The sequence below is a fragment of the Oncorhynchus clarkii genome, chromosome 24, assembly GCF_045791955.1.
Source record: "Oncorhynchus clarkii lewisi isolate Uvic-CL-2024 chromosome 24, UVic_Ocla_1.0, whole genome shotgun sequence".
Classification (NCBI taxonomy): Eukaryota; Metazoa; Chordata; class Actinopteri; order Salmoniformes; family Salmonidae; genus Oncorhynchus; species Oncorhynchus clarkii.
This window is the reverse complement of record NC_092170.1, coordinates 29,564,843-29,629,112: the sequence shown is the minus strand read 5'-3', so window position 1 is coordinate 29,629,112 and position 64,270 is coordinate 29,564,843. Positions and strand designations below refer to the sequence as shown.

Sequence of the window (64,270 nt, the reverse complement as noted above, 5' to 3'; positions counted from 1 at the left end):
TCTCCCCTCACCCTCTATCTCGCTCTCTCTCTTTGTCTCTCTCTCTCTCTCTCTGATTCCAGTATGGTGGGAACCAGTACCATCTCTGGGTAATCATTATAAAATATGCAGATTATAGTTGTGGAGGAACCCATCGCTATGTCACTATGCCCTTCTCTCTTCCTCCCTCTCCTCTCCTCAATCTCTCCCTATCTGTCTTCTCTGTCCTCCTATCTCCTCCTCTCCCATTCTCACTCCTCTTTGTTCAATGACGAAGACAAGAGGAGGAACTGCTGTCCTTGAGACTGAAGCCACAGATGCCCCTGTTTCTCAGCTGATGCACACACAGTTTTGTATAGCTATCCTTGTGGGGACCAATTCATTGATTCCGATCCAAAATCCTACTTTCCCTAACCTCTAACTCTAAATCAGACGAGTCCCAATAAGCTTGTGGGGATCATAGAGCAAAACAGAGAACACCCCGGAGTCTCGTCTTTCGTAATAGTTTTAGGCCAAACCGTTTGGACGCTGCAGATGGTTTTGTGAAAAGACCGATTTTTGGGATATTTAAATTATCCTAATTGGATTTCCACGGGACGCGGACATTGACCATAGGGTTGTTTTTACCACTTATTTCTGAAGCACTTGAGAGAAATTAAAACTGGTAGATTTAGAGAAAATGTATCCTTTCAGATTTTTCTTCTTTCTCTGTCAGTGTCAATAAATGCTTTTCTACTCAAAGTTGCTGGCACATTACAATTCACCCTCAATGAAAACATTATTTTAACTGTTAGTGACCTGATACTGTTCCTCTATACGGCATGGGTAGTATTTCTGTTCTCACATTTTGGCCATATAGTTTTTCAAGAAGGACCATCCTCCACCATAGTCACAGTAACCTTTCTGTTTCACCTCTGAACCCATTCTCCTCTGTCCACCGTGCAGAAAGACAAATAAATATTGACTGACTTGCTCCCTGAGTGCCCCCCTCACCGCCCGCCATAGCAGCCCCTCTATCAGAGAGCCCCTCCACTCAGGTTTCTTCCTGCTGCGCCCAATCACAGTAACACATACACACTCTTACACTCAACCAGTCCAATATTGAATGTGTGGGTGGGAGAATATATGTAGGCCTACATGTTTGTCTAGGTACTTCAGATTTGGGGTCAATCCCATGTCAAGAGCTGAAAACACCCTAATTGTACTTTCCAGTTCTTTAAATGAAATTCGAATGAATCTCCTGCTGAATTACCTGAATCGAAATGCAACTGACCCTAAATCAGATGTAAATGTAAAATATATACAGTGCCTTGCGAAAGTATTCGGCCCCCTTGAACTTTGCGACCTTTTGCCACATTTCAGGCTTCAAACAAAAAGATATAAAACTGTATTTTTTTGTGAAGAATCAACAACAAGTGGGACACAATCATGAAGTGGAACGACATTTATTGGATATTTCAAACTTTTTTAACTTTTACTTTACCTTTACTTTCAGTGCAGCAAACTCTCTCCAGAAGTTCAGTGAGGATCTCTGAATGATCCAATGTTGACCTAAATGACTAATGATGATAAATACAATCCACCTGTGTGTAATCAAGTCTCCGTATAAATGCACCTGCACTGTGATAGTCTCAGAGGTCCGTTAAAAGCGCAGAGAGCATCATGAAGAACAAGGAACACACCAGGCAGGTCCGAGATACTGTTGTGAAGAAGTTTAAAGCCGGATTTGGATACAAAAATATTTCCCAAGCTTTAAACATCCCAAGGAGCACTGTGCAAGCGATAATATTGAAATGGAAGGAGTATCAGACCACTGCAAATCTACCAAGACCTGGCCGTCCCTCTAAACTTTCAGCTCATTCAAGGAGAAGACTGATCAGAGATGCAGCCAAGAGGCCCATGATCACTCTGGATGAACTGCAGAGATCTACAGCTGAGGTGGGAGACTCTGTCCATAGGACAACAATCAGTCGTATATTGCACAAATCTGGCCTTTATGAAAGAGTGGCAAGAAGAAAGCCATTTCTTAAAGATATCCATAAAAAGTGTTGTTTAAAGTTTGCCACAAGCCACCTGGGAGACACACCAAACATGTGGAAGAAGATGCTCTGGTCAGATGAAACCAAAATTGAACTTTTTGGCAACAATGCAAAACGTTATGTTTGGCTTAAAAGCAACACAGCTGAACACACCATCCCCACTGTCAAACATGGTGGTGGCAGCATCATGGTTTGGGCCTGCTTTTCTTCAGCAGGGACAGGGAAGATGGTTAAAATTGATGGGAAGATGGATGGAGCCAAATACAGGACCATTCTGGAAGAAAACCTGATGGAGTCTGCAAAAGACCTGAGACTGGGACGGAGATTTGTCTTCCAACAAGACAATGATCCAAAACATAAAGCAAAATCTACAATGGAATGGTTCAAAAATAAACATATCCAGGTGTTAGAATGGCCAAGTCAAAGTCCAGACCTGAATCCAATCGAGAATCTGTGGAAAGAACTGAAAACTGCTGTTCACAAATGCTCTCCATCCAACCTCACTGAGCTCGAGCTGTTTTGCAAGGAGGAATGGGAAAAAATTTCAGTCTCTCGATGTGCAAAACTGATAGAGACATACCCCAAGCGACTTACAGCTGTAATCGCAGCAAAAGGTGGCGCTACAAAGTATTAACTTAAGGGGGCTGAATAATTTTGCACGCCCAATTTTTCAGTTTTTGATTTGTTAAAAAAGTTTGAAATATCCAATAAATGTCGTTCCACTTCATGATTGTGTCCCACTTGTTGTTTATTCTTCACAAAAAAATACAGTTTTATATCTTTATGTTTGAAGCCTGAAATGTGGCAAAAGGTCGCAAAGTTCAAGGGGGCCGAATACTTTCGCAAGGCACTGTATGTGTGTGTGTGTTGAACTTGATCTTGCCTCATCATGTGTCAAGCTTCCTGTTTGAATCCAACAATCGCTGTACTGAGAGAGAAAGGAGGAGGAGGGTTAACAGATCAATTCAAATCAAACTTTATTGGTCACATGTGCCTGTCACATACGTTGTACGAAGGAGACCAAGGTGCAACGTGGTATGCGTACATTCTTCTTTTATTAAAGAAAGAACACTGAACAAACTAACAAAACAATGAAACGTGAAGCTAATATAAATAGTGTAAACAGGCTTCTAAACATAGAACAAGATCCCATGAAACACAAAAGGGAAATGGCTACCTATATATGATCCCCAATCAGAGACAATGATAAACAGCTGCCTCTGATTGGGAACCATATCAGGCCACCATAAACATAAACATTCAAATACCTAGACATACAAAAACCCTATACAATACAAAAACGAATGTATCCACCTTTGTCACACCCTGACCTAACCAAAATATAAAGAAAACAGAGATATCTCAGGTCTGGGTGTGACAGTGCCGAATACAACAGATGTAGACCATACAGTGAAATGCTTACTTACAGGCTCTTAACCAACTATGCAGTTTAAGAAAATACTTAACAAATAAACTAAAGTAAAAAATTATAAAAAGTAACAGAATAAAATAACAATGATGAGGCTATATACAGGTTAGTTGAGGTAATTTGTACATGTAGGTAGGGGTAAAGGGACTATGCATAGATAATAAACAGCTAGTAGCAGCAGTGTAAAAACAAAGGGGGTCAATGTAAATAGTCCAGGTGGCCATTTTATTAATTGTCCAGCAGTCTTATGGCTTGGGGGTAGAAGCTGTTAAGGAGCCTTTTGGTCCTAGACTTGGCACTCCGGTACCGCTCGCCGTGCGGCATCCACATACTTGTGGTCATGTAGTGTATGTAGAAAAAGACAGATTTCTACTCCATCACTCCCTCTATCTTACAGAATAATAAAGAGAAAACAGAGGAGAATCAGAAATGCAGAAAGCATTTACCACCTCTCTCCCGCACTCCCCTTCGCTCTCGCCATCCCTCTCAGGGCACTCAGTTGTGGGTAGCAGGATTAGGGCTGTCAGCAGGGCGACAGCTGCGTACATCTGGAGCCATAGGTCCCTTACAGCTCAATCCTCACATCGTTACATACAGCTAGCTACAGCTACACCACTGTCTGCCATGCTTTACTCTGCCGTGCTACACACCACCTCTTTACTAACAAACACACACCTTTACCTTGCTCTATCTTACATCCCCCATCTACTGTCTAGCCCTTCCCTGGGGGAAGGATTTATGTGTGACAAATGCTGTTTTTGATGATGACATACAGATAGGTAGCTCTGGTTACATGACTGTATAATATGGTGGTGGCTTTTGTGTGTGTGTGTGTGTGTGTGTGTGTGTGTGTGTGTGTGTGTGTGTGTGTGTGTGTGTGTGCTGGGGGCTCACTGTTAGAGATAGCCACCTGGTCTGACATAATCCCTCTCTAGAAGATCTTAGCAGTGATCAAGGCTTCACTCCTACATGTTACCAGGGACGACCAGAGAATGTCTGCCAAAGCTAGCCTATTCTTTCTCTCTGAATAAATACTCAAAAGTCCAAAAACAGTCTCTTTGGTTTCACTCTCCTTTTATTGTGGAATACACTATTGTGTACAATCAAAATTCAATTGCCTACCATTATAGAACTGTCCAATCAGCTGCTGACTTATGGGTACGAATGAATAACTATCTAACAAAATGTTTGTGACTTCCTTAATGTTTTCATACAAAAATATTGCCCTAGAATCTATCCCACGACCCCTTATTATTAAGAATGTTTCAAAAATACTTGGAGATAATTTTTCACAAACCAAATCATTAGGTGTTTGTCAGTAAATCTTTGCTAAAGTGCAACGTTAAGTGTCTGTGTTTTTGAGTATGTCTGCATGAGAAAGGGTTTTGTATGTCTGCATGAAAAAGTGTGTGTGTGTGCTCCTATCATCCAGACAGATTTCTCAGCTATCTATCAGACAATGCAGGAACACATTGTAACAATGGTGTAGGAATGTCTAGTACTCTGAACTCAAAGCTATGCCTCAAGGATAGGCAGACATCACACAGCAGTGCAGAAAAACAACCAAATTGCTGAATATAGGAATAGCTGACTTCTTACATCAGACACAATTCTACCATGCAGAGAGAGGGCAAGATACTTGTTTTTTTTGTTTGCACCCCAACATGTTGAGACTCATGGCATCTAAGTGGAATATGTTTTTTATTGTATTCATTTTTGTAATGAGAAAAGACAGTCTGTATTGGTCAGACAAACATAATACATGTTTACGGTACTTACAATTTGAGGACTTTACTAAATTCCTTATTCATTTGACATTTTAGTCATTTAGCAGACGCTCTTATTCAGGGCAACTTACAGTAGTGAATGCATACATTTTCGTACTTATTCCAACCTAGGACTACATGTCAGTATCATGAGCATCACCACTGTAACCATGAACACATTGCAAGTGGACACAGAATACGTGATCAATTTGCGCCATCTGGTGAACATCCTTTATAAAACTGTCACACCATCGGAAGACTCCATCTCCCATGATTCCCACGTCGTATGTATTTGGTCACGATAGTGTAATAGATGAGGTAGCTACAAACATGGCCGCGTTTAGTGCAGCACGGTGCCTCTTTAGGAGCTATTCTCTTGTGAAAAATGTCGATCAAAACACAGGAATACTTATCAGATGTAGCAGAAGGATGTTGTGCAGTGCACCGTCTGACAGCAGTAAGTCGTTTATTTACAATGTTGTGGCGACACTGAGAAACTGGAGCTCTACCACTGACCTTGTAGCATGTGCAGCTATTATTACCTACTGCTAGCTGCCTATGCGAAAACTTTGCTAGCGTTTACTTTTTGTATTTGAATCACTTGAATGGTACTGGTAGCTAGCTGTTATCCTAGGAGCTATTTACACACATGTTGACAAGAACGTACATCTATGCTGCGTTCAAAACTGGGAACTCTGACATCTCCGAATTCAGCGCGTTCAAGATAACTGCGAACTCGGAAAAGTTCAGACTTGAAATCGTTAACGGTCATCCAACTAGGAATTCCAAGACGAACACGGTCATCTTTCTAGAGACTCGACTTTCCGACCTGAAGATAACTGACGTCATGCTTTGACCTCCGTTTAAAAAAAAGAGGGATTTTCCACTAATCTTGAAAGTATCATTAGCATTTTATTTAGCACAAACTACTGGTGGTTTCAAGACTGGGAATTTGGGGGGGGGGGGTGTCAAGTCATGACTTCAGTGATCTTCAGAGCGGGAAATCGGAGCTCATCACTGCACTATACTCTTCTGTAAACTGGCCATCGCTGTATAGCCGTCGCAAGACCCACTGGTTGATGCTTATTTATAAAGCCCTCTTAGGGGAGGGAGGCCCTATCTGAGATATCTACTGTTGCCCTCCTCCACATCCAACACCCGTTCTGCCAGTCACATTCTGTTAAAGGTTCCCAAAGCGCACACATCCCTGGGTCACTCCTCTTTTCAGTTCGCTGCAGCTAGCGACTGGATCGAGCTGCAACAAACACTCAAACTGGACAGTTTTATCTCCATCTCTTCAAAAACTCAATCATGTTCACTTACTGACAGGTGTGGCTGCTTTGCGCGATGTACTGCTGTCTACCTTTTGTGCTGTTGTCTGCTCCATAATGTATGTACAATGTTTTGTGCTGTTGTCTGCTCCATAATGTATGTACAATGTTTTGTGCTGTTGTCTGCTCCATAATGTATGTACAATGTTTTGTGCTGTTGTCTGCTCCATAATGTATGTACAATGTTTTGTGCTGTTGTCTGCTCCATAATGTATGTACAATGTTTTGTGCTGTCGTCATGTGTTGCTGCCTTGCTATGTTGTGTTGTCTCGCTTGTCGTGATGTGTATGTTGTCCTATATTTATATGAAATGTGTTTTAAAACCAGCCCCCTACCCCACAGGAGGCCTTTTGTCTTATGATGGGCCATCATTGTAAGTACGAATTTTATCTTAACTGACTTGCCTAGTTAAATTTAAATACGTAAAAGCTCTTGTAAGATGCCAGAGCTTCTGACATTTTCTGAGTTGGAAATATTTTTTTCCATTCGGAATCACGTTTTTTTTTCTTCCTGAGTTCCCAGTTGTCTTGACCTTTTGGGAGTGGGAGATTTCTGATATCTGAGTTCAAGTTGTTTTGAACGTGACAGCAATCAGACTCGTTGCATCACAGATATTGAATCTGGCTACCATGGCCTGAACAGGCTAACTTTTCGAGGTAGGAATATTTCAAAAATATGATCAATGGCTCATTTGAGAGAAGACAACCTCCCGCGTTATGACATCGGCCAGTATTGAAATCTGACTTGATAGACGTTTTCGCCATCTAAAAGTCGTATTTCTATTATAGTGAACAAAAATATAAACCCAACATGCAACAATTTCAAAGATTTTACTGGGTTATAGTTCGTATGAGGAAAACAGTCAATGTGAATTTATTTATTAGGCCCTAACCTATGGATTTCACATGACTCGGAATACAGATATGCATCTCGTTGGTCAGATACCTTTAAAAAATGGTACTCAGGATCTCGGAATGGTATTTTTGTGTATTCAAATTGCCATTGATAAAATGCAATTGTGTTCATTGTTTGTAGCGTATGCCTGCCTATACCATAACCCCATTGTCACCATGGGACACTGTTCACAAGTTGACATCAGCAAAGCACTCGCCTGCATGATGCCGTGGTCTGCGGTGGTGAGGCTGGTTGGATGTACTGCCAAATTCTCAAAAATTATGTTGGAGGTGGCTTATGGTAGAGAAATTAACATTACATCCTCTGGCAACAGCTCTGGTGGACTTTCCTGCAGTCAGCATGCCAATTGCACGCTCCCTCAACTTGAGCCATCTGACATTGTGTTTTGTGACATAATTGCACATTTTAATGGCCTTTTATTGTCCCCAGCACAAGGTACACCTGTGTAATGATCATGCCATTTAATCAGCTTCTTGATATGCCACACCTGTGAGGTGGATGGATTATCTCGGCAAAGGAGAAAGGCTCGCTAACTTTTTTTAATGGAACATTTCTGGGATCTTTTATTTTAGCTCATGAAACATGGGACCAACACTTTACATGTTGAATTTTATATTTTTGTTCAGTGTAACTTCCAGTGTAGTGAGAGCGGATTTATCACAATGCTACGTCATAATGGCTGAATTTCTGCCTGCTTGAACGGCAATAGCTCAGATAAACATGAAATGACCCAGGGAATCGAAAGGAAATTGTCAAAAACAATATAACATTCAAAATGGTTGAATCTTTCCTTTTAAGCTCAAATCAAATTTTATTGGTCACATACATATTTAGCAGATGTAATTGCGGGTGTACTGAAATGCTTGTGTTCCTAGCACCAACAGTGCAGTAGTATCTAACAATTCACAACAATACACACATCTAAAATAATATAATAATTTTTTTAAATGTATATATTAGGACAAGCAATGTCAGAGTGGCATTGACTAGAACACAGTATGTAAACATTACTAAAGGGACCAGTGATTCTATGTACATAGGGCAGCAGCCTCTAACGTGCAGAGTTGAGTAACCGGGTGGCAGCCACTAAATTCAAGGCAGATTACTGGGTGGAGGCTGGCTATTGATGGCTATTTAAGTCTGATGGCCTTGAGATTGAGACTGAAAAACAGCTTCTGTCACAGCTTTGATGCACCTGTACTGACCTCGCCTTCTGGATGATAGCGTGGTGAACAGACTGTGGCTCGGGTGGTTGTCCTTGATTTGTTTAGGGACTGGCTTCAATATAGATACTTTTGTAACTCACCCAAAAAGGCAGGGGCACACTTTTTTCCCAAAATCATAATTCCACTTTGCCAGAATTACCTTGAGCAAGACTTGAAAGACACCTATCTCCGTAGCTATTTCATCCCTAGGTAAAATATAATTGTATATTTATGACTTATATTCCTGCTCACTCTCGTCAAGTTTGATTTCTGATCTTTAAGTACAGAGTCCGTCTTAAGATTCTTTGGAGAACATGGAACAATCATTCTAGTAGTTGAAGATTAAGTGCAATTATGAAAAATATCTAGAAGGCTTGTATTCAGAAGGTTTGTACGTAATCTTTGGTTTGTTCTTGGCGCCATTCTTCCTGTTTTGCGTCATCAGTGAGGTCACTTCCTGTGTCAATATGCGCAGTGTGACTAGCTCTGATGCAGGCCGTACCTGCAGATCCGAGACCAGAGCTAGCTTCATCCATCTCTGAAGTCATTAATTTGTTTCTAGGTTCTCCAGATGCCCATGTGAAGCCCCAGTTTCTGGATTCAGAGGTGCAGGACATCCTAACCAGAATCACAGGCTTGAACCTGGAGAAGGTGTTCAGACCCATCAAACAGGAGCTGAAGCCCCCCAAGTACAAACTCATGACAGACGCACAGCTGGAAGAGGTACACACACACAGTAGGGCAGATAGTTTGTCATGCAGAGTAGAGAATGGCTCTACAACATCTACTGCAACATTCTGAACATTTCAGTTGGCAGATTACATCCCTGTATAGCTGGTGTCATTCTTGTTAATGCGTCACACTGTGTGTGTGTGTTGTAGGCGACCCAGAGTGCCAGGGAGCAGGCCCAGAGGCTGCTGAAGATGCCTCCAGTGCTGCCGGAGAGGAAGCCCATCAACGATGTCCTGTCTGAGGACAAGATCCTGGAGGGCATGGACACAGCCAAATACGTCTTCACTGACATCACCTTCAACATACCACACAGGGTAGGAGAGAGAGGAAGAGAGTGTGTTTGTGTCCACCAACGTCATATTCAACATGCACGACAAGCAAAATGGGCGTAATGGCTTGTGTCCAACATAAATGTTGGTTATCATTTACAATGCCTCAAACAATTAGTGCTCTTTAGTCTTCGCACAGTCTAGTTTTGTTCTCTCTTCAATGGTTGTTTCCAGGAGCGGTTCATAGTGATCCGGGAACCAACTGGGACTCTGAGGAAGGCATCGTGGGAGGAGAGGGATAGAATCCTGCAGGTCTACTTTCCTAAAGAGGGCCGCAGACTCACAGCACCCCCTGTCTTCAAGGAGGAGAACCTGAAGGTGGTGTTTGGCCAGGATCGTCATGAGGATATGTTGGATCTGTGCCAGGTCCAGTTTGAACCTGACTCCTCAGAATACATCAGGGTAAAATACCACTTCCTTCACACTCCTCAACAGGCTTTCCAGATGTATGGTTCAGTTATTACCCATTGGCAGTTAGTAAATCTCTCTCCCTATTGGCTGTGCTCTGTTGTCCAGGTGCATGCAGCCACCTACGAGGATCTAGAGAAGATGGGGAAGTATGATCTGCTGCGCTCCACCAGACACTTTGGAGGCCTGGTCTGGTACCTGGTCAATGCCAGGAGGGTGGACGGACTCATGATAGACATGCTGCAGAAAGACCTGTGAGTATCTTGTGTTAGAGCAGGGGTTCCCAACCTTTTTTTTGGTTACTGTACCACCTACTTTTTTCCCCTTCTCATTTTCAAACAGACAATTTATATTTTCCAACTGGGTTTTTTTTCTCGCCGGAGTAGCCTCATTTCACTGCCAAAAATAGTGTTCAGTGAAATAACACACAATGTCAAATACAGGTAGCCTAATCAAATAATTAACACCCAGTCACATTAACCATTACTCTCTTGTGGGAATTCCACTAATGGTCTGTATGTTGCAAAACGTTGCTGCTGCTCATTCCGTTTGCTCGAAAATTGATAAATGGTTAAAAAAAAGTAAGGCCCACATCCATAGAGAGACATACCAGCTCTACTGGTAGTACTGCTACTACCAGCAGTATTACACCTTCACCTGTTGACGACACAAGTTGTTCTGCTTCCACGAGCACATCCAATGCTAGCATCAGTAATTCTACATTTGTTGTTAGCCCAGCTAGCATGGACACTGACAGTTGTCAATCTGATGCAGCCAAAGAGCTACTGCCCCCATACCTGGGAAAGCACCGAACAGCAGACGGGGACGTTGGACCATCGAAGAGGCAAAAATGTGATGAGAACTACATTGATTTGTGGTTAAATTATATTGGGAGTAGTGCCTTTCCTCAGCCACAGTGTGTTATATTTGCAAAAGTACTATCTCACAACTTAAAGAAACCTTCACTCTTGTGCAGACATTTAGAAACAAAACATGGCAATTTGGAAAATAAGCCGGGAGTTTTTGAGTGAGAATTAAGGTGACTTTCGTTTAGTAAGACGTATAAAAGCAACAGACACCATTAATAAGAAGGGGCTAGAAGCGTCTTATATGGTGAGCTACTGAGTGGCCAGGACAGGCAAGCCACATACTATTGTGGAGGACTTCATTCTTCCTCATGCCGCGGGTATGGCTGGGACAATGCTGAGGGGAAAAGGCCCAAAAAACTATACAGACAATGACTTCATCAAACAACACTGTTTCACAACGTATCAGTGGCATGGCAGGAGATGTTTTGAAACAGTTACTGCTTCACATATAAGCCAGTGAATTCTATGTGTTACAGCTCGACCTTGACTTTGTTGTCCTTAAGCCATTTTGCCACAACTTTGGAAGTATGCTTGGGGTCATTGTCCATTTGGAAGACCCATTTGCGACCAAGCTTTAACTTCCTGACTGATGTCTTGAGATGTTGCTTCAATATATCCACATCATTTTCCGTCCTCATGATGCCATCTATTTTGTGAAGTGCACCAGTCCCTCCTGCAGCAAAGCACCCCCACTACATGATGCTGCCTCCCCCGTGCTTCACGGTTGGGATGGTCTTCTTCGGCTTGCAAGCATCCCCCTTTTTCCTCCAAACATAACGATGGTCACTATGGCCAAACAGTTTTATTTTTGTTTGATCAGACCAGAGGACATTTCTCCAAAAAATACAATCTTTGTCCCCATGTGCAGTTGCAAACTGTAGTCTGGCTTTTTATGGCGGTTTTGAAGCAGTGGCTTCTTCCTTGCTGAGCTGCCTTTCAGGTTATGTTGATATAGGACTTGTTTTACTGTGGATATATATACTTTTGTACCTGTTTCCTCCAACATCTTCACAAGGTCCTTTGCTGTTGTTCTGGGATTGATTTGCACTTTTCGCGCCAAAGTAAGTTCATCTCTAGGAGACAGAATGCGTCTCCTTCCTGAGCGGTATGACGGCTGCGTGGTCCCATGGTGTTCATACTTGCATACTATTGTTTGTACAGATGAACGTGGTACCTTCAGGTGTTTGGAAATTGCTTCCAAGGATGAACCAGACTTGTGGAGGTCTAAAATTGTTTTTCTGAGGTCTTGGCTGATTTCTTTTGATTTTCCCATGATGTTAAGCAAAGAGGCACTGAGTTTGAAGGTGGGCCTTGAAATACATCCACAGGTACACCTACAATTGACTCAAATTATGTCAATTAACCTATCAGAAGCTTCTAAAGCCATGACATTATTTTCTGGAATTTTCCAAGCTGTTTAAAGGCACAGTCAACTCAGTGTATGTAAACTTCTGACCCACTGGAATTGTGATACAGTGAAATAATCTGTCTGTAAACAATTGTTGGAAAAATTACTTGTGTCATGCACAAAGTAGATGTCTAACCGACTTGCCAGAACTATAGTTTGTTAAAAAGTAATTTGTGAAGTGGTTGAAAAATGAGTTTTAATGACTCCAACCTAAGTGTATGTAAACTTCCGACTTCAACTGTATGTCTGTTATATTTATACGTGGTCAATTAAGGAAGACATCCTCTTCTGGAAACCGGGACAACAGGAGAGGATATTTTTAAAGTACTGGACATCAAATGGACTTTGGTGGTCAAGATGTGTTGGTATCTGTACTGATGGTGTAAAAGCCATGACAGGGAGACATAGTGGAGTGGTAACACTCATGCAAGCAGTTGCTCCCTACGCCACTTGGGTATACTGCAGCATCCACCGAGAGGCTCTTGGTGCCAAGAGAATGCCTGACAGCTTGAAAGATGTTTTGGACACTACAGTGAAAATGGTTAACTTTGTTAAAGCAAGGTCCCTGAACTGACGTATTTTCTGCACTATGCAATGATATGGGCAGTGACCATGTAACGCTTATCAAGGGGCAAAGTATTGACACATTTTTTTTAAATTGAAAGATTAGCTTAGTTTTCTTTACTGACCATAATTTTCACTTGTCTGACTGCTTTCATGGTGACACGTTTCTCACACGACTGGCCTATCTGGGTGATGTTTTTTCTCGCCTGAATTATCAGAATCTAGGATTACAGGGACTCTGCAACTATATTCAATGTGAGGGACAAAATTGAGGCTACGATTAAGAAGTTGAAGCTCTTTTCTGTCTGCATTAACGGGGACAACACACAGGTCTATCCCTCATTGCATGATTTTTTTTGTGTGCAAATGAACTCAAGCTTACGGACAATGTCAAATGTGATATAGCAAAGCGCCTGAGTTCGGTGCGCATTTACACAGGTACTTTCCCGAAACGGACGACACAAACAACTGGATTCATTATCCCTTTCATGCCCTGCCTCCAGTCCACTTACTGATATCTAAACAAGAGGGCCTCATCGAAATTGCAAAAAGCAGTTAAAAAATTTGAATTTAATCAGAAGCCACTGCCAGATTTCTGGATTGGGCTGTGCTCAGAGTATAAACTGACACTCATTCTTATGTTTAATAAATGTGTCATGTAGTGTGTGTGTGGCAGGCTTACAATTATGGCAAAAAACAACATTTGAGAGTGCTCTGACTCTGGTGCTAGAGGGGGTACACAGCTGGAGGTTGAATGTTTGAAGGGGTACGGGACTATAAAAAGTTTGGGAACCACTGACCTACTGAATTTAGCTCTGCCCGGAGTACCCCTGAAGTACCCCCTCGTGAATTTGGCCAGTTAGCCTATGGTATCATGAATCTTCCCAAGTACCTCCTGTGGGTAGGCCAAGTAACCCCAGGGGTCCTAGTACCTCCTGTGGATAGGCCAAGTAACCCCAGGGGTCCTAGTACCCCCTGTGGATAGGTCAAGTAACCCCAGGGGTCCTAGTACCTCCTGGTTTTTCTACAACTTTAATAAAACTATGACACCCCATGCCATCTGTTTGACTCCAAATGCCATATGTTATAAAAGTGTTTTGTAGGTATTGTGACTAGGGCTGTTGCAGTGACTGTATTACCACCACACCGGCAGTCAAATGAAGGCTTCTCCAAGCTCTGATGCTGCTGATAGTCATTAGTAACCTACCAAACTTTCTAACTGCCTGAGACTCAGCACTCTATTGGCCTTCTAATCACTCTGACATCAATGCAAATGTATTCAAAAATCGAATCAAACACTTCATGAGAGCCCATGAGCTAATGTTACTCAACATTTCTATAGGCTGTGTAATTGTGGGAGAAAACAGAGTGATGGCCGCTAGTAAAAAGAGGATCCCATCAGCTTTCTATAGGCTAGGTCTACTATATTTATTTCTCAACATTCCTAATATTAAGCACATTGCTTATATTTACAACAGGGATATAGCCTACCTGGCTGGCTTGAAAATAAACCACAGGGATGTCTCACACACACACACATAGATATATATAATATTTAGTATGTGTGTATATATATATATGTGTATGTATGTATATATATGTATGTATGTATATATATATATATATGTGTGTGTGTATGTACATACAAGACCACTGATAATCTCCCTCGATCTGGGGCTCCATGCAAGATCTCACCCCGTAGGGTCAAAATGATCACAAGAACGGTGAGCAAACATCCCAGAACCACCCGGGGGGACCTAGTGAATGACCTGGGACCAAAGTAACAAAGTAACAAAGCCTACCAAAGTAACAAAGCCTACCATCAGTAACACACTACTCCGCCAGGGACTCAAATCCTGCAGTGCCAGACGTGTCCCCCTGCTTAAGCCAGTACATGTCCAGGCCCGTCTGAAGTTTGCTAGAGAGCATTTGGATGATCCAGAAGAAGATTGGGAGAATTTCATCTGACCATATGACATCAAAATATAACTTTTTGGTAAAAACTCAAGCGGAGGACAAAGAATGCTGAGTTGCATCCAAAGAACACCATACCTACTGTGAAGCATGGGGGTGGAAACATCATGCTTTGGGGCTGTTTTTCTGCAAAGGGATCAGGACGACTGATCCGTGTAAAGGAAAGAATGAATGGGGCCATGTATCGTGAGATTTTGAGTGAAAACCTCCTTCCATCAGCAAGGGCATTGAAGATGAAACGTGGCTGGGTCTTTCAGCATGACAATGTTCCCAAACACACCGCCCGGGCAACGAAGGAGTGGCTTCGTAAGAAGCATTTCAAGGTCCTGGAGTGGCCGAGCCAGTCTCCAGATCTCAACCCCATAGAAAATCTTGGAGGGAGTTGAAAGTCCGTGTTGCCCAGCAACAGCCCCAAAACATCACTGCTCTAGAGGAGATCTGCATGGAGGAATGGGCCAAAATACCAGCAACAGTGTGTGAAAACCTTGAAGACTTTCAGAAAACGTTTGACCTCTGTCATTGCCAACAAAGGGTATATCACAAAGTATTGAGATAAACTTTTGTTATTGACCAAATACTTATTTTCCACCATAATTTGCAAATAAATTCATAAAAAATCCTACAATGTGATTTTCTGGATTTTTTTTTCTCATTTTGTCTGTCATAGTTGAAGTGTACCTATGATGAAAATTACAGGCCTCATCTTTTTAAGTGGGAGAACTTGCACAATTGGTGGCTGACTAAATACTTTTTTGCCCCACTGTAGGAGTACCTATTTTTGTTATCTGCTCAACACAGAATAGGCGCATGTGCGCATTCCCTCAACGTTTGGAGAAAATATGTATATTTTATTCAGCTTTGTTCAATTGTATTCTTCATACTACAAAATAATGCCACGTAATAATAAACAAATCTTGTCTGCTAAATGAACTAGCTTAGCCCACAGCCATTTGGCATAGCCACATAAGGACGTATCAGAGTATGCTATTCTGTTCTGCTGAAATAGCCTACATGTTCTTCATATCATGGTTCTTTAGACCTGTCTAAAATACATAATGTATTTATTGTGAAGGTGTATGCTATATTACAAGGATTTATTCAACTATTTAAAATGGCTTGTAGGCTATGTGTGGAAGCCAGGAGATGCTAAATGTGTTTGTTAATTAACGGTCAACCGACTGACTACATTTTTGTGCCCACCAGCCCTAAATGTGACAAGTAATGATTTAACACCATAGCTGTCATTGTTAGCCCAGAGTAGCCATTCTAACAGTGGCTGTATTGTTCTCTTTGTTCTAGGTTGCAGGATGCAGTGAGTCTGGTAGGTCTGTTCAACAAGGTCCATCCACACAGTGAGACAGCCCAGGAGGCCTCTAGCCAACAGGCCTACGGACTGGACCTGCTCAAGGTGAGGCCCAATCAGCAGACACTAGTGCATCTCAGAACCTGGTTGATGCACCAGTCAACGTATTGGTAGCCATGTTACCCAGTAAACCCTTTGTTTAACCTCTGTGTCTGTTCCCCACCAGATCTACGCTAAGCGGGAGTCCCAGAGGGCAGGATACGTAGAGCTGGCCCTGCAGGCCTATGAGCAGACCTCCGCAGAGAGCACCGTCTGACCGTCATGCATCACCACACCAACCACAGGACAGCTGTGTCACATCACAGCAGAGTTCAGTCTGACTGCCCCATACACCTCACACCAACAGAGCTGTGACATTATCCCCAATGGCCTGCCTATCCATGATCAAAACTTTCATCAACTGGACAATTTCGGTGAGCAAAGAGAATAACTTAGTCCTTGAACTATGGAGCTCATATGAACCACTTGCAAGCCAAGTGTCCATTGGCAATAAATGGCATCAAAATGTGCACATAACTGGGGTCCTTCAAGTTTGTCTTTTATCATTTGGTGGAAGGGCACACGATGCAGTGCAGATATTCACTTCTGCATTTCAACCTTGTCATTTGTCCATAACCTTAATCATACTGTATCACATTGGAACTGAGTAAGCTGTTTAATTCTCATGATGTATGTACATTCAAAATAAAAATGTCTTTATTTAAAGTCTCTGAATTATTCCTATGGCCTGATTCAGACAAACACTTGTCATATTGAGTTGATAACATTTCATTCCCTTTTCTAGACCAGTCATACAGAAGGCACTTGGATTCACATCTATAACAATGAAGTAGGTTCCCTAAAAACAGCAGAGACCTAAGGCACTAGACCATGGCAGAGCAGCATGTGTGCCCAGACAAGTAGAGGTATACTGAACACAAGCTCAACACCTGTGGAGAGGACCTAACCTAACTAATGAAAGAGACCCTGGAAGCCTGGTTATCTAGGGGTAAGACGTAGTGTAGAGAACTACTCTATTCCCAGCTTCCTATGTGATTGGATAAGGTAAACATTTCAACCCAATGACCCCCTCTGGTTCACACTACATTTCATTCTATACTGTGGGTCAATGTGAGAGTGGACGATGAGGTACTGCACAAAGGATTCCAAAATCGGGGTGTATTTATAAGTTGGGTTCTGTTGCTAAATGTTTTGCAAAGGAAAGAGTTAGGAAGCAAACAAAACGAAATGGGGAGGGACCTACTTGAATTTGTCCAACAAACTTGTTATCCATATGCAATGAAATCTGACTAATGAATACACCCCGGAGTCGCGTTCAGCATTTAACCAGAAATTGAGTCGACACAGTAAATTTATACCTGTTCAAAAATAGATATATTTTTCCCGTTGCAAAACATTTCCTGCGTTTGTTCCTAATGAATGGGACACTGTCCATCCATTCTCACCCAAAGCGTTCTACAAACCCCCTTGCATTGTGTTTCACAGTTTAAAGACAGAAAGACCAACTTCACCCGACTTTCACCAGTTTCACTGTAAAGGTCAAAACCCCACCTCACGCCCACACGCCCTTTCACTGGGAGTATGAACAACACTACGTGTTCTTTGGTCACTTTAAGGACATTCCTCCTCCACTTTCAGTCTAAGAAGTCGACGTCCAGGTCAATGTCTGTGGTGTTGACGTCCAGGTCAACGTCTGGTTTTGATGTCCAGGTCCAGATTGTCAAGGCCTTGGAGGGAAAAGCAATGTATATGAGTGATGAGTCAGTGGAAGACTAGGTGTGAGCGAGGGTGAACTACCTTACTGGTACACTGTTGTCCCTTAATATTCATACATCATTATTCAATATCAAACATCAAAAGGTGATTTCCAATATAGATTCGCATTCTAAATACTGTGTAAGTCTTGGCAGGATGTATCAACTCTGGCCAGGCCAGGTTTACTTCTTCATTCCATTTATCATTCAGGCCCAGCAGGTCCATGGATGCTGCTGCTACTGCTGCAGGGGCTGGCTCCACTCCGTTACCCTCTAAGAGGATGGCTGCAGGGGCTGGCTCCACTCCTTTACCCACTAAGAGGACGGCTGCAGGGGTTGGCTCCACTCCGTTACCCTCTAAGAGGACGGCTGCAGGGGCTGGCTCCACTCTTTTACCCACTAAGAGGACGGCTGCAGGGGCTGGCTCCACTCCTTTACCCACTAAGAGGACGGGTGCAGGGGCTGGCTCCACTCCGTTACCCTCTAAGAGGACGGCTGCAGGGGCTGGCTCCACTCCGTTACCCTCTAAGAGGATGGCTGCAGGGGCTGGCTCCACTTCGTTACCCTCTAAGAGGACGGCTGCAGGGGCTGGCTCCACTCCATTACCCTCTAAGACGACGGCTGCAGCGGCTGGCTCTGGTGGAAGCACCTGGGTAGGGGCTCTACTGCTGGGGCTAGGTCTATGAGTGGTGCTGGGGATAGGTCTATGAGTGGTGCTGGGGCTAGGTCTATGAGTGGTGCTGGGGCTAGGTCTATGAGTGGTGCTGGGTATAGGTCTATGAGTGGTGCTGGGGCTAGGTCTATGAGTGGTGCTGGGGCTAGGTCTATGAGTGGTGCTGGGGCTAGGTCTAGGAGTGGTGCTGGGGCTAGGTCTATGAGTGGTGCTAGGAATAGGTCTGTGACTGGGGGTAAGAGAGGGGTAAGATCTATGACTGGTTGTAGGACAGGGGTAGGGTTTAAGGCTGGGGCTAGGACTGGGGCTGGGTCTATGGCTGGTAACAGGTGCTTGTTCAGTTGCTATGGGTTTTATTACTTCCTCTGTAACCGTGGGTTCTGTTGCTATGGCTTCTAGTACTGCTGCGGCAATGGGTGCTTTTACTTCCACCAACGCTTCTATGGTAACAGGTTCTGGTTCTGTTGCTATAGGCACTGGCGCTGCCTCGGCAACTGGTGCTTCTGTTACAATGGGTTCTGTGACTGACTCGGTAACAGGTTGTCTATTGCTCTGTGCTTTATTGCTGCAGGTTCTTCCTCAACAGCCTCCTCTGGTGTTGTTATGACTTCTTCCTCTGGGGTGGACTGTGGTACCTCTTGCGCCAAGCTGTGTGTTTCTGTGATTACATCTCCCAATAAGTAATTTTCTATGGTGACAGGAACCTCTATCTTCGTGATGGTATCTTCCACTGCTGTTAACTCCTCTGTCTTGGGAGCTTCCACTTCAACAATAATGTGTCCCTCCTCTGCCATCTCGATGGATTCTTCCACTGCAGTCATAGTTGGTTCCACTAATGTCACTGGGATAGATTCCTCTACTGCTGGAATAAACTCCTCCACTGCAGCCGCAACAGGCTCTACCTCTTCCATGACACAGGCCTCTCTCATCTTTTTAAGTGGGAGAACTTGCACAATTGGTGGCTGACTAAATACTTTTTGCCCCACTGTACAACACACACATACACAAGAGAGGAAACACATAAATGGTGTGTGTTAAGACAAATACCAATGTAAAAATACACCCTCCTTCCAAGTCTCACCTGTTTCTCTAGGAAGTGGGCGACCCTGGTCCTCATCTCTTTAGGGATGGTGGGTAGGACCCTGTCGGCCATCCCAAAGTCCCTCCTCATTACAGCTGTCTGGTACTCCAGCACCGCCACCAGCAGAGAGTAAGTGACGATGTTCAGCTCCTTATCACCCAGATACAGACGGTCACCCTTAGGGATATAGCCCAACAGGTACATAGTTCTGTATCAGACAGACAGGGAGTCAATACAACACCAGTATTTTAGACCGACAGGTACAAAGTTCTGTATCAGACAGACAGGGAGTCAATACAACACCAATATTTTATACTGACAGATACAGTACATGGTTCTATAGAAAACAGACAGGGATTCAATACAACACCAGAATTTTTGACCGACAGGTACAGTATATAGTCGTATAGGACACACAGACAGGGGCGTTAATACAACACCAGTATTAAGAAGGTGAGCACATAGCTAGAATGAAAAGAAACCATGTCTAGACACACAGTGACATTCTGACATTACATTTTGTAAGGCATGAATCCTTCATGTTCTTGGCCCTAGGGCACTATAAGAGTTGAGAGATATTTGAAATATTGAAACACTTGCATAACAGGTAGTTTGAGGTGAAAAGGTCAATGTAGCAGTCCCAGCAGGTAGGTATAGTCTTACCTGTCCAGGTGGGCGATGGTGACGATTTCTCCTCCTACGTAGTAGTTGAGTTTGTTGACAGAGCTGGTGTAGATGAAACAGTCTCCCACCCACAGACCAGTCTTTACCACCTCCTGAATCTCACACAGCACCTAGAGAGAGGGGCGGGGGGTTGGGAGAGAAATAGAGAAATGTTATAGCAGAAAAACTAATGAAATCCTCCTGTCCAGAATCAAATATCTAGCTGTAGTGTAGTCTCACCTCGAAGGAGTCCTCTATCCCGTCCTTGGTGACTCCCTCCTTGGTCTCCTGTGCTGTTGCCACTTTCTCAGCCAGGTAGAGCAGCATAAAGAAAGACTCCACCGTGGCAATACACACTAGCTCCCTGATGAAAGAGAAGAAGAGGAGGTAACAGGAGGGTTGGATAGCTTAGGGGAGAAGGTAACAGGAGGTTTGGATAGCTTAGGGGAGAAGGTAACAGGAGGGTTGGATAGCTTAGGGGAGAAGGTAACAGGAGGGTTGGATAGCTTAGGGGAGAAGGTAACAGGAGGGTTGAATAGCTTAGGGGAGAAGGTAACAGGAGGGTTGGATAGCTTAGGGGAGAAGGTAACAGGAGGGTTGAATAGCTTAGGGGAGAAGGTAACAGGAGGGTTGGATCGCTTAGGGGAGAAGGTAACAGGAGGTTTGGATAGCTTAGGGAAGAAGGTAACAGGAGGGTTGGATAGCTTAGGGGAGAAGGTAACAGGAGGGTTGGATAGCTTAGGGGAGAAGGTAACAGGAGGGTTGGATAGCTTAGGGGAGAAGGAAACAGGAGGGTTGAATAGCTTAGGGGAGAAGGTAACAGGAGGGTTGGATAGCTTAGGGGAGAAGGTAACAGGAGGGTTGGGTTGCTGTGGAGAGGAGGTTACAGAAAGACTGGATGTCTGTGTGGTGGAGGTTACATGAGGGTTGGGTCTCTGTGGGGGGAGGTTACAGGAGGGTTGGGTCGCTGTGGGGGGAGGTTACAGGAGGGTTGGGTCGCTGTGTGGTGGAGGTTACATGAGGGTTTGGTCGCTGTGGGGAGGTTGAAGGAGGGTTGGGTCGCTGTGTGGTGGAGGTTACATGAGGGTTGGTTCGCTGTGGGGGGAGGTTACAGGAGGGTTGGATCGCTGTGGAGAGGAGATTAGAAGTGGGTTGGAACTCTGTGGGGCAGAAGTCACAGGAGGGTTGGGTCACTGTGGGGCAGAGGTTACAGGAGGGTTGGGTCACAGTGGGGCGGAGGTTACAGGAGGGTTGGGTCACAGTGGGGCGGAAGTCACAGGAGGGTTGGGTCACTGTGGGGCGGAGGTTACAGGAGGGTTCAGTCACTGTGGTGCGGAGGTTACAGGAGGGTTGGGTCACAGTGGGGCGGAGGTTACAGGAGGGTTGGTGGGGAGGAGGCTACAGGTGGGTGGGGGTACGTTACAGGAGGTTTGGGTCACTGTGGAAGGAGATTACAGGAGGATTGGGTTGCTATGGGGAGGAGGTTACAGGAGGGTTTGGTCGCTGTAGGGAGGAGATTACAGGAGGGTTCGGTCGCTGTAGAGAGGGGGTTAGAGGAGGGTTGGATGTCTGTGGGGAGGAGGTTAGAGGAGGATTGGATCTTTGTGGGGAGGAGGTTAGAGGAGGGATTGGTTGCTATGGGAGTAGGTACGAGGGGGGCTGGGGCGCTGTGGGGAGGAGGTTAGAGGAGGGTTGGGTTGCTGTGTGGTGGAGGTTAGATGAGGGTTGGATCGCTGTGTGGTGGAGGTTAGAGGGGGGTTGGATCGCTTTGTGGAGGAGGTTAGACGAGGGTTTGGTCACTGTGGGGAGCTTACATGAGGGTTGGGTCACTGTGGGGAGGAGATTAGAAGTGGGTTGGAACTCTGTGGGGAGGAAGTAACAGGAGGGTTGTGTCGCGGTGGGGAGGAAGCTACAGGAGGTTTGGGTCACAGTGTGGAGGAAGTTACAGGAGTTTTGGGTCACGGTGGGAGGATGTTTCAGGAGGTTTGGGTCACGGTGGGGAGGATGCTTCAGGAGGTTTGGGTCACGGTGGGGAGGAGGCTGAAGGAGGGTAGGGAGGAGGTTACAGGAGGTTTGTGTCATTGTGGGGAGGAGGTACAAGGAGGGTATGGTTGCTGTGGGGAGGAGATTACAGGAGGGTTGGATCGCTGTGGGGAGGAGGTTAGAGGAGGGTTGGATCGCTGTGGGGAGGAGGTTAGAGGAGGGTCTGGTCACTGTGGGGAGGTTACATGATGGTTGGGTCACTGTGGGGGGAGGTTACAGGAGGGTTGGATCGCTGTGGGGAGGAGGTTAGAGGAGGGTTGGATCGCTGTGTGGAGGAGGTCCGAGGAGGGTTTGGTCACTGTGGGGAGGTTAAAGGAGGGTTGGGTTGCTGTGTGGTGGAGGTTAGAGGAGGGTTGAGTCGCTGTGGGGAGAAAATTACAAGAGGGTTGGGTCACTGTGGGGAGGAGATTACAGGAGGGTTCGGTCGCTGTAGAGAAGGGGTTAGAGGAGGGTTGGATGTCTGTGGGGAGGAGGTTAGAGGAGGATTGGATCTCTGAGGGGAGGAGGTTAGAGGAGGATTGGATCTCTGTGGGGAGGAGGTTAGAGGAGGGTTGGATGTCTGTGGGGAGGAGGTTAGAGGAGGATTGGTTGCTATGGGAGGAAGTACGAGGATGGTTGGGTCGCTGTGGGGAGGAGATTAATCGAGGGATGGATCGCTGTGGGGAGAAGGTTACAGGAGGGTTGGATCGCTGTGGGGAGGAGGTTAGAGGAGGGTTTGGTCACTGTGGGGAGGAGGTTAGAGGAGGGTTCGGTCGCTGTAGAGAGGGGGTTACAGGAGGGTTGGATCGCTGTGGGGAGGAGGTTAGAGGAGGGTTTGGTCACTGTGGGGAGGAGGTTAGAGGAGGGTTTGGTCACTGTGGGGAGGTTACATGATGGTTGGGTCACTGTGGGGGGAGGTTACAGGAGGGTTGGATCGCTGTGGGGAGGAGGTTAGAAGTGGGTTGGAACTCTGTGGGGAGGATGTAACAGGAGGGTTGGGTCACAGTAGAGCAGAGGTCACAGAAGGGTTGGGTCGCTGTGGGGAAGATATTACAGGAGGCTTTGGTAAGTGTGGGGTAAAGGTTAGAGGAGATTTGAGTCGCTGTGGGGAAGAGTTTAGAGGGTTGGATGTCTGTGGGGAGGGGGTTAGAGGAGGGTTGGATCGCTGTGGGGAGGAGATTACAGGAGGGTTCGGTCGCTGTAGGGAGGGGGTTAGAGGAAGTTTGGGGTGCTGTGGGGAGAAGATTACAGGAGGGTTCGTCTCTGTGGGGAGGAGGTTAGAGAAGGGTTGGGTTGCTATGGGGAGGAGGTTAGAGGAGGGTTGGATCGCGTCTTTGACGGCCAGGGACAGGGACAGCCTCTCTCCGCCCTGTATCTCAGCCTCTCCCATGGATCATCCTTGAGCTGTTACCAAGTTAAGGGGTCCGAATACGTTCCAAATGCACTGTACATGGGTGATATGTAGGACTACAGAATCAAACTGGTCCTTTATAAAAAACAATGCAAACATTCTATATGATTGCAACAATACTAATAATCTGATCACTGACACCAAACTGTTCTACAGTAGATGTGTAGTTTAGAATTTCCTTAAGTTGGTACCTTGATGATGATGCTGCCTTCATCATATCCCAGCGCCACACTATTGGCGCTTCGCTGGCTACACACACACCACACACGCTCCATCCCATAGTTCAGTGTGTTCTCCAGGCGGTACGTGCTGGAATGCCAGACTCTCACGGTGCCTGTATGTCCATAAGGAGACAAAGAAGGGATGAGAGAAGGGAAAGAGAGTTACATGTGAGAGGGTGGTCAAACATAGATAACGGATCCAGTCAACATGACAAGAAAACACCAGGTTATTACCACGGTAAAATGGTATTACTATATTATAACATCCTCTTTGTTATTCCATTCTAAAGGGATAAGGTAAGGTAAACACTACACTACACTACCCACCGTCCTCGGAGCCAGTGAGGATGATTGGCAGCTCAGGGTGAAAGCTGACACAGGACACATTCTGGGTATGGCCCTCTAGAGTCTGCACACACATGTCTTATTCTGGAGGTAGAAGAGAGGACTACAGTAGAATCAGTCAACTCACTATATATGGCCACTAGTACAGACGCGTAACACAAGTGGTGTTTGTGTGTATATTCTGATCTGAAAAGTGTGTGTGGTGTGCATATGCATGTGTTTCATTCTGTGTTTGAGAGTGTCTGAATTTTTTATATATATATATACAGTGCCTTGCGAAAGTATTCGGCCCCCTTGAACTTTGCGACCTTTTGCCACATTTCAGGCTTCAAACATAAAGATATAAAACTGTATTTTTTTGTGAAGAATCAACAACAAGTGGGACACAATCATGAAGTGGAACGACATTTATTGGATATTTCAAACTTTTTTAACAAATCAAAAACTGAAAAATTGGGCGTGCAAAATGATTTAGCCCCTTTACTTTCAGTGCAGCAAACTCTCTCCAGAAGATCAGTGAGGATCTCTGAATGATCCAATGTTGACCTAAATGACTAATGATGATAAATACAATCCACCTGTGTGTAATCAAGTCTCCGTATAAATGCACCTGCACTGTGATAGTCTCAGAGGTCCGTTAAAAGCGCAGAGAGCATCATGAAGAACAAGGAACACACCAGGCAGTGTGTACTGTTGTGAAGAAGTTTAAAGCCGGATTTGGATACAACAAGATTTCCCAAGCTTTAAACATCCCAAGGAGCACTGTGCAAGCGATAATATTGAAATGGAAGGAGTATCAGACCACTGCAAATCTACCAAGACCTGGCCGTCCCTCTAAACTTTCAGCTCATACAAGGAGAAGACTGATCAGAGATGCAGCCAAGAGGCCCATGATCACTCTGGATGAACTGCAGAGATCTACAGCTGAGGTGGGAGACTCTGTCCATAGGACAACAATCAGTCATATATTGCAAAAATCTGGCCTTTATGGAAGAGTGGCAAGAAGAAAGCCATTTCTTAAAGATATCCATAAAAAGTGTTGTTTAAAGTTTGCCACAAGCCACCTGGGAGACACACCAAACATGTGGAAGAAGGTGCTCTGGTCAGATGAAACCAAAATTGAACTTTTTGGCAACAATGCAAAACGTTATGTTTGGCGTAAAAGCAACACAGCTCATCACCTTGAACACACCATCCCCACTGTCAAACATGGTGGTGGCAGCATCATGGTTTGGGCCTGCTTTTCTTCAGCAGGGACAGGGAAGATGGTTGAAATTGATGGGAAGATGGATGGAGCCAAATACAGGACCATTCTGGAAGAAAACCTGATGGAGTCTGCAAAAGACCTGAGACTGGGACGGAGATTTGTCTTCCAACAAGACAATGATCCAAAACATAAAGCAAAATCTACAATGGAATGGTTCAAAAATAAACATATCCAGGTGTTAGAATGGCCAAGTCAAAGTCCAGGCCTGAATCCAATCGAGAATCTGTGGAAAGAACTGAAAAATGCTGTTCACAAATGCTCTCCATCCAACCTCACTGAGCTCGAGCTGTTTTGCAAGGAGGAATGGGAAAAAATGTCAGTCTCTCGATGTGCAAAACTGATAGAGACATACCCCAAGCGACTTACAGCTGTAATCGCAGCAAAAGGTGGCGCTACAAAGTATTAACTTAAGGGGGCTGAATAATTTTGCACGCCCAATTTTTCAGTTTTTGATTTGTTAAAAAAGTTTGAAATATCCAATAAATGTCGTTCCACTTCATGATTGTGTCCCACTTGTTGTTGATTCTTCACAAAAAAATACAGTTTTATATCTTTATGTTTGAAGCCTGAAATGTGGCAAAAGGTCGCAAAGTTCAAGGGGGCCGAATACTTTCGCAAGGCACTGTATATATATTTTTTTTGTACCTTTATTTAAATAGGCAAATCAGTTAAGAACAAATTCTTATTTACAATGACGGCCTACCCTGGCCAAACCCAGACAACGCTGGGCCAATTGTGCGCCACCCTATGGGACTCCCAATCACGGCCGGAAGTGATACAGCCTGGATTCGAACAAGGGACTGTAGTGACACCTCTTGGACTGAGATGCAGTGCCTTAGACCGCTGCACCACTCCGGAGTATATAAACTGTGTACCTGGTAGTCCCAGATCGTGACCAGGCGGTCGTCAGCTCCTGATACAAGGTAGGGCTTGTCCCCTCCAGTGTAATAGTCGATACAGTTGACTCCTTTCTCATGGCCCTCCAGAGTGAAGTTAGGGGTGGAAGAACCCAGCTGCCACACCTGCAACAGCCAAGGGCCAAATAATACGTCAGTGCATTACTGAAATGCAGTGGTAGAGATTTACAACAAATGTATAGAAATCACAACACATACATTACACATCTATAACCACTTCAACATAACAATAATCAAACCAACAACTGTAGTGCTACAAGCACAAAATGAGTGTGTGTGTGTGTGTGTGTGTGTGTGTGTGTGTGTGTGTGTACCTTAATGGTCCTGTCCAGGGAGGCACTGGATAACTGGTTGTTGTCTTTAGGGTTAATGACGATCTGCATGACATAGTGGGTGTGGCCCTCGAACACCTGACTACACAACCACTTCCTGTCTCAGTCCTACAGCTTGATAAGCATGTCATCTGGACACAAACAAACATACACCCATGTTCACAATATTCTATGATTAATGTTTGTAATTCATGTATATAGAGAGAGAGGGAGTAAGAGAGGGTGGGAGAGAAAAAAAGTATGAGAGAGAGAGAGAGAGAGAGAGAGAGAGAGAGAGAGAGAAACACAACATACCGCTGCTGGTAAGGTTTTGTTGGGTGAACTGCGATGCAGCGGATGTAGTCAGAGTGGGCATCAAACATGTGAGCCCTCTCCAGAGTGTTGTAGTTAAATACGTGGATCTGCATGTCATCCTGGAAGTACCAGAGAGAGGGGCAGGAGAAGGTGAAGGGAGACAGGGTAGAGAAGGTCAAAATATTGCAGAACTCAGAGAGAGAGATGTGGGAGAGCACTGAACTCTGAATAGAATAGATAGATGCATTTTAAGCAGTTATAAGGGTGTTATAACACTTACTGCTCCAGCCTCTCTGCTTGATGTCCAACCGGAGAGGCTGAGCGGGACAGAGAGAGAGAGAGAGAGAACCCAATGTATTAAGTCATATTCTACCTCTGACTCCTCACTTAAACACATTATCTTATTTCGATATTAACCAGATTACTCTTTACTCCTATTTATATGGAGATCAGTTGAACGGGAACAAGAAATAAAACATCTGATTTGACAGAGATCAGATTTGAGACAAGTATGCTTTGACAGAAACAGGTATCAGAAACAGAAACACTTACCTTTGACAGAAACACTTACGTTTTTAATGTATTTTTGAAAACATATATATATAGATATATTTTTACATCTATTCAAATTACTCTGACTATGCATATAAATAAAACTGTAAGTATATCCAACCTCTAACAGCTATACACGTGTAGGCCTACTGTAGATACAAAGTTACACAAAGTCGAACCACAACTGTTCAGCGTGCAGAGATGTTGAATAAGTGGGCGTGTCTGTTTACTGACGCTCATTCCACCACTTTGATGTGCATGAATGATTCGCTCTGATCTGAAATCGTTATATAAAGTTGCAGATTGAAGTACTAACAAATGTTTTGTAACTTATGTTAGTTGACCAATCGATCGGAGACTTCATGACTCTTTTGAATACCATACTGTTATTGTTAGACTGTTGCCATTTCTCGAGTTTCTGCAATATCTTTAAATACTCGATCATTCACAACTAGCCAGGCATAGGTTTATTCATTGAATGTGGTCTAAATTTATGTTTTCAATCGTGTAGCAATCGTAAAATACGCAATGCACCTCTCAAAGAAGAAAAACATGCCTAAAACTACTGGCCTGAGCCGCGGCAGATCTTTATATAGCATTTTACTCTAAATCTATGTTGCACTTCATTCTAAATCTATGTTTTCATTTCCTTACCACGTTTCCACGACTACAGATAGTGTTTAGTCAAAGTGCGGAGAGTCTTAGCGACGTGGAATCTATTGAGCTTCCTGGCTGCACTTCGCAAGATCCGGTGGAGAACTAGTACTGTACAGGCTGTACCTAGCATGACTTGACTATTCTATGCAGTCTATATGCAGGTTACAGAGACATGTATGGACGCTTGCTACAGGCAAATTGCATGTAGGCTACCCACTCACCCCTTCAATATATATATAAATATATATAAATAAATAAAAACGAATAAATGAATGAATAATAAAGATAATAATTCATTTGAACATATAAAACATTCCCTAAATTCCTATTTGTACAAATTATATCTCCGTTTCGAATGTGTATAAATACACTGACTTGATTACTGAATGGTATTGCAGATGTGTATTAGGCTTAGGCTACAGTACTCTGGTCTACCCAGTATAGTCCACACAGAAATCAAACCATGCTGGTGTTGCAAGAAGTACTTGTGTCATAACAATTAGAATGTTATATGCTCCCAGCTCTATGCTTATGATGCTTTATGGTCGATGTGTTCTACTTTAAATCATTTAACTGCACCCTCTGTTGAGGTTTTGAAATCAATCAGGTCTTGATAAGAAACACTGGGTGGTGTGAGGAATCATCTCCCAATCTTGTATTCAAAGTCCACACCTCCTCACTGTTGCATGTTGAAAGGTTTCGTAGACCTGGTGTTCTGTCATTGATTAGATCTGTCCCTGTGAAGTAGTAGATAAGGTCGCAGGCCTTCACAACCCAACTGATTAACGTCATATACTGTACGCTATTCATATATGTCTTGTTCTGGTCATCTACTGTACAATATTTTGGATTGATTTGCACATTTACACATAGTTCTGTTCTTTCACAATGACATGCTAATTTGAGAAGGTACAGTATGTTGTGTTTTTAAAAGTTTATATTGTTTGTTTATATTTGCAAGTACTGTTACCTCTGGTCAATATACACCCATATAAATATTCATTTCATGTATTGACCAAAGTCAATGCCTCCCATCTGCTTGGGATGAATGACGTATTTATTACATGTATGTACAATCACATCATAAGTACATTACATAATTATGCAGGCAGAAACACATGAAGGTCATTTTACAATAAAAAAGGTTATGTCAGATGTTTCAGGGCTTCTTCTTGAATACTTGTTTGCAGACTTTGTCTTCAACGTGGATCTCCTGAAAGAAAAAGAGACCACCAGAAAGACAATGAGACAATCAAATAACATATACCCCTCAAACTCAGAAGCGCTATACCTCTCAAACTCAACTCTGGACCTCTAAGTCAGTTCCACTGCATTTTGTCAGTGTTCCCCTCGAATCAGGGACTGATTTAGACCTGGGACACCAGGCATGTGCAATTAATATGAATTAAAAAACACAAACCCACAGACACTTGGCCCTAAGTGGAATGAGTTTGACACCCCTGATATAGGGAATAGGGTGCCATTTCAGATGCAGTCTATATGTCAGGGGTACTCAACTCTTACACTACGATGTTCGGAACCTGCTGGTTTTCTGTTCTACCTGAAAATTAATTGCACACACCTGGTGACCCAGGTCTAATTCAGTCCCTAATTAGAGGGGAACAATGAAAAGATGCAGTGGAACTGACTTAGAGGTCCAGAGTTGAGTTTGAGAGGTATAGAGCTTCTGTTGTCTTAGGTATGAAGAATCTGTAATGTTCTGTATCTTGACGTTGAAGTCTAGGAAGTCTACAACCCCGTTGAAGTCTACAACCCCCCCCCCCCCTCCATCTTTCTCTCAGTCACCAGGTGTAGCAGGTCTCCTTCTATCCATTGCATCCAGCCACGGTTGGCCTTCTCTCCCTTCTGCACAGCCACCAACTTGTCTCCATCCCAGGTAACCAGTGTCTGAAGAACACACACACACACACACACACACACACACACACACACACACACACACACACACACACACACACACACACAACAGTCAGCTTACCGTAGACACACATTTGCCCAAATTCCCCACAGCTAAGATATCAGGTCGGTAGCATAGAGTAGACGTAGCATAATACAAATTTGGGACACTCAAATAAGTATATGTTACGTTTGGTATTGTTGCATAAGACAGAAGGTTATTAAAGGCAAAAACTAAAGGAGGGTAGTTGGTCGGGGTGGCTGAGTGGGCATATAACTTGAACGTCTGGCAAGCTAATGGCTTTGTGTTCTAAATGTTATTCATAACATATCACAAATTGCAATTTGTAACATATCATAGGAAATGGATGAAGGATATCCATAAATTAATAAATACCATACCAAATGTAACATATCATACTCATTTGAGTGTCCAGGATTTTCGTTTGCTATGTTACGTCTACCCCTTAGTCCAGGATGAAGATATGTGAGTATGTTTCCATAAAGCCAGGGTCAACAACTCACAGCAGTGCCTATGACTGTCTCTTTTATTCTAATCTGAGAGAAACGGAGAGCAGTGACAAAGTGTCTCTCTGACCGTGGTCAGAGTGGTTGTGGTCCTACCTGGATTGTCCTGTTGTCCAGTCCCTTAGTGACCTCCTCAAACTCCTCCCCAACGGTGAAGTTGACCTCGTAGTTCCTGAAGGTGCTCAAAGTTTTGGTCTCAAACTTGTCTCCATTCTGGACGATCACCTTGGTCTGGGTCAGGTGACAGGCGATCTTACGGGTGGCAAAGTCAATATCTGGAGGAAACACAGTGAAACAACGTCAACATTTAAAGATGTTCTGCTCATTCCATGACACAGACTGTCCAGGTGAATCCAAGTGAAAGCTATGATCCCTTATTGATGTAATTTGTCACGTTTATCCTACCAACTGAACATTAAAAACTGAAATATCCTATGTTTCACCGAGTCGTGGCTGAACGACGTCATTAATAACATACAGCTGGCGGGTTCTACACTCCATCGAAAGGATAGAACAGCAGCCTCTGGTAAGACACGGTGCATGATATCTAAGGAATTCTCGAGGTTTTGCTCGCCTGAGGTAGAGTATATCATGATAAGCTATAGACCACACTATCTACCTAGAGAGTTTTCATCTGTATTTTTCATAGCTGTCTACATACCACCACAGACCGTTGCTGGCACTAAAACCACACTCAATGAGCTGTATACCGCAATAGGCAAACAGGAAAACGTTCATCCAGAGGCAGCGCTCCTAGTGGCCGGGGACTTTAATGCAGGGAAACTTAAATCACTTTTACCTAATTTTTATCATCATGTTAAATGCGCACCCAGAGGGGAAAAACTCTGGACCACCTTTACTCCACACACAGAGACGTGTGCAAAGCTCTCCATCGCCCTCCAGAAGGCAAATCTGACCATAATTCTATCCCATTGATTCCTGCATACAAGCAAAAAAACACCAGTGCCTCGGTCTATAAAAAAAAGTGGTCAGATGAAGCAGATGCTAATCTACAGGACTGTTTTGCTATCACAGACTGGAACATGTTCCGGGATTCTTCCGATGACATTGAGGAGTACACCAAATCAGTCACTGGCTTTATCAATAAGTGCATCGATGACGTCGTCCCCACAGTGACAATACGTACATACCCCAACCAGATGCCATGGATTACAGGCAACATTCGCACTGAGCTAATGGGTAGAGCTGCTGCTTTCAAGGAGTGGGACACTAACCCGGAAGCTTATAAAAAATCCCACTATGCCCTCCAAGGAACCATCAAATAGGCAAAGCGTCAAAACAGGACTAAGATCGAATCGTACTACACGGGCTCTGACAAGCGGATGTGGCAGGGCTTGCAAACCATTACAGACTACATTGGGAAGCACAGCCAAGAGCTGCCCAGTGACACGAGCCTACCAGATGAGCTAAATAACTTATATGCTTGCTTCGAGGCAAGTAACGCTGAAAAAGGCATGAGAGCATCAGCTGTTCCAGATGACTATGTGATCAATCTCTCTGCAGCCGATGTGAGTAAGACCTTTTAACAGGTCAACAGTCACAAGGCCGCAGGGCCAGATGGATTACCAGGACGTGTACCCCGAGCATGCGCTGACCAACTGGCAAGTGTCTTCACTGACCTTTTCAACCTCTCCCTGTCTGAGTCCAGTCCCTTAGTGACCTCCTCAAACTCCTCCCCAACGGTGAAGTTGACCTCGTAGTTCCTGAAGGTGCTCAAAGTTTTGGTCTCAAACTTGTCTCCATTCTGGACGATCACCTTGGTCTGGGTCAGGTGACAGGCGATCTTACGGGTGGCAAAGTCAATATCTGGAGGAAACACAGTGAAACAACGTCAACATTTATTATTTATGTTGACGTTGTTTCACTGTGTTTCCTCCAGATATTGACTTTGTCACCCGTAAGATCGCCTGTCACCTGACCCAGACCAAGGTGATCGTCCAGAATGGAGACAAGTTTGAGACCAAAACTTTGAGCACCTTCAGGAACTACGAGGTCAACTTCACCGTTGGGGAGGAGTTTGAGGAGGTCACTAAGGGACTGGACAACAGGACAATCCAGGTAGGACCACAACCACTCTGACCACGGTCAGAGAGACACTTTGTCACTGCACTCCGTTTCTCTCCTTGCAGCATGCCTAAGGCACGTTCACGCAGATGAGCAGGGACCCTGGGCATCTTTCTTTTGGTGTTTTTCAGAGTCAGTAGAAAGGCCTCTTTACTGTCCTAAGATTTCATAACTGTGACCTTAATTGCCTACCGTCTGTCTGTAAGCTGTTAGTGTCTTAACGACCGTTCCACAGGTGCATGTTCATGAATTGTTTATGGTTCATTGAACAAGCATGGGAAACAGTGTTTAAACCCTTTTCAATGAAGATCTGGGAAGTTATTTGGATTTTTGCGAATTATCTTTGAAAGACAGGGTCCTGAAAAAGGGACGTTTCTTTTTTTGTTGAGTTTATTACCTCAATTACCTCGACACAGGTGTCCCAGCACATTGACTCTGTACCGACACCCCCTGTATACAGCCCCGCTATTGTTATTTACTGTTGCTCTTTAATTATTTGTTATTCTTATCTCTTCATTTTTTAAAGTATTTTCTTAAAACTGCACTGTTGGTTAAGGGCATGTATGTAAGCATTTCACTGTAACCTGATGCGCATGTGACAAATACATTTTTAGTTAATTTGTTAAATCCACTTCAATCAGTGTAGATGAAGGGGAGGAGACAGGTTAAAGATGGATGTTTAAGCCTTGAGACCATTGAGACAGGGATTGTGTCTGTGTGCCATTCAGAGGGTGAATGGGCAAGACAACATATTGATATGGTAGTAGGTGCCAGGCACACTGGTGTGTCAAGAAATGCAACGCTGCTGGGTTTTTCACGTTCAACAGTTTCCCGTGTGTATCAAGAATGGTCCACCACCCAAAGAACATCCTGCCAACTGGACTCAACTGTGGGAAGCATTGGAGTCAACATGGGCCAGCACCCTGTGGAATGCTTTCGACACCTTGTAGAGTCAATGCCTTGACAAATTGAGGCATTTCTGAGGGCAACAGGGGGTGCAACTCAACATTAGGAAAGTGTTTCTAATATTTTGTACACTCAGGATAAGTATCAAGTATGTTTTCATATAGATTCTGTTCACCTTGGTTGGACAGTGAGGTGTGTGTATAGTATACTTTTTATTGTGCTCCCTTGTGCATAAGCCACCAGTCCTCTTCAGTTATGAGACTGCAGCTCAAGTCCTAGAATTACTATTCCACTCAAACCAGCTCTGTTGACAATCTAATTTCCCTTTAAAAATAGCACTGTACCAGAAATAGAGCTAAATAAGGTAAACTGTGAGCCTGCAAAAGAGACCGCCTCTTTCATTTTGATATTCATATTTTATTGGCCACAAAGTGCAAATTCAATTTCTGCCCATCTCTCTTTTTGATGAGGCTCTTTTATTTACCCATCCAAATATTTTTCTTCCTCCCTCTATTTCCATATGGGTGTAATTTTCGATCCGCTCATGGAAATGAGAGAGCGGCACGGAATGAGACGCCTTGGATTGTTTGTTTTGGGGAGTTTTTCTGGGTTGAGCGGCAGGGACTTATGAATTGCAGATAAAGTCGTGAATAATAAAAGACTTGGGGTTGATCAACGCCATGCTGACTGGATGGATGGGGGCCTTCGCTTGCCAGTGACATGCAGATGCCGCTTGGCAGAGCTCGGGAGGGGAATGGGAATGGGGAGGATGTTAAATGTGGAAAAGAGTAAATCTATATTTATTCAACGTGGTAACAAGCAGGAGCCATTCACACAAACAGTCAAGGTTAAGTCGCCATGACAGCAGCTCAGTAAGTAAATGAAGCAGCACTAGAGAATCCTTTCTCTCTCTCGCCCTCTCTTTCTATCTCTCTTCCTCTCTCCCTCACACACTCTCACTGTCTATCACAATCTCACTAACTAACACACTTAAATAGTCTTTACACAAACGTTATCTCCGACATCCCCCTCTCAATCATACACACTCTTGCACACAAACCCAATGACATATGCACACAGGCACACACACATGCACACACACGACACACTCTTTCTCTATCAATTCCCTCTCTCTTCTTCACCCCTTCCCTCCCTCCCTCTCCACCATCTCTCTCTGCATGTCTGTATCTCTGCTATTTTCCAACAGACATTAGAAGAACAGCTTACCAATGGCCTTCATGATATCCTCAAAGTTCTCGTTGGTGACCATCACCCATTGTCCATTGAAGTCTGCAGGCATCTTGGAACCGGCTGGGTTTGTGCTACTGTATATGCCCTGTATATGTCTATGGGGATTTTTCTCACATGCAAACACAATGCAAGAGGTAGATTCTATTGGCCCAACCCTTTATATACAGCCTGTTTACGTGTGGAATTAAGGGGCAGTGTTCGCCTGATTACACTCTATTTCTTTGAAAGAGAAGGGGCGTGTGTGTGTGTGTGTGTGTGTGTGTGTGTGTGTGTGTGTGTGTGTGTGTGTGTGTGTGTGTGTGTGTGTGTGTGTGTGTGTGTGTGTGTGTGTGTGTGTGTGTGTGTGTGTGTGTGTGTGTGTGTGTGTGTGTGTGTGTGTGTGTGTGTGTGTGTGTGTGTGTGTGTGTGTGTGTGTGAAGGGTGGAGGCACTTAGCGTCAGCTAACCCACTGACTCTTAACAGGCTAGCCGGATCACTTGTTCATTGTATTGATGCAGAAAGGAAACAAGATGGAGAGCACCAGCTAGAGCAATGATAGCTAGTTCCACTGTCACCTGTAAACACAGACACTAAAAAGCAATGCTGAGGAGAAGGTCAGAAAGTCATTTCTCTCTTCTGAAACAAGAAAAGGTTTCCAGTTCAAACAGAATACACTGAGTGCACATTTGACTATTTTCTTCATGTTAAGTCAAAGCAACACACTGGCATTTGCATTTAACCTGCAATCTAGCCTGGTTGCCAGATGCGTTCGTGCTGTAGCTAACTCCTATGATTTAGCTAAGGGAAACTGGCTAGGGATGGGATTAAAACAAACAGATAACTGTGCAACGTGTCTGTAAAATGTATAGAGTATGTATAAACTGGAAGTAGAAGCCTAAGTGTTGTTGTCCATTAGTTTACTCCAATTAGGAGAGGGGTGTGTAGGGTTAGAGGAAAATAATCAAGGAAAATATGTTTTACAAAAAAATATATGTTGAAGGGAAATGATGCAGACAATTACATTGATGGAATCTACAATCTATCTGCACTACTGAAGATTATCTACCCCTGAAAATATAAATCAATAAAACATAAATACATTTGGGAAACTGATCTGGCAACCAGGATAGATGCAATCTGCAGGGGAAGTGGAAACCCTTTCTGTACACTTCCACCAGTTCTGATTGCATATTTGCCAATTACCTCTGTAGCTATAAGTGGTTTGTAGTTGTATTTGCTTTGACTTCAATTCTTCCTAATGAATTACAATAACCTACCGTATTTCTGACTTGAAGTCCTTTGTCATGATTAATGCCAATGTCAATTTGATTTGTGAGTGAGAGATTATCTGTGTGTGTGAGAGAGAGAGAGAGAGAGAGTTAAAATGTTAGGCTCCAACATGCATGACTAAATTAAATAAAATAATGAAAATGGTCATAAAAACAACAACAATAGAAATAGCACTATATACTTCATAACAACTGTAGCAGTAATTAATAAATACATGTCCATTGGGGTGGAGGAAAGACTGTTGAGGGGGTGAAGACAGAATAAAGACTGTTGAGGGGGTGAAGACAGAATAAAGACTGTTGAGGGGGTGAAGACAGAGTAAAGACTGTTGAGGGGGTGAAGACAGAGTAAAGACTGTTGAGGGGGTGAAGACAGAATAAAGACTGTTGAGGGGGTGAAGACAGAATAAAGACTGTTGAGGGGGTGAAGACAGAATAAAGACTGTTGAGGGGGTGAAGGCAGAATAAAGACTGTTGAGGGGGTGAAGACAGAATAAAGACTGTTGAGGGGGTGAAGACAGAATAAAGACTGTTGAGGGGGTGAAGGCAGAATAAAGACTGTTGAGGGGGTGAAGACAGAATAAAGACTGTTGAGGGGGTGAAGACAGAGTAAAGACTGTTGAGGGGGTGAAGACAGAGTAAAGACTGTTGAGGGGGTGAAGACAGAATAAAGACTGTTGAGGGGGTGAAGACAGAATAAAGCCTGTTGAGGGGGTGAAGACAGAATAAAGACTGTTGAGGGGGTGAAGGCAGAATAAAGACTGTTGAGGGGGTGAAGACAGAATAAAGACTGTTGAGGGGGTGAAGACAGAATAAAGACTGTTGAGGGGGTGAAGGCAGAATAAAGACTGTTGAGGGGGTGAAGACAGAATAAAGACTGTTGAGGGGGTAGAGGCAGAATAAAGACTGTTGAGGGGTAGAGGCAGAATAAAGACTATTGAGGGGTGAAGGCAGAATAAAGACTGTTGAGGGGGTGAAGAAAGAATAGAGAGAGAGAGAGAGAGAGAGAGACATTGAGAGAGAGGAAGTGAACATGAGAGGGGGTATACAGAATACAACCTCTCTTAAGGTCTAAAACAAAGAGAAAATAATAATTGCCTGTATCGTTCAAACCTAAAGCATATGAAGAACTTGTTGCATGGCGTGTTTACAGTAGTGTACATGATGTTTCTGCCATGGTATGTTTACAGTAGTGTGCATGATGTTTCTGCCATGGTATGTTTACAGTAGTGTGCATGATGTTTCTGCCATGGTATGTTTACAATAGTGTGCATGAAGTTTCTGCTATGTTATGTTTACAGTAGTGTGCATGATGTTTCTGCCATGGTGTGTTTACAGTAATGTGCATGGTATGTTTACAGTAATGTGCATGATGTTTCTGCCATGGTGTGTTTACAGTAATGTGCATGGTATGTTTACAGTAATGTGCATGATGTTTCTGCCATGGTGTGTTTACAGTAATGTGCATGGTATGTTTACAGTAATGTGCATGATGTTTCTGCCATGGTATGTGTACAGTAATGTGCATGATGTTTCTGCCTTGGCCCATAGTCATTTAATATTCATAATGTGCCCTTTAGCTCATAAACAGTACATTAAGACAAAGATAATGCATGAGCTTGGTGTAGGGTCAACCTAGCCACAATCCTATTCCCTAAATACACACAACCAACAACAGCTGAACAACGGCTCTGCATAGATTGTGTTGTATGTACTGTGCTCCTGACTGCACAATTCATTTACCTGCGGGGACAATAAAGTTGTAACTGAATTCAAATTGAAATGGTGCAGTTACTTAGAACCAGAGATTATTGCATTTGTATCACATCAAAATAACAGTTTGACAGTTTGGCTGTGTAACGCCTGCTTCCAACTCACACCCACAAACACATAGATCCCCTGAACGCAGCTCACTCTCCAGATTACTGATTACTTTGTTATCAGCCCTATGTGATGGCCCCATAATCAATGGAGATAGGAACAGGGGGGAGACAGAGAGGCAGAGAGAGATAGGGACAGAGATAGGGACAGAGAGAGGGACAGAGAGGGACACGCAGACAGAGAGAGAGAGAGAGAGAGATACATTGAGAGAGAGGAAGTGAACATGAGAGGGGGTATACAGAATTCAACCCCTCTTAAGGTCTAAAACCAAGACAAAATAATAATATGCCTGTATCTTTCAAACCTAAAGCATATGAATAACTTGTTGCATGGTGTGTTTACAGTAGTGTGCATGATGTTTCTGTCATGGTATGTTTACAGTAGTGTGCATGAAGTTTCTGCCATGGTATGTTTACAGTACTGTGCATGATGTTCCTGCCATGGTGTGTTTACAGTAATGTGCATGGTATGTTTACAGTAATGTGCATGATGTTTCTGACATGATATGTTTACACTAATATGCATGATGTTTCTGCCATGGTATGTTTAGAGTAATGTGCATGATGTTTCTGCCATGGTATGTTTAGAGTAATGTGCATGATGTTTCTGCCATGGCATGTTTAGAGTAATGTGCATGGTGTTTCTGCCATGGTATGTGTACAGTAATGTGCATGATGTTTCCAGTAATGCGCATGATGTTTCTGCCATGGTATGTTTACAGTAATGTGCATGATGTTTTTACCTTGGTATGTTTACAGTAATGTGCATGATGTTTCTGCCATGGTATGTTTACAGTAATGTGCATATTATGTTTACAGTAATGTACAAGATGTTTCCATTACATTTTTACAGTAATGTGCATGATGTTTCCATGGCATGTTTACAGTAATGTGCATGATGTTTTTGCCATGGCATGCTTACAGTAATTTGTATGTTATGTTTACTGTAATGTTCATGATATTTCCATAATATGTTTACAGTAATGTGCATGATGTTTTTGCCATGGTATGCTTACAGTAATTTGTATGTTATGTTTACTGTAATGTTCATGATATTTCCATAATATGTTTACAGTAATGTGCATGATGTTTCTGCCTTGGCCCATAGTCATTTATTATTCCTAATGTGACCCTGAGCTCACAAACAGTGCATTAAGACAATAGATAATGCATGAGCTTGGTGTAGGGTGAACCTAGCCACAATCCTATTCCATAAATACAAAATCCTATTCCATAAATACACAATTCCATAAATACACAATCCTATTCCATAAATCCTATTCCATATTGCAACCAACAACAGTTGAACAACGGCTCTGCATAGATTGTGTTGTATGTACTGTGCTCCTGACTGCACAATTCATTTACCTGCGGGGACAATAAAGTTGTAATTGAATTCAAATTGAAATGGTGCAGTTATTTAGAACCAGCGATTATTGCATTTGTATCACATCAAAATAACAGTTTGACAGTTTGGCTGTGTAACGCCTGCTTCCAACTCACACCCACAAACGCATAGATCCCCTGAACGCAGCTCACTCTCCAGATCCCAATCACCTGAATTCTAATCACCTGTTCACACACCTGTATGTCATTATCACACACTATTTAGTTCAGTTCTTTGCACCCCATCACTGTGAGGTATTGTTTGTTTGTGACACATAGCTTTTGGAGCACTGGGTTTCCTGTGAGTTACTCATCCTGTGTATGATAGTTTTGGCCAGCCTCACTAATGACACCTTTTGCCTAGTCCCTGCCTGTACTTTAGCCTATCAGATTTCCTGTTATCTACCTATTGCTTGATCTCTCGGGCTACGTTACTAGCCTATTCCCTGCCTGTACTTTAGCCTATTATATTTCCTGTTATCTACCTATTGCTTGATCTCCCAGGCTACGTTACTAGCATTTTCCCTGCCTGTACTGTTGCCCTTTTGGACCCCCTGTGTACGACCTTCTGCCTGCCCCTGGACCCAGCTACCTGCCTCCTCCTGTGTATGACCTTCTGCCTGCCCCTGGACCCTGTACTTGCCTCCTCCTGTGTATGACCTTCTGCCTGCCCCTGGACCCAGCTACCTGCCTCCTCCTGTGTATGACCTTCTGCCTGCCCCTGGACCCAGCTACCTGCCTCCTCCTGTGTATGACCTTCTGCCTGCCCCTGGACCCAGCTACCTGCCTCCTCCTGTGTATGACCTTCTGCCTGGCCCTGGACCCAGCTACCTGCCTCCTCCTGTGTATGACCTTCTGCCTGCCCCTGGACCCAGTTACCTGCCTCCTCCTGTGTATGACCTTCTGCCTGCCCCTGGACCCAGCTACCTGCCTCCTCCTGTGTATGACCTTCTGCCTGCCCCTGGACCCAGCTACCTGCCTCCTCCTGCGTATGACCTTCTGCCTGGCCCTGGACCCAGCTACCTGCCTCCTCCTGTGTATGACCTTCTGCCTGCCCCTGGACCCAGTTACCTGCCTCCTCCTGTGTATAACCTTCTGCCTGGTCCTGGACCCAGCCACCTGCCTCCTCCTGTGCTCCTTTGCAATAAACACCTGCACTTGAAACCAGCTCTCTGTCTCCCCTCGTGTTCATTACAGACTGTGATGTGAATTGACCTCTTGAGTTGCTTTGAAGGGGTCAAAGGTCGATGTCTGAAATGTATCATCCCTCTGATAAGATTAAAATAACACTTATCATCTGAACTGTCACCCCAGCATTGACACGCAACTTAGTAAAGTGTCACGGAACGGAACTGTTCATGCAACTGAGTACATTTTTCTTAAAACTAGTGCTGACTGAGTAGCCTAGCTCTTCCCTCGTTCTGCTTTATTTCCAAACCACAAGCCTGGAGAATACCCATCCAAGTACTTAACCATCTACTGCACATCGTTGCCGAAGGGCAACAGAATATTTTCTATTGGCGAGGAGCCTAATCGAGCAGTTGGAATTATACCCTTTAATAGTGAGGACAGTGGGTTTGGGGACAGTGGGTTTGAGGACAGTGGGCTTGGGGACAGTGGGTTTGAGGACAGTGGGTTTGGGGACAGTGGGCTTGGGGACAGCGGGTTTGGGGACATCGGGCTTGAGGACAGTGGGTTTGGGGACAGTGGGTTTGGTGACAGTGGGTTTGGTGACAGTGGGCTTGGGGACAGTGGGTTTGGTGACAGTGGGTTTGGGGACAGTGGGCTTGGGGACAGCGGGTTTGGGGACAGCGGGCTTGAGGACAGTGGGTTTGGGGACAGTGGGTTTGGGGACAGCGGGCTTGAGGACAGTGGGTTTGGGGACAGTGGGCTTGAGGACAGTGGGCTTGGGGACAGTAGGTTTGAGGACAGTGGGTTTGGGGACAGTGGGCTTGGGGACAGCGGGTTTGGGGACAGCGGGCTTGGGGACAGTGGGTTTGGGGACAGTGGGTTTGAGGACAGTGGGTTTGGGGACAGTGGGTTTGAGGACAGTGGGCTTGAGGACAGTGGGTTTGGTGACAGTGGGTTTGGGGACAGTGGGCTTGGGGACAGCGGGTTTGGGGACAGCGGGCTTGAGGACAGTGGGTTTGAGGACAGTGGGTTTGGGGACAGCGGGCTTGAGGACAGTGGGTTTGGGGACAGTGGGCTTGAGGACAGTGGGTTTGAGGACAGTGGGTTTGGGGACAGTGGGTTTGAGGACAGTGGGCTTGAGGACAGTGGGTTTGGGGACAGTGGGTTTGAGGACAGTGGGTTTGAGGACAGTGGGTTTGGGGACAGTGGGTTTGAGGACAGTGGGCTTGAGGACAGTGGGTTTGGTGACAGTGGGTTTGAGGACTGAAAAAGAAGGCTTGTTTCTACTGTTTCACTTAATAAATGTTCTGAAAATATTTTATTTATTTTCTATGACTTGTTTTCCTTTGTGTTTTAGTACCCTTATGGCACAGCATTGCCCTGAGACAACCAAAAAAGATTCTGGCTGTGGGGGGTAAAAGTTTGTTTTTATTATTGATACATTATCAGAGCCTAAATCTTCAAAAAAATTGGATGGAATATATATTTCAACCAGAATGTATGCAGTAGAGGGTTCATATTAATTAGGTGGGTGATTTATGTTTTCCTATTTCATACATGTACAATTGTGTGTCGGTACATGTGTGAAGAGACACCCTCAGAGAGTGCGGTCATAGCCAGAGTCTGACCATGGAGCAATTAGGCTTAAGTGACACATTTTTCACCATTTCAGCTCGGGGAGTCAAACTAGCAAACCTTTGGTTACTACACCAACACCCTATTCACTAGGCTACCTGCTAGCCATAGAGTATCCTGTGCAATAGCCCCCTACTTTTTGTTATTGACTTGGCTCACCAGCAACTTCAATGCCAAACATGGATTGTTCCATATTTTAACCACACGATGGTGGTATTGTAACATGAAAAACAATACATTTTTATTTCTATACGTATGTTCTTCCCATGATCAGACTTTCTATCTCTCTGTCTCTCCCTTCAGCCCACTCTGCATCCTCATGGTCTAACACAGGATTCTGTTTTATAACCCATCTAATGGGCTGCTTGTAAATTTCATATATAAAATATCCCCATAGTCTAGTAAAGGCAAAAATGTATTTGATACTAGCCTTATTCCTAAAATAAAATCCCAATTTCAGCTTCAATTTTTTTTGTAAGTTGTTGAATATGCAATTTAAAAGAGAGGCCGTCATCAATTAAAATTCCAAGATATTTATATGAGGTTACAGTCTCAATCTCATTGCTGGTAATAATAGGTGAAAAGTTCAGAGGTCCATTTCTTGCTTTAGAAAACACCATTGGTTTAGTTTTGTCAGTATTGAGGATAAGCTTCATTTGACACAAGGTATGTTGAACAGTATAAAAAGCAGTTTGCATGTTCTGGAAAGCTTTTGTAAGAGATGAGGCACAACAGTAAATAACAGTATCATCAGCATAAAAATGAAGTTGCGCATTTTGGACATTTTTGTCTAAATTATTTATATAAATAGTGAATAAGAGAAGAATAAGAGAAAATAAAGACAGACAATATAACAGACATAAGCCCATCAAATTGAGTTCACTGAGTTCTACTAGACAGATAGTTAGCAAACCATGCAATTGCATGCTCCGAAAGACCTACACTCGACAATCTCTGCTTTAGTATAGCATGATCAACTGTATCAAAAGCCTTAGAGAGATCAATAAAAAGTGAGACACAGTGCTATTTTTGTCAAGGGCTTCAGTGATATCATTTAAAACCTTGATGGCTGCTGTAATTGTGCTATGCTTCTTCCTGAAGCCCGATTGGTACATTGATAAAATACAGTTAGTAAATAAAAACTATTTTAGCTGTTCACTCACAAGGGTTTCAAGTATTTTCACCAGGGGTGACAGCTTTGAGATTGGCCTATAATTATTTAAAATAGTTGGATCTCCCCCTTTTAAAAGTGGTAGGACAAATGCTGATTTCCAGATCATTGGAATTTCATTACATTCCAGGGTTAGATTGAACAAATATGTAAGTGGCTCATCTATGAAATCAGCTGCCAGATTTAAAAAGCAGGGATCCAAAAGATCAGGACCTGCAGGCTTTCTCTGATCTAAGGATTTCAGGGCTTTATGTACCACCTGCACTGAGAATGGCTAAAAGTTTGATCAGCTCTCACTGGTTCATCCACACAGGGTTGTACAAAGACAGAGGACACTGAATCGGACAGCCTACCGGATGATACAAAGTGCTCATTGAAACAATTCAGCATTTCAGTTCTGTCATATATAGCAACAAAGTCCTTCAAAACACATGATGGTAATTCATTAACATCACTGTTACCAGACATAGACTTAATAGCATTCCAAAACTTTCTCGGGTCATTCAGATTATCAGTGGTAACAGACATAAAATATTCAGACTTGACCATCCCGAGAAAAAAAAACTTGTTTCGCAACGGCCTAAAATTAAGCCAATCAGCATCAGAACATGATTTCCTTGCTTTAGCCCAGGCTAGATTACGTTCGTGAATAATACAAGACAGCTCAGAAGAAACCATGGATTGGTTGTATGTATCTGATCACTACTGTTGTAGGGTTGGAAGGTTAGACAGGTTGTATGTATCTGATCACTACTGTAGTAGGGTTGGAAGGTTAGACAGGTTGTATGTATCTGATCACTACTGTAGTAGGGTTGGAAGGTTAGACAGGTTGTATGTATCTGATCACTACTGTAGTAGGGTTGGAAGGTTAGACAGGTTGTATGTATCTGATAACTACTGTCGTAGGGTTGGAAGGTTAGACAGGTTGTATGTATCTGATCACTACTGTAGTAGGGTTGGAAGGTTAGACAGGTTGTATGTATCTGATCACTACTGTAGTAGGGTTGGAAGGTTAGATTATGTTGTGTCTTTGGCTATGCTGGATTAAGTGATATGACATGCTATTCTATAAAATAATTTATCCGTAATTAACATCACCTGATTGAGCTAATCATGTAACTGTAATTAACTAGAAAGTCGGACACCACAAAATAATATTTATAGAGCTGTTATATTCCGAATAATGTCTTAAAGACCTAGTAATATTTTACATCAATAGCAGTCAATATTAATCGTCATCTTAATTCAGTCTCATCTGAAAGTTGTAAATTCTTGGTTATCTGCACGAACCCTGGCTAACAATTTGAATCAGCAATACAACATTGGGTTTAATTATTTATTTACTAACTAATCAGTATATGGGGTATTCAGAGACTGTTGTGTTTAGTTACTGTGGAGGAAGATTTTTGGATTTTTTTATTTGAAATATACCACAGTTTTGTTTGAGTGTTTGTGTTGTGGGTTCCCAGACCAAATAAAGGTTATTTAAAACTCAAACTTTTTCTCTCTTCTCTGTCTCTCTCTCTTCTCACTCCCTCTCTCTCTCCCTGTCTCTCTTCTCTCTCTCTTTGTCTCAATCTCTCTCTCTGTCTGTTTCTATCTTTCTGTCTCTGTTCTTGCTCTGTCTCTCTCTCTCTCTCAATTCAATTAATTTCAAGTGGCTTTATTGGCATGGGAAACATGTTAACATTGCCAAAGCAAGTGAGGTAGATAATATACAAAAGTGAAATAAACAATAAAAATTAAAGTAAACATTACACATACAGAAGTAATAAACAAAATAATAAAGACATTTAGAGGTGTAGCAAGGATCGGACCAAAATGCAGCGTGGCTATTGCAATCCATGTTTATTTAATAATAAAGAAACACGAACTTTACACAAAAAAAAAACGAAACAGCCTAAACTGGTGCAAACTGACACTAAGGACAATCACCCACGACAAACTCAAAGAATATGGCTGCCTAAATATGGTTCCCAATCAGAGACAACGATAAACACCTGCCTCTGATTAAGAACCACTCCAGACAGCCATAGACTTTGCTAGATCACCCCACTAGCTACAATCCCAATACATACACACCAAAACCCCAAGACCCCAAGACAAAACACACCACAACACAAAAACCCCATGCCACACCCTGGCCTGACCCAATACATGAAGATAAACACAAAATACTTTGGCCAGGGCGTGACAACATTACAAATGTCATATCATGTATATATACAGTGTTGCAACGATGTACACATGGTTAAGGGTACACAAGGGAAAATAAATAAGCATAAATATGGGTTGTATTTACAATGGTGTTTGTTCTTCACTGGTTGCCCTTTTCTTGTGGCAACAGGTCACAAATGTTGCTGCTGTGATGGCACACTGTGGAATTTCACCCAGTAGATATGGGAGTTTATCAAAATTGGGTTTGTTTTCAAATTCTTTGTGGATCTGTGTAATCTGAGGGAAATATGTGTCTCTAATATGGTCATACATTGGGCAGGAGGTTAGGAAGTGCAGCTCGATTTCCAACTCATTTTGTGGGCAGTGAGCACATAGCCTGTTTTCTCTTGAGGGTCATGTCTGCCTACGGTAGTCTTTCTCAATCGCAAGGCTATGCTCACTGAGTCTGTACATAGTCAAAGCTTTCCTTAAGTTTGGGTCAGTCACAGTGGTAAGGTATTCTGCCACTGTGTACTCTCTGTTTAGGGCCAAATAGCATTCTAGTTTGCTCTGTTTATTTGTTAATTCTTCCCAATGTGTCAAGTAATTATCTTTTTGTTTTCTCATTATTTGATTGGGTCTAATTGTGCTGTTGTCCTGGGGCTCTGTGGGGTGTGTTTGTGTTTGTGAACAGAGCCCCAGGAGCAGCTTGCTTAGGGGACTCTTCTCCAGGTTCATCTCTCTGTAGGTGATGTCCATGCTGGTCATTTATGAACATTTGAACATCTTGGCCATGTTCTGTTATAATCTCCACCCAGCACAGCCCGAAGAGGACTGGCCACCCCACACAGCCTGGTTCCTCTCTAGGTTTCTTCCTAGGTTTTGGCCTTTCTAGGGAGTTTTTCCTAGCCACCGTGCTTCTACACCTGCATTGCTTGCTGTTTGGGGTTTTAGGCTGGGTTTCTGTACAGCTCTTTGAGATATCAGCTGATGTACGAAGGGCTATATAAATACATTTGATTAGATTTGATTTGATTTGATGTCTTTGTTATGGACGGTTTGGGAATCACTTCCTTTTAGGTGGTTGTAGAATTGAATGGCTCTTTTCTGGATTTTGATAATTAGTGGGTATCGGCCTAATTCTGCTCTGCATGCATTATTTGGTGTTCTACATTGTACACAGAGGATATTTTTGCAGAATTCTGCATGCAGAGTCTCAATTTGGTGTTTGTCCCATTTTGTGAAGTCTTGTTTGGTGAGCGGACTCCAGACCTCACAACCATAAGGGGCTATGGGCTCTATGACTGATTCAAGTATTTTTTTGCCAGATCCTAATTGGTATGTTGAATTTTATGTTCCTTTTGATGGCATAGAATGCCCTTCTTGCCTTGTCTCTCAGATCATTCACAGCTTTGTGGAAGTTACCTGTGGCGCTGATGTTTAGGCCAAGGTATGTATAGTTTTTTGTGTGCTCTATGGCAATGGTGTCTAGATGGAATTTGTATTTGTGGTCCTGGCGACTGGACCTTTTTTGGAACACCATTATTTTGGTCTTACTGAGATTTACTGTCAGGGCCCAGGTCTGGCAGAATCTGTGCATAAGATCTAGGTGCTGCTGTAGGCCCTCATTGGTTGGTGACAGAAGCACCAGATCATCAGCAAACAGTAGACATTTGACTTCAGATTCTAGTAAGGCGAGGCCGGGTGCTGCAGACTTTTCTAGTGCCCGCGCCAATTCGTTGATATATATGTTGAGGAGGGTGAGGCTTAAGCTGCATCCCTGTCTCACCCCACGGCCCTGTGGGAAGAAATGTGTGTGCTTTTTGCCAATTTTGACCGCACACTTGTTGTTTGTGTACATGGATTTATAATGTCGTATGTTTTACCCCCAACACTACTTTCCATCAATTTGTATAGCAGACACTCATTCCAAATTGAGTCGAAGGCTATTTTGAAATCAACAAAGCCTGAGAAGACCTTGCCTTTGTTTTGGTTTGTTTGGTTGTCAATTAGGGTGTGCAGGGTGAATACATGGTCTGTTGTACGGTCATTTGGTAAAAAGCCAATTTGACATTTGCTCAGTACATTGTTTTCATTGAGGAAATGTATGAGTCTGCTATTAATGATAATGCAGAGGATTTTCCCAAGGTTACTGTTTACTCTCTCTCCCTCTCTCTCTGTTTCTCTCTCTCGTCTCTCTCTCTGTCTCTCTCAATTTCAATTTAAGGGCTTTATTGGCATGGGAAACAAATGTTTACATTGCCAAAGCAAGTTAAATAGATAATAAACAAAAGTGAAATAAACAATAAAAAATTAACAGTAAACATTACACTTACAAAAGTTCCTAAAGAAAATACATTTCAAATGTCATATTATGTCTATTTACAGTATTGTTATGATGTGAAAATAGTTAAAGTACAATAGGGAAAAATAAATAAACATAAATATAAGCAGTGGTGGAAAAAGTACCCAATTTTCATTCTTGAGTTAAAGTTTTTTTATTATTATTTAAAAAAAAGTATAGATACCTTAAAAAAGAATGACTCAAGTAAAAGTAAAGATACCTAGTAAAATACAACTTGAGTTAAAGTCTAAAAGTATTTGGTTTTAAATGTACTTCAGTATCAAAAGTAAAAGTATAAATAATTAAAATGTCTTATACTAAGCAAACCAGATGTCACAATTTTCTTGTTATTTTTATTTACCATAAAGGGCAATGGGTTCTATAACTGGTTACTTAGCCAGATCCTAATCGGTATGTCACATTTGATGTTTCTTTTTATGGCAATGAAGACCCTTCTTGGTAAACCTCCACAAATCAAATCAAATCAAATTTATTTATATAGCCCTTCGTACATCAGCTGATATCGCAAAGTGCTGTACAGAAACCCAGCCTAAAACCCCAAACAGCAAGCAATGCAGGTGTAGAAGCACGGTGGCTAGGAAAAACTCCCTAGAAAGGCCAAAACCTAGGAAGAAACCTAGAGAGGAACCAGGCTATGTGGGGTGGCCAGTCCTCTTCTGGCTGTGCCGGGTGGAGATTATAACAAAACATGGTCAAGATGTTCAAATGTTCATAAATGACCAGCATGGTTGAATAATAATAAGGCAGAATAGTTGAAACTGGAGCAGCAGCACAGTCAGGTGGACTGGGGACAGCAAGGAGTCATCATGTCAGGTATTCCTGGGGCATGGTCCTATGGCTCAGGTCCTCCGAGAGAGAGAAAGAAAGAGAGAATTAGAGAGAGCATATGTGGGATGGCCAGTCCTTTTCTGGCTGTGCCGGGTGGAGATTATAACAGAACATGGCCAAGATGTTCAAATGTTCATAAATGACCAGCCTGGTCGAATAATAATAAGGCAGAATAGTTGAAACTGGAGCAGCAGCACAGCCAGGTGGACTGGGGACAGCAAGGAGTCATCATGTCAGGTAGTCCTGGGGCATGGTCCTAGGGCTCAGGTCCTCCGAGAGAGAGAAAGAGAGAAGGAGAGAATTAGAGAACGCACACTTAGATTCACACAGGACACCGAATAGGACAGAAGTACTCCAGATATAACAAACTGACCCTAGCCCCCCGACACATAAACTACTGCAGCATAAATACTGGAGGCTGAGACAGGAGGGGTCAGGAGACACTGTGGCCCCATCCGAGGACACCCCCGGACAGGGCCAAACAGGAAGGATATAACCCCACCCACTTTGCCAAAGCACAGCCCCCACAACACTAGAGGGATATCTTCAACCACCAACTTACCATCCTGAGACAAGGCTGAGTATAGCCCACAAAGACCTCCGCCACGGCACAACCCAAGGGGGGGGGGGGGCGCCAACCCAGAGTCTGGTTCATCCTTGGGAGCAATATCCAAACACCTGAAGGTACCATGTACATCTGTACAAACAATAGCATGCAAGTATAAACACCATGGGACCAAGCAGCCATCATACCGCTCAGAAAGGAGACAAATTCTGTCTCCTAGAGATGAAAGTACTTTGGCGCGAGAAGTGCAAATCAATCCCAGAACAACAGCAAAGGACCTTGTGAAGTAAAAAGTATCAATATCCACAGTAAAATAAGTCCTATATTGACATAACCTGAAAGGCCGCTCAGCAAGGAAGAAGCCACTGCACCAAATCAGACTACGGTTTGCAACTGCACATGGGGACAAAGATCGTACTTTTTGGAGAAATGTCCTCTGGTCTGATGAAACAAAATTAGAACTGTTTGAACATAATGACCATTGTTATATTTGGAGGAAAAATGGGGAGGCTTGCAAGCCAAAGAACACCATCCCAACCGTGAAACACTGTTGTGGCAGCATCATGTTGTGGGAGTGCTTTGCTGCAGGACGGACTGGTGCACTTCACAAAATAGATGGCATGATGACGGAGGAAAATTATGTGGATATACTGAAGCAACATCTCGAGACATCAGTCAGGAAGTTAAAGCTTGGTTGCAAATGCGTCTCCTAAATGAACAATGACCCCAAGCATACTTCCAAAGTTGCGGCAAAATGGCTTAAAGACAACAAAGTCAAGGTATTGGAATAGCCATCACAAACCCTGACCTCAATCCCATAGAACATTTTTGGGCAGAACTGAAAAGGCGTGTGCGAGCAAGGAGGCCTACAAACCTGACTCAGTTACATCAGCTCTGTCAGGAGGAATGGGACAAAATTCACCCAACTTATTGTGGGAAGCTTGTGGAAGGCTACTAGAAATGTTTGACCCAAGATAAACAATTTAAAGGCAATGCAACCAAATACTAATTAAGTGTAGGTCAACTTCTGACCCACTGGGAATGTGATGAAAGAAATAAAAGCTGAAATAAATAATTCTCTCTACTATTATTCTGTCATTTCACATTCTTAAAATAAAGTGGTGACCTAAGACAGGGAATTTTTACTAGGATTAAATATCAGGAATTGTGAAGAACTGAGTTTAAATGTATTTGGCTAAGGTGTATCTAAACTTCCGACTTCAACTGTGTATAGACATTGATTAGTTCAGTTGTTTTAAGGTTATCTTTGTCTCATTATCACTATGCACGTATAAGGGTGGTGTGATAGTTGAGGTTGTTTTTCTCGAGGGCGCATCCAGCGTGTGGGGCTGGTTGCAATGTCCACTTGCGGAGGGTTGAAGTTTGAAAAACTTAGTCAGTGGCATGGAGTAAAGATTCCTGCTCCAGCTAAGTGTTCGGTGGAAGAATGTAGCTTAGCAGTTGGCGCTATCATTGGGTATGAGAGCATAAAATCAGCCTCAAGGATGAAACTCACTGTAGTGGTATTCTTAGATTCCATTGAAAAGGTGAATACGACAGTTGAGAGTGGTGTTGTATTGCGGGAGACACAGATGTCGGTTTTTCCTCTTATGAATCCTTTTATACTTTCATACGTGCCACCATTTGTTAGAGATGAAGTGTTTGAGCGAGAGTTATCTCATCATGGTCAACTTGTACTGTATCTACAATAAAAAAGGTTGTTTTGGGATGCAAATCTGTCCTTTGCTGAAACATATCATGTCCCGTAGGAGACAAGTGCACATTTTAAAGAAGTGTTAGGTTCTTATTTTTCAGAGTAAATAACTCAGACACTAGAGAAGCTTGAACAAGTTTAATTCTGCCCGAAGGGTCTTTACAGCTGTAATTCAGACAGCCAAACATTTCTCACCATCTCACATATATCCCACTTTAGACACTCCTCCTTCTCGCCAATCCTTACATCTTATGGTTCCATGGAAAGAGGATAACAGGATACTAAATAAACCCTTATTACTCCCCTTCAGGGGATCTGACCTCACCTCCTGACCTCAACTCCTCTTTTGCCTAGTCCACAGATGTCCATCTGCCTCCCCTATAGCAATCCTTTGATCTCCTCCCATCCACCCAGCACATTCCACAGCCACTCTGTCTTTCTACAGATCTCACTCCTTAATATACTATGCTCTGATCGATCATGTCTTTAATATCTCAATGTTCAAAATTCAAATCCAACAGAAGGATAATGACTGACTAAATTTAGACTAAATTTAGCATTCATTTTTAAGGTTGACAGATTTAATTATGTGTTCTATGCTTCTACTGAATCAATGAAATGCCTTGGCTGCGGATGTGAGGGGCATTTGGTACGTTATTGTCCTGAGAATGAGCGCGCAGAGCTCAGTAGCAGCTCTAGCACTGGTACAGCTACTGCACCACCACGAAGGGATGAACATGCTAAGAGTTCAGGGGAAGGGAGAAGGTGGGAAGATGTGGTTGGAAAAGTAGGAAATTAGAAATTGTGGTGGATCAGAGTAAAGAGGGAGGGGAAACAGCCAGTGAGTGGGACTGGGGTCATTGAGTCATTGCTGGAAAATGAAAGTGGAGTTCAAGAGGAGATCGAAACAATGGAAAATTAAGCAGCTGTTTTCAAAGTACAGAGGATTAAGAGAAAGAATTTAAGGGGTGATGAAGGTTCTAATTCTAAGAGGAAGGTAGAGATTGATAAATCAGTTGAGGATCAACAGGTTGTAGAGATGTAGTTTTCCTCTGGGGATGATAGCAAGACTGAGTCATCTGCTGTATCACAACAAAATAGCGAGAGAAATGGGGTGGAAGGGCGGTATGTGATTGAGAATGTACGTCAATTTCAGAAATTTACAAAAGGAAAGAAATATATGCAGGATTATAATGTAACAGATTTTTTTCCTGAAAGTGATTTGTGTATTGAACCAGCAAAGGTTGTGATGTCAAAAATAATGGGGGGAGGTTTGACAAGCCCTGAAATCGCTAGACTCAAGAAAGTTGTCACGAGAATGACAAGTGATTTAAATTCGAAAGGAAATGAATGAGTTCAGTCGCAGCCTTAACTCCATAAAGAGTTTTGTGTCTCTAGCTCTGTATTTTTTTCAGCCATGAGCAGTTTTAGGATGTCTTCTGTAACCGTAAATGGGGCGAGAGGAGGGCGCTCAAGATGGTGGCATGATAGGGTGTAACATTTCTAGCTGAGGAACAATTTTAGGGTTTTCTCACAACATTTATAGTTTTAGACTGCAGTTGCAAAAAATGTTTTAACAAAAAATGATATCTAACCATACAATGTAGCAATTTTGAATAATTGTGTAATTAATCAAACCATTAAAATATATTTTTGACGATTTCCAAGCTAGCTATCGAAATGTTTCAGCATGTGTAGTTAAGTTAGCCTGCTAACGTCTTCATAACCAGTAGCATGGAATAATGGATGTTGAAACTTCCAAGGATAAAAGAGGCATTGTTGAAACTCACTCATATGCTTGCAGTGTAAAAAGGGGGGTAAATGTGATTCATACCCGAATACCCCAAACAATGAGCGATCAAAGAGTGAACGATCAAGTGAACGATCAATGAACGATCAATGACCCAGCTACAGGACAACATTGTCCACATCCTCACGGCTAAAATCAAAGAGAGGGCAGGTGGCATCATGGATTTGGTGAAAAAGAACACTCAGTATCGTTAACCTGAAGAAATCGCTTGATTTCAATGCTGAGGAAATAAAAACTCTGAAGCAGCAGAACGCAACTTTGACAATTCAGGTTGCAAAGGAGGAGAAGAAACTCACTGAAGTGGAGTCAAAGGAAAATTAGAATGACCGGTATGGTCGGAGATGGAATCTTCGAATTTATGGAATAGCAGAAAAATCTGACGAGAACATCCAAGCAAGTGTGAAGGACATTTGTAGGGCAATAGTCCTGGAGGAGGAGCGAAATATTGTGGCAGGTTCTCTGGATGTAGTGCACTGCCTGGGTAGGCTGAGGGATGGGGAAAACAACCAGCCACCAGCCACCATGACCAGTGATCATGAGATTCATCTCCAGGACAGCGAGGGATATGACATGGAAAAGTGCAAAGAAAAATGACTATTTAAAGAAGAACAACCTGAGGTTCAAGGAGGATCTGACAGCATTTGACAAAGAAGCTCAGAGTCGTCTGTGGCCGATGACTGAGAGCACAAGGAAGGAAGGGAAAAGTGCATACCTTGCGGGAGTCAAGGCTTTTGTTAATGGAAGGAAATTCATGCTTACGCCTAGCTTGTTGACTGCTGGGTTTATCAAGTGAGTTGTGCAGGACTGAGTTTTATTTGCATCTGATAAAACTTTATATTTCTTTAGGAAAGAGCATTGTTTGTGTGAGCCAAACTTTTTTTTTTATATATACATTTCTTTATGGCAGGGAAATTCGCACTGACACTTAATGTTAGCTTGATGGCTATTCGTTTTACCAATCTACGGTACAAAGTTATTTGCAATTGTATTAATATATATATATATATATATATATATATATATATATATATATATATATATATATATATATATAAAATTTGGGTCAATCATTTTATTTGCAACTACTAAGAACTTCTCTTTTTGTGAGACCCTGGTTCATGTGAACGTATACACGTTTGAAATTCTTCATATAGTCACTGTGATAGTAAATGTCCGTTTCTGTTTTTTCTATTAATGCCAGGGGAATCCGTCATATTTTGAAAAGGAAATCTTTATACTTTTATTGTAAGGGTAAGACTTTTATTTCATTCAAGAAACTCATGCCTGTTCCACAGATACTGTGTTTTGGAAGTGTCAATGGGGGAATGATATTTGGTTTTCATTTGGTACTAATCGGTCAGCAGGTGTCGCTATTTTAAAAGGCAACTTTAAGGGTCATATATTGAGTCATGAAGCAGATAATACAGGGAGATGGATTATTCTATTGGTAGATGTCAACCACGTTCAATTCAGTAACTGTATTTTAATTAGAGACATTGAGAGGAAAATAAGTCAAATTATGTCTAAATTTCCATTGGCCAAAGTAATATGGGGTGATTTTACTTTGGCCAATGGAAATTTAGACATAATTTGACTTATTTTCCTCTCAATGTCTCTAATTAAAATACAGTTACTGAATGATAATCTAGATAGATGACCTCCTAAGGATAGCAATTCTGTTTGTGAGATATATGTGTATATGTATGAAATATATGTCTAAGGTTAGGTGTTCTAGATATTTGGAGACATAAGAACCCAGATAAGATTATGTTTGCATGGAGTACCAAAGATTTATCTATACAATCCCGTATTGATTTCTGGCTGATATCTGTAGATATGGCTGACAAGGTTGATACAGTCTCGATTGAACCATCGATTTTAACAGACCACAAAGGGATCTCAATAAAGATAAATATGCATGGTTTGTCAACAAAAAAAGTTACTGGAATTGTGCCTGTGTTATGAATACGTTTGGAAGTTACTGTGGGAGCTAATGAAATTTGATATAAGACTTTTGTCTATTTCAATGGGGAAAGGTATTACTCGTGCCAAGAGAGAGAAAGAATATGACATAAAGGGAATAATGGATTATACAAAAAAAACTGAACTAACTAATCAGGAATTACTGGGGCTATCATCATTGCAAATGCAGTTAGACTGTATCTATGAGGAAAAGGCCCAGGGAGCGTTTGTAAGATCAAGATGAAAATGGACAGAAGAGGGAGAGAAAAATACAAAATATTTATTTAATTTAGAAAAAAGGGCAGGCGAAAAGACTTCCATATGTAAATTAATGATTAATAATAATAGTCCCAATGAAAATCCAAAAGAAATCGCTCAGCATGTTGCCCAGTTTGATCAGAATCTCTATACATCAGCCCAGTCAACTTCCAAAATGGATCTTATCTTAGACAATGTAGCAAACATTACTAAGAAGATAGATAATGATTTTTGTGATGAGTTATCTGAAATTGAGATAAAAGACTGTATTAAAATCCTTAAGGGCAATAGGTCCCCTGGAAATTATGGTTTAATAAGCAAGTTTTATAAAGCATTCAATGATAAATTGATTCCTTTCATTCTTGCTATGTTTCAAGAATTAATAGAAAAAGTGGAGTTACCGGCTTCCTTAAAAAGCAAGGTGTAATTACTTTGATTCCCAAACCTAATAAGGATACTCTTTACATAGACAACTGGAGACCTGTAACGGCATTCAGAAGTGGAAGAAAGATCAGACCAGAGCGCAGCGTGGTAAGTGTTCATCTTTCTTTTAATGAAACTGAACACTTAAAAAACAACAAAGTGAAAACCGAAACAGTTCTATCTGGTGCAGACACACAAAGACTGAAAATAACCACCCACAAAACACAAAGGAAAACAGTCTACCTAAATATGGTTCTCAATCGGGGACAACGATAGACAGCTGCCTCTGATTGAGAACCATATCAGGCCAAACACAGAAATAGAAAATATATAAAAACTAACATAGACTGCCCACCCCAACACACGCCCTGACCATACTAAATAAAGACAAAAGAAAGGAATGAGGAACATGACAAGACCCATTAGCCTGTTGAATAATTATGGGAAATTATTTGCCCTTGTATTTGCTAAGAGGTTGAAACAAGGCTTGCATCATATAATTGATGAAGAACAATCTGGTTTTATGCATGGTCGACACATTAGTAAAACATCAGGTTGATCTTAGATATGATTGACTATAATGACCTCATCCTTGATAGTTTTCTTATGTTTGTTGATTTTTATAAAGCTTTTGACACTGTAGAACATGAGTTTATGTTCAAAGCAATACGTTTTTTGGGGTTTGGTGACATTTTTTTGAAAGCAGTCCAAACTTTATATTGTGGTTGTACTAGCTCTGTAAAATTAGGTCATGGGACATCCCAAAGATTGATATTGGCCGTGGCATTAGGCAGGGCTGCCCAATTAGTCCTTTTTTTTATTTTTATTGGTTACTCAAATTATGGCTCTTCATAACAAGAAAGGGAATTTTCAAGGTGTTTCAGCACTTGGCAATGAATTTAATCTATATCAACTGGTTGGTGATACCACCATATTTTTAAGAAACAGGAATGAGGTTTCTAAAGCGATTTCATGTGTTGAAGACTTTTCCTTAGCTTCTGGTTTGATAATTAATATCAATAAGTCAGTCTTATTTCCACTCAAGGACTGTGTTTTAAAAGAAGTATATGGTATCCCAATTAAAGATAAGGTTACTGTAACGATCTGGGTGTCGTGGGTGTGAAGTCAGGCGCAGGAAACAGAGAGTTCAATATAGTGCTCTTTTAATGCACACACGGTGAAACACGACCACCCCACGAAACACTGGGTGCTCAAAACAAATGCCCCAGACACGGGGGCAAAATCCACGAACAGAAACAAACACGTTCGTCTCCAACATACACAAATGTTGACTAATAAAGCCCAACTAATTACCACAAACTCATAACAAGTGTAACCAATAAACACACAAGGAGGGGGAGGAAAGAATCAGTGGCAGCTAGTAGGCCGGCGATGACGACCGCCGAGCGCCACCCAAACGGGAAGGGGAGCCACCTTCGGTCGGAGTCGTGACAGTTACTTATCTTGGAATTGTTATATGCAAGGATGAAAAACAAAGGAGTGAATTCAACTTTAACCCCATTATTGAGAAAACAAAGAAGAAATTTAACCTCTGGTTGCTGAGAGATATTTCGTTATACGGTTGGGTTTTATTGTCCAAAGCTGAAGGTTTATCCAAATCAGTTTATCAGTCTCATTATCACTTGAATTATCCCCTAAAATTGTAAAGGACTTAGTTAAGATTCTTTATCATTTTATCTGGAGGAACAAGACTCACTATCTATGAAAGATATTCTCAGTAATATCCAAGAACAAGGAGGTCTTGAGGTTTTAGATTTCAATACTCTAAATAATACTTGTAAAATAAATTGGATTCTGAAGTATGTTAAGAACCAGAACAGTATTTGGAATGTCTTCCCTAAGTATTTATTTGACTCTGTTGGTTTAGAAATTTTGCTTCGATATAATTTTTATGTTGATAAAATCCCAGTAAAGTTGGCCAAATTCCATAAGCAGGCAATTTTAGCTTAAATGTTAGCGTATAAACACAATTTTTCCCCTCACAGATACTTTCTATGGAACAACAAAGATACGATTTTTAAAAAAGTATATTTTTTTCGGAATTGGTTTGAGAATAAAATTATTTTGGTTGGTCAGTTACTGGATAAGCATGGATATCTACTCTCATATGGGGAATTTCTTGATACGTTTAAAATTCCAATAACCCTGAAAGAATATGAATTGTTTTTTATGCGATTCCAAGGGGGACTGTATCTCTTTTAAATTCCTCTGTGGTTGATGTAAGTAACATAAAAATATATGAAAATATTATGTTACATGAAAATATATTAAATTGGCAATAATAACATCAAAGATAAATGTAGTAATAAACAGATTAGTAATATTGTTTGTGATACTACAATTCCCTCAGCAAGATTATTTTAGTCAAATATCTATGGTGATATACAATGGGGGAAAGCATAGAAATTGCTAACAAATATTGTATCAATAACAAGGTAAAGGAAGTTTCATTTTAAATGTTACATAGAATTTATCTTGTGAAACATGTTTTGGAAAGATTCAAGCTGAATATTGACAATACATGTGATTTCTGTGGAATGGAGAAGGAGACAATTTGGCATGTGTTTTTTGCCTGTATTTATAGTAGAATTTTTTTGATTTAAATTTGTTGCAAAATAATAGGACCGGTTGTACTATTTAATAGTTTTGATATAATGATTTATTTCAGAAATTCTGACATAGATAAAGATGTAGTATATTTAATTAAACTGCTAATAATACTAGCTACATTTCATATTCACAAATGCAAATGGTCTAATTCAAAACCTAACTTTTTTCACTTCATAAATTAGTTTAAACAATATATGGCACTACTTTAACTAAAATGATAAACAAAAAGGCAATTAAAACTTGTTGTATTATTAATGAATATGATTTGTTTGTTTAGGATTCCTGGCAATGTAAATAGTTTGTATGTATGCTTGTTTGCATGTGACTATTCCTATTTTGTTTATTGGTATTTGTCATTAAAAAAAAATGGGGCGAGAGACATTAAAAAAGAGCTGTGGTGTAAGAGTTAATGAAGGGAAATGGAAGTTTTCTGCAAGAAACGCACAGCGATAGTGAAAATGAAGTTATGTGGCAACAGGACTGGGGGGGGGGGGGGGGGGGGGGGCAGTGGTGTGTAGTGGAATTGTGGCTATCCTGTGGGGTTGTGGCTATCCTGTTCTCAAAAAAGTTTTTGCCTTTGTGATATGAGGTTGAAGAGGTAGTTGAGGGGAGGTTATTAAAAGTTAGAGCGAGGTATGAAAACATCACTATGTGTTTAAATGTATATGCCCCAGTGGTGGCAGTTGAGAGGGTATGTTTTTTAGAGACGTTATCAAATTCCATTGAGAAATGTTACACTGAGGATTGTATATTTCTTGTTGGGGATTTTAACGGCACTGTCAGTGATTTAGATAGAAACCACAAAGAACCTCATATACTGTAGCCTCAATGACTTTTTAAAACGCTTTATTGTAACGCATGAACTGTGTGATATTTGGCAGAGCCAACATGGAGGCACGAGACAGAACACACGGGCCCATGTCAGAGAGAACACTATCTCTCTGGCCAGGTTAGATTGGTTTTATTGTTTTGAGCATCAATCTCAGGTCTGTAAATCAAGTGTGATAACTCCAGTGGGATTTTCTGATCAATGTTTAATAACAGAGGTGGTGTTCATTAACGCTGTAAAACCCAAAAGTGCATACAGGCATTTTAATATAACTTTATTGAGTGATGCTCACTTCAGAAAATGTTGTAGTTTTTTCTGGGAGAGGTGGGGAGGTTTCTGGGAGATGAGGAGAGGTTTCTGGGAGAGGTGGAGAGGTTTCTGGGAGAGGTGGAGAGGTTTCTGGGAGATTTGGAAAGGTTTCTGGGAGAGTTGGAGAGTTTCTGGGAGAGGTGGGGAAGTTTCTGGGAGAGTTGGAGAGGTTTCTGGGAGAGTTGGAGAGGTTTCTGGGAGAGGTGGAGAGGTTTCTGGGAGAGGTGGAGAGGTTTCTGGGAGAGGTGGAGAGGTTTCTGGGAGAGGTGGAGAGGTTTCTGGGAGAGTTGGAGAGGTTTCTGGGAGAGGTGGAGAGGTTTCTGGGAGAGATGGAGGTCTTAAAAGCCAGTTTCGTATCCCTTCAACAGTGGTGGGATATAGGGAAAATCCAGATTCAACAATTCTGTAATCAGTACACCATGAATGTCACCAGAGACATCACCAGATCAATGAACGCCCTAGAGTCTGAAATAGTTGAACTCCCGACAATAGTTGAGACCACAGGCGATCGAGGTCATACTCAGGCCCTGAAGAGAAAAAAAGCTGCATTGGCAGACCTGCAGGGTGTCACAGCACATTGGTGAGAAGTCCGTTTCAGGGAATCTCCGAAATGGATGCCAAAAAAGGGGGACCCTAGGAAGGTGAAGAACTGGAGGCCGGTGGCTTTATTGTGCACTGATTATAAGATCCTGTCCAAGGCTTTGTCCAACAGGTGTGACTGAGGGATGTGATGGGGCAAATCATACACACGGACCAATCCTACTGTGTTCCCGGGCTGGCAGGTAGGGGATAACATTTCCCTGTTTCAGGATATTTTGGACATCTCTAAGGCTATTGGGTTGGATGCTGGGCTTATTTCAATTGATCAGGAAATGGCATTTGAAGTATTGAACATCAATACTTATGGCACACTTTTGAGTCTTATGGTTTCAGCTCTGGTTTTATTGCCATGATCAGTGTGATGTATGGTGACATTGAAAGTGTACTGAAAGTTAACGGTGGTTTGAGTGCTCCTTTTAAAGTGTGTAGAGGCATTAGGCAGGGGTGTTCTTTGTCAGGAATGTTATATGCCATCGCTATAGAGCTACTACTAAATAACATTAGAAGTTGTATTGAAGGAGTGTACCTTTCAGAGTATATTCCTCCAATTCGTCTCTCAGCCTATGCTGATGAGGTAGTTATTGTAGTGAAAAATCAAGCAGAGATGGATAGTTTCAGTCTCATGGTTGGTCAGTTTAGGGGAATATCCTCTGCAAATGTAAATGGAGAAAAAAGTTGTGCTTCACAGATTGAAAAATGGTCTGGAGGCATCATGGCTTTGCTAGGGGGTTGGAATGGTGTAAGGGAGGTTTTAAGTATATTGGAGTGTACCAAGGGGACAATGGAAAAAAATGGAATGGGGTGCTTGAAAAGGTGGGAGGGAGGATGAGGAGATGACGTTGGTTGTTATCTCGAATGTCATACAGGGGGACACACTATTATTGTTTACAATGTGGTTGTCTCTGCACTGTGGCATCAGTTGTCATTCTGGCTAAGATGCAGGCGATTATTGTAGATTTATTTGGGATAAATATCATTGGCTTCCACAAAGTGTTTTGTATTTGTCAAAAGAGGAGGGGGGACATTTTCTTGTACATCTTGCTGGTAGGGCTGCTGCTTTCCGGTTTCAGTTTATTCAAAGGTTGCTTAATGGACCAGAAAATGTGATTTGTAGAGGGGTGGCAGGTCTTGTATTACAGCAGGTCGGGGGATTAGGTTTAAAGAAGGCTTTATTTTTGGTTGATAGTAGCCAGATTTCTAGGGAGGGTGTACCTCCGTTTTACAGAGGCCTTCTTAGGGTTTGGAGCATAATGAATGTGTCCAGATGCTCTCCAGCGGAGTCAGTGCATCGGCTGCTGGAGGAACCTCTGGTGTATGAGGCAAGAATGGATTGTACAACTGCAGCTGGACCCACATTTCTCCAAGATTCTGGTGAAGGGCAAAATCATCACCCTATAACGGTTAATGGCCATGGCTGTGCCCTTTTTAATGGCTGAACATTTGTGGGTGAGGTCGGAAAGGATTGTCAGACAACTGCAGGGAAGCTGCAGGAAGGCTCTATCAGTAGAAGAGTTGTTTATGCTAAATAATCATAAGAAGAAGACACAAGATGAAAATGTCCCATTCCCCAGATGAGAGATTACAACCAACATCTCAGAGTCAGACAGAAAGGCTTTGTTACTGGATTTGAGAGTGTTGGCAGAGGTGGTTTGAATGAGGTGAATGGGAAAGACTCATATAGGTTTTGAATAAAGATACATTGAAGAATAGAAAATACACTCTTTGGAGGGTAAAACTGGGTATTGGTGACAAGGTAAAGCCAGCATGGGGAGCACTGTACAAGCCACTGTTACAAAAGGGCACTGGAGACAATGCAGGATTTTGCATGGCATCATTGCAGTTTATGCTTTTGTATCTGTTATTAACTCAGATGTTGAAGATGGATGTCCTTTTTGTAACATGTGAGAGGATAAAGCTTCTCTTTGAAATACTGGAGTATTTGTTTGCAGCTGTAGGGGAGATTTTCAATAAAACTTTTTTTGTTTTGGAATTTTAATATAGTAAGCAACAGAGAAGAAAATATCAATTGTTATTTTTTATTTTGGGACAAGCTAAGATTTTGGGACAAGCAAAGACAAGCTACATTTTCTCTGAGGGGGAAACATAAGATTATCATGACCTGATCTGTTTCATCTGTCTTTGTGATTGTCTCCACCCCTTCCAGATGCCGCTTATTTTCCCCATTGTATTTATCCCTGTGTTTCCTGTCTCTCTGTGCCAGTTCGTCTTCTCCCTCTCTTCTCTTATCTCCTCTCTCTCTCTCTCTCTCTCTCTGGCTCTCTCTCTGGTGCTTTCTCTGTCTGTCTCTCTCTCTCTCTCTGTCGCTCTGTCTCTCTCTTTCTGTCTCTCTCTGTCTTTCTCTCTCTCCTTTCTCCTCTCTCTTCTCTTATCTTCTCTTTCTGTCTCTCTCGCTTCTCTCTTCTCTCTGCCTATGTCTCTCTCTCTGTCTTTTTCTTTTTTGCCACCTCCCTCTTTCTTTTCTCCTTTCTTTTATTTTCCCTTTGTTCTCTCTAGTGGCCTGACCAGCTGAGGTCTGCAGGTGTGTCTGGATGTTCTTCACACAGAACAAATATAACCTCAGCTGCTTCCTCTTTCTAACTTCTATTAGCTGCCACCACCTCTGCCTGACCCATCATTCCCAGTACAGTACTTACCAACAATATTGTTTCCACACATATCTTACTAGTGCACCCAGGTGTGTGTATGGCCTAGGCTGCAGCCAAAACAGTCCCCACCCACTCCAAGCCACTCATAGGCCTGTCAATCACATTACAGTCACACTTGTCAATCACATTATTATACCACAGTGGGTTCAGTGGTATCTGAAGGTTGTTGACACACTCCTATCCCTCCTTAGGAAGAAGGAAATGAGAAATGGACAGAGTGAAACCCACAAGTCGAGCGATAATAGAGAAAAGGAGAGAGCGACCGCAAGAGTGAAGCAGGGTGGAAAAGGAGATCCCTGCTGGGCAGAGTTCATTAAAATTCCCATCTCCTCACCAGCAGGAGTCCCAATGAGCAGCACTACCAAGGCCCACAGGACAGAGGGCTGTGTGTGTGTGTGTGTGTGTGTGTGTGTGTGTGTGTGTGTGTGTGTGTGTGTGTGTGTGTGTGTGTGTGTGTGTGTGTGTGTGTGTGTGTGTGTGTGTGTGTGTGTGTGTGTGTGTGTGTGTGAATATGGTGTGCGAAGGGGTTACGTGAGCTTTATAGTGGAGCCATAGGTTTGTGTGTGTGTGTGTGTGTGTGTGTGTGTGTGTGTGAATATGGTGTGCGAAGGGGTTACGTGAGCTTTATAGTGGAGCCATAGGTTTGTGTGTGTGTGTGTGTGTGTGTGTGTGTGTGTGTGTGTGTGTGTGTGTGTGTGTGTGTGTGTGTGTGTGTGTGTGTGTGAATATGGTGTGAGATGGGGTGACGTGAGCTTTATAGTGGAGCCATAGGTTTGTGTGTGTGTACATGTGCATACGATATGTGCTTGGTTGTGTGATGCAGTACAGTCAAATGTCTTACAGTGTACTGGTGGGATGGACCGACTCACTATGCGCAGGCTGGACTATCTGTTTGATGGACAGACTATTTCCCCTCCTCTACTTCCTCATCTTCATCTTCCTCCTCTCATAGATAAGGATCTCCACTATAAACTGAACAGAGACTCACGTTTAAACCCAAATCATCCACGAAGCCCTTTCTACTCCACACTTCCCTCTCACTCCATCACTCTCCTCCTCGTCCCCTCTCCCTCTATCCTCCACACATTCTTCCCTCTCCCACCATCACTCTCCTCCTCCTCCCTCTCCCTCCATCACTCCTCTCCTCCCTCTCCCTCTATCCGCTATCCTCCACATCTCCTTGTCTTGCCAATCATCTTCACTCGTTCCTCAACCGGCTCAAAGAAAGGCAAGGATTTAAAAAGCTTATGTGCTTCAAACAGTTTTTCTTCCATTAGAAAACGAGGCCAAATCAATGAACTTGTTTCATTCTATTCATCTCCTCTGAAAAAAACTAAAAAGTACATTTGTCCCCAGCAACAGGGACTATGGTTTATTAGTTCCATGCAAACTGAGTTTAACAAAGAAAGGGCTCTTATAGCTAATGTTCCAATTAGACAACTGCCATCTTAAATCTTAACGGGGACTGAAAATATGGCTTCATTAGCTATGCAAA

General features: G+C 42.6%; 3 protein-coding genes across 3 annotated transcripts; 1 reads left to right on the top strand and 2 right to left on the bottom strand.

Annotated features, from left to right (window-relative positions):
• The first annotated feature begins 5,516 nt into the window (after positions 1-5,516).
• Positions 5,517-17,019, top strand: LOC139382434 (mitochondrial ribosomal protein S22). The gene is made up of 7 exons (XM_071126481.1): positions 5,517-5,670; positions 9,227-9,387; positions 9,546-9,710; positions 9,900-10,127; positions 10,242-10,387; positions 16,248-16,356; positions 16,478-17,019. Exons 1-7 carry the CDS (start codon positions 5,544-5,546, stop codon positions 16,565-16,567), a joined length of 1,026 nt encoding a protein of 341 aa, XP_070982582.1. The 5' UTR covers positions 5,517-5,543; the 3' UTR covers positions 16,568-17,019.
• Positions 17,020-29,566: 12,547 nt separating this feature from the next.
• On the bottom strand, positions 29,567-35,236 carry LOC139382433 (retinol-binding protein 2-like). The gene is made up of 4 exons (XM_071126480.1): positions 35,164-35,236; positions 31,042-31,220; positions 30,307-30,408; positions 29,567-29,713 (listed from the first exon to the last, which is right to left on the bottom strand). Exons 1-4 carry the CDS (start codon positions 35,234-35,236, stop codon positions 29,660-29,662), a joined length of 408 nt encoding a protein of 135 aa, XP_070982581.1. The 3' UTR covers positions 29,567-29,659.
• Positions 35,237-41,189: 5,953 nt separating this feature from the next.
• On the bottom strand, positions 41,190-42,680 carry LOC139382627 (uncharacterized). The gene is made up of 2 exons (XM_071126726.1): positions 42,647-42,680; positions 41,190-42,115 (listed from the first exon to the last, which is right to left on the bottom strand). Exons 1-2 carry the CDS (start codon positions 42,678-42,680, stop codon positions 41,190-41,192), a joined length of 960 nt encoding a protein of 319 aa, XP_070982827.1.
• Between the last annotated feature and the right edge of the window lie 21,590 nt (positions 42,681-64,270).

Bases quoted from the DNA above. Each gene is read 5' to 3' on its own strand.
- LOC139382627 (XM_071126726.1), bottom strand. From the start codon at position 42,680: ATGGAACAATCCATGTTTGGCATTGAAGTTGCTG. The intron at 42,116-42,646 runs GTGAGCCAAGTC...CTTCTTTTTCAG, and splicing joins GTTTGGCATTGAAGTTGCTG to TCCTCAAACCCACTGTCACC.
- LOC139382433 (XM_071126480.1), bottom strand. From the start codon at position 35,236: ATGCCTGCAGACTTCAATGGACAATGGGTGATGGTCACCAACGAGAAC. The intron at 31,221-35,163 runs GTAAGCTGTTCT...TGTTTCCTCCAG, and splicing joins GGATATCATGAAGGCCATTG to ATATTGACTTTGCCACCCGT. The intron at 29,714-30,306 runs GTGACTGAGAGA...TTTTTCTTTCAG, and splicing joins AAGGAGACCTGCTACACCTG to GAGATCCACGTTGAAGACAA.
- LOC139382434 (XM_071126481.1), top strand. From the start codon at position 5,544: ATGGCCGCGTTTAGTGCAGCACGGTGCCTCTTTAGGAGCTATTCTCTT. The intron at 10,128-10,241 runs GTAAAATACCAC...TCTGTTGTCCAG, and splicing joins ACTCCTCAGAATACATCAGG to GTGCATGCAGCCACCTACGA. The intron at 16,357-16,477 runs GTGAGGCCCAAT...GTTCCCCACCAG, and splicing joins ACGGACTGGACCTGCTCAAG to ATCTACGCTAAGCGGGAGTC.